At 35.8% G+C, this 72,089-nt stretch overlaps 4 protein-coding genes and 1 non-coding gene across 6 annotated transcripts; 3 read left to right on the plus strand and 2 right to left on the minus strand.

Moving 5' to 3' along the window:
• Positions 1–306: 306 nt before the first annotated feature.
• Positions 307–7,945, plus strand: LOC113355935 (adenylate kinase 5, chloroplastic-like). 2 transcript variants are annotated; one of them, XR_003362670.1, is made up of 21 exons: positions 307–595; positions 680–784; positions 871–999; positions 1,094–1,228; positions 1,415–1,561; positions 2,033–2,107; positions 2,211–2,304; positions 3,246–3,292; positions 3,440–3,568; positions 3,698–3,733; positions 3,811–3,891; positions 4,002–4,140; positions 5,645–5,724; positions 5,831–5,896; positions 6,090–6,119; positions 6,214–6,323; positions 6,590–6,727; positions 6,841–6,870; positions 6,960–7,027; positions 7,120–7,208; positions 7,285–7,945. XR_003362670.1 is itself a non-coding variant. In XM_026598922.1 (18 exons), exons 1-18 carry the CDS (start codon positions 395–397, stop codon positions 6,872–6,874), a joined length of 1,776 nt encoding a protein of 591 aa, XP_026454707.1. In that variant the 5' UTR covers positions 307–394. The 2 variants fall into 2 exon arrangements, 1 of the variants encoding a protein (XP_026454707.1); XM_026598922.1 differs by lacking the exons at positions 6,960–7,027; positions 7,120–7,208; positions 7,285–7,945 and having other exon boundaries at positions 6,841–6,874.
• A 3,032-nt stretch (positions 7,946–10,977) lies between these two features.
• On the plus strand, positions 10,978–13,582 carry LOC113355936 (sugar transport protein 7-like). The gene is made up of 4 exons (XM_026598923.1): positions 10,978–11,330; positions 11,481–11,800; positions 11,956–12,582; positions 12,844–13,582. Exons 1-4 carry the CDS (start codon positions 11,186–11,188, stop codon positions 13,288–13,290), a joined length of 1,539 nt encoding a protein of 512 aa, XP_026454708.1. The 5' UTR covers positions 10,978–11,185; the 3' UTR covers positions 13,291–13,582.
• Positions 13,583–13,628: 46 nt separating this feature from the next.
• TRNAS-GCU lies at positions 13,629–13,710 on the minus strand. Its single transcript has one exon. It is a non-coding gene; the product is annotated as a tRNA-Ser (tRNA).
• Positions 13,711–26,523: 12,813 nt separating this feature from the next.
• Positions 26,524–27,293, plus strand: LOC113359331 (F-box/kelch-repeat protein At3g23880-like). Its single transcript, XM_026602985.1, has 2 exons — positions 26,524–26,911; positions 27,112–27,293. Exons 1-2 carry the CDS (start codon positions 26,524–26,526, stop codon positions 27,291–27,293), a joined length of 570 nt encoding a protein of 189 aa, XP_026458770.1.
• Positions 27,294–28,746: 1,453 nt separating this feature from the next.
• Positions 28,747–31,936, minus strand: LOC113355937 (probable receptor-like protein kinase At1g80640). Its single transcript, XM_026598924.1, has 10 exons — positions 31,569–31,936; positions 31,321–31,497; positions 30,974–31,227; positions 30,751–30,883; positions 30,597–30,660; positions 30,341–30,437; positions 30,113–30,212; positions 29,598–29,716; positions 29,412–29,501; positions 28,747–29,314 (listed from the first exon to the last, which is right to left on the minus strand). The coding sequence occupies exons 1-10, from the start codon at positions 31,789–31,791 to the stop codon at positions 29,153–29,155; spliced, it is 1,419 nt and encodes a 472-aa protein (XP_026454709.1). The 5' UTR covers positions 31,792–31,936; the 3' UTR covers positions 28,747–29,152.
• Between the last annotated feature and the right edge of the window lie 40,153 nt (positions 31,937–72,089).

Here is a 72,089-nt window from a genome sequence, read left to right on the forward strand (position 1 = left end):
TTTCTTTGTACGATCCATTATATAGTTCAATTTAACCGGTGATCGAATTTTCATGAATCGATAATTAATTACAGTGATGAAAAAAATCTGAGAGAAAAGGAAGGAGGTTTAGCTAGAGGAAGAAGAAGAGATGTTTAGGATAATTTATTTTTTGATTTTAAGTTCAAGAGTATATAGATAATTGAACTACCCAATAGACACCCCTTATAAGATCACCTAGGATGGGAAAACTATTTTGTATGCCTTCAAAGTTTTTGGGACGCCTGATATTATGGTTCTTATTATCAGCCACACTCTCTCCTCTGCTACTGTTGTTCCATTTTCCCATTCTCTCTGGACCCCCTTTTAAAAAAATATATTATTACTCAGAGAAATCAGTATATGCCACCAAAAAATGGTGGCGCTAACCTCAGTGATATCAATTCACTGCCACAACAACAATAATGGCGCCTTTTCATTTCCTCCTGTTACTGCATGTCTACGTCTTTCTTCATTTTCTTCAATATCTTCTTCCACTCGTTCTTCTTCTATCTCTCAATCATCATCAAACATCTCCTCTCAATTTCGTTCAAAGATAATAAACCCTAAATCTAAGGTACTAAATTCCCCTTATCCTTTGAGATTTTATACCAATAAGTTGTTCGATTGTAGTACTCATTCACTTTTCTTCGTCTGGCAGGGATTTGGAGTGAGATGTTTGGCAAGTAACGAGCCGTTGAAGGTGATGATATCTGGAGCACCAGCATCAGGCAAAGGAACTCAGGGTGAATTGATCGTTCAGAAGGTGAATTTCGATTTGGATTTTTGTTTTCGAGATTAATTGGTAGTTACTTGTTTTGTTTACTGTTGTTTTTGATTGATTTTGTAAAGTATGGATTGGTGCACATATCAACTGGAGATTTACTAAGAGCTGAAGTATCATCCGGGACTGAAATTGGAAATAAAGCTAAAGAATACATGGACAATGGATGTCTGGTTCCTGATGAAATCGTCACAGCGGTATAATGTTTTGTTTTGAAGTTAATATGTGTATCGTTGTCTACTTCTAGAGAGTTAAGTTTGAATGAATATGCTATGTATTTTTTCTTTGTAGATGGTGACATCAAGATTATCCAGAGAAGATGCAAAGACGAATGGGTGGCTACTTGATGGATACCCACGAAGTGCTGAGCAGGCTCAAAGTCTTGAAAAGCTCTTGATTAGACCAGACATATACGTTTTCTTAGATGTAATGCACTTAACTCTCTCATATGTGGTTGTTGTTTAGTGTGTTTTGGTTTCGGAGGAATGTTTTCGCTAAGTGTTTGTAGTGGACCTGTAGCTTCTGATTGATATGGATGTCATAATATGAGTCAATTAGCTACAATACCTTGATATTAGGAAATTTACAGCAATTGTATCTGTTAATATTCAGGTTCCTGATGAAATTCTAATCGACAGATGCGTTGGGAGACGGTTGGATCCAGTGACTGGGAAAATTTACCACATTAAAAACTTCCCTCCGGAAACAGATGAAATTAAGGCCAGGATTATCACTCGTGCCGATGACACTCATGAAAAGGTCTGAGTTTCCCGAATTTCCAAGTCGTATCATTTATGTTCATTTAAATTGTTTACTCCAAAAATGCGCTTACAAGACATGTTCATGGCATTTAATTGATGGTGAATATGTTGGTACGCCGTAATTACAAGGGGATTAGCCCTTATGTTTGCACATGACATACGGTTAATTATTTCTTTCTTCTTCCTTGCTATATATAATTCTTTGCTAGAAGGAAAACAGTTAATGTTCTTAAATTCTTCAGTTTATGGCAGGTTACTGCTATTAGTTTTTTTTTTTGCAAATAGTCTAGGTCTAACATAATGTGAAATGGTTGCTGTCTATCCAAAATGTGGAACCACTGTGTTCCGTAATTCTAATGAAATAACTGGGTAAAGTCATATCTTATGGTACAGCTTGGCCAATTTGACTTTGTCATGATTTCTGGAGAGTACCACATGGTTTATGTATATTTATCCTTATGTCTTCTAGGCTAAAGCACGCGTAGAAACATACAAGCGAAATGCTGAATCTATCACTTCAACATACTCGGACATACTGAATAAGGTATAGCTGTATTTTTCTGTATCAGGTTGCTTTCCTCTTATACCTCTCTGAGTCAAGCTGTAAAATGATCCTAATTTACTATGATACCTTCATATAAGTACAGATTGATGGAAATCGTCAGAAAGTAGTAGTTTTTCAGGAAATAGACTCTGTGCTTTCACAAGTCAAGAAGGACAAGTTAAAGATGATAGCCGCAGGTAAGTTCTTAAACATATCTCCGGTATAAATGTGTGTCAAGGATAAAACCGAGTCCGCAACAATTAATGATATTGTGAAGCTGGAGTTGAGTTTGAAGTTTTCTTCCTTGTCATACTTTATTATATTATCATTCTCTTTATTATGATCTGGGAGAAGCTAAGAGCATAGTACGGACACGATAAAACCTAAAATCCTGAAATGAGTGCATGTTTATAGTTTATTCCCTTTCTGGACCTATTTGAAGCATAGAGGTGTTGCCCAAGTTGAAAATCTTGTTTTAATAGAAATATGAAGAGTGAAGATCTATAATGTGAATATATACCAGTATCAATAAATACCAACATTGATCAAAATCATCAACACATATTACTTCTACAAATTGTATATAAGGTTTTTCATCCAAGATCCAGTCATCGGGCCTGAGAGTGGTACTCGGAACCAAGTAATTGGAGCTACCAACCTAAAATATAGTCATAATCTCACTCTATCTGTATTTTAAACCGTGCTCTGAAGAGTATTAATAACCTAATAAATGCAATGCTACTGATTGCCAGATCGACCAGTGGTCGTCATTATTACCGGACATCTTTGTAACTAGTTCAGAATATATTTCTCATTTAAAACTTCTGGTAATCTTTGTTTGTGGTGTGTTCATTGTAATTGTATACTGCATGTTCACAATCTATGTTTACATTTGACATTTCTGTTATTCAGAATTTTAGATACTCCATTACAACGAACATATGGCATCCTTTGGGTGATACATTTACCATTTTCTTGATTATATTCTTACTTCTCCGGTTTAACCCTTTACTCCATAACAGTAACACCCCCTAACTCTTTATTTTTCATGTTGATTTGGATTTTGGACTACCAGTTGTTAATCGATTTCTAACCTGTGATTAATTAAACATTTCTCAACTTTCTTTCTCGTGACTAGGAAAAGCAGTAAGCGACGTTCAGATAAAGGCGTCGTCCACAAAACAGGTATGTTTACTGTTAACATGTTGTTGATTCCAATATTTTCCAAGTCTTTCCACTTACAGAGGACTAAGATCTGATAGATAAAGGAAACTGTAAGAATTAACGTATTATAGCGTCGTGAATTTCTTATCCTGGAAAAGATTTTGCCAGGATAACTGGAGAGGTATTCCTACCCGGTTAAATAACATCCCTCATTCTAGAGAAATAAGGGAATATTTCTACGATGATGTTCTGCAAGCTACTCAAAGGGCTATAGCTGATGGGAAAACTCGTTTGAAGGTCAAATAATCTGTCTACCTTTTCATTTTGTTCTTACTTATGTTCATTTTTCACGTAATCTTTTTGTCTAACGTATAAATGATTCTGCTATGGCCTCTCTTATTTGACGTGAAATTTTGAAATTGATAGGTGGCGATCACTATTCCAGAACTAAACCCCGAAATGGTAGAGGACTTCTTGGTTTGCTTTGTTCTATAGTTTGACTGATCTAAGACGACATTAACTATGATATCATCCTGTAGGATGTCTATCGAATTGGTACTTTAATGGAACTCGTTCGAGTTCTTGCTCTTTCATTTGCTGATGATGGGAAGCGTGTGAAGGTGTAATATCTTCCTTCCGAGTTATGAGCTGGAATTGGACCTCCTTTAGTTAAAAAAAAAAGCAAGTGGATGATTGTTAAGAGCATTATACGTTTCCATCTTCTTGTTAGGTCTGTGTTCAAGGATCTATGGGAGTAGGTGCGCTTGCTGGGATGCCACTGCAGCTAGCCGGAACACGTCAGATTTTGGAGTACATGGATTGGGGGGAGGATGGGGCCCTGGGAAATTTCATCACAATCGGTTCGATAGGTATGAGACTGTTTCAACTTGCAGTATGATATTATATTTTTCTTTTAACTTGAAAAAGTCAGTCCTTCAGATCAACTATTGGCATACAAATGTTTGCCTTTTCCTGTCCAGAAACATTGTTCCTTAGCGCATACATAGTGGTCTCTCTCCCTTAAACAATTTCAGAGTCTATAATTTTAAGTAAAGTGATAAAATGAGAAAGAATTGGTAATAGCATAAGCAAAACTATAATACGCATATCTTGAAAAAATCACAATTGCAGATTTGACTCGATGATAGTTGTGATGGCTTTGAACAAGAAAATTCAGGTTTGATGGTTCATGATAGATGGGAAAGTTTATAACATTATTTAGTGTACATCCATTTGAGGTTTTCTAACATGTATTGAGAAGGCAATGCTTGTGTTGATGTATCGGCTATGCGGGGTGCAGTTTCGAACTCCCACACTTGGTGCTTTGTGCCATTTTACATTCTTATACAAATCTATGGATCCCGATAGGTTAGGAAGTTCTAATTACAGATGTTTCAAGGGTCTTTTCTCTGTTGCTGGGAGGTTAGGTCTTTGGTCCTCTTGTTGCTTTCCTCTTAATTTTGTTAATTGCTCCCTTGGAGTTTGCTGTTTCGAAACTAAATTACTAAGCATGAGCTAACTGTTTGAGGCAATGACAAGATATTTCTCCAGTAAAACGTTCCCCATTTATTGAAGGGTAAGGTAGATAAAAGTATCCAAAGTTGACTTCTTCCTGTGAAGATGGCCATCTCAATTCCCATAAATTTGCATTTTCGTTGTTAGGTTTCACAAATTCAGCAAATGGTTGAATGTTGAAAGGTATATCTATGTCTCACGTCCCTAATGCAGCAAAAATGCTTAAAATTTGCAATTCAAGAGACCACCACGGATGCTGTCTGTGTCCCTTTAATTCATGTGTAGACTTGTAATCCTAGTGATGTTGACCGTTGTCTTTATTTGAATTTTCATTAAGTTACTCATAGGAAAAAAATTAGTATGCTCTTGTCCTAGTACGTACAATCAGTCAACTGCAAAGAACTATGTCAAACCAATGATTCTAAGACATTCCAATTGCACCTATTAATTATTAAATAGATAGGACTGTCTATCACGGTGTACCAGGATGATGTTAGTTATAAACCAGCAATCTATTTTTGGTCAAATTTATTAGTTAGCGGTCCGAACAATGACAAAGGTGATGATTTACGAATTGGAGACGCACAAAATGCAGGTTTAGATGGAGCAATACTTGTTCTATCCTATGTCACACTGTAAAAAAAAAATGCAAATGTCGATATTTTCAATGCACAATTACACTTTTGCATGAAGCCTTTAATCATCTGTATATTCATATACGGCAGACTTTCATAGGGTTGTGGTGATTGTTGTTACCCATACCATAAATGATTAAACTTAAAAGCTAAACTAATTATTAAATGTTAATGCCTTTATCAGCTATTTTACTGAGTTTTTGAGTTCTCCTTCCAATTGTAGGTGGCAAAGAGGTTACTGAGCAGGATGACATATTTATTCTTGTGGCTCCCCAAAATGCTGTCGGAAATTGTATAATTGATGTGAGAGTCTTTCAGTTTTCTACTGTTTACAGTATACCAGATATATTGTTGGTATGTTCTCAATATCAGGTTCCCTTTTAACTACTCATAAATATTTTATACACAGGATTTGAGGGCTATGACCGATGCTGCCGGGAGCCGTCCTGTCATTATTGTCAACCCTCGGCTCAAGGTTGTATCTCAGATGTCCTAATATGGTCCAATCAATTGCTTATTTGCGTGGAGTTTCTCACTCTTCTTTGCCATGAAATTTCCAATTATTATTATGCTCGCTATTCTTCTATCTTTTATATGGAGAAGGTTCGTATGATCTTCACAATGATAACGTGCTTTGCATTTATATTATCTATTTTCTTTAAATGCAGGATTTACCAGCTTCAAGTGGCATTATGCAAGTAAGTGCACTCTTCAATGTTTTCACCAACAACAAGTGGACATGCTATCAGGAGTCCAGTGCTTTTCCTAACTCTGTCATTGTTTTTATTGAAGACAATGGGAAGGGATAAAAGACTGGAGTATGCAGCATCTTTTGAAAATTGCTATGCCTTTCGGCTCCTTTTTTATGCCGGGACACAGTATCCAATCATGGGTGCTCTGAGGTGAGAATTGAAAATATACCCTGGATTTTGTTTACTGAAACCTTGTGAAGATTTATGTGTGCAAAACAATATGAAGGGAATTTGGATAAGTATTTGAGTTTACAGATTTGCGGGTTCCATCTTTATTGGTTTGATATACCTTAGTCATAGATAGATCAATTTTAATCTCTTCAAGAAATTATTATGTCAATGGGATCTTGAACACTGCTGTGGTAAAATGTATCATGGAATGGGGTCAATGACTATTGTGCACCTCGTGTTTCCAGGATGGCTTACCCATACCGCTACGAAGTCTACAAGAGGGTGGATGAATCCCCTGGTAAAGAGAAGTACTTTTTCCTGGCGACATTCTTGAATAAACCAGGGGTTGATGAAATTAATGATGCATTTGAAGGAAAGCCTAGGTAATCCATGACAATATACTTCGAGCTCGCTTCATCTTCAACTAATTTTCAACACTTTTTAACCTTGAATTAAGTTAATCCTGAAAAACTCTTTTCTTGTTCGACACATGCAGAAACCGAGAAAAGGAATCCTCAGGAATTTGGTAATTAATTCTTTCATATCCCTAAACAAAAGTAGAACATACCAAAATCTCTTCCTTAACACAAATAGTTGATGTTGTTTCTGTTATAGGGGTTTCTTGAGCAGTGTCCTTGGAGTGTAATCGAAACTGTACATACGATTCCAGGCCTAGCGTGGAGGTTGGCATGCTACAACTCACACTCATAGAACATTTCTGTGTTCGAAACACACTTTTCATGTTTTATTTCATTTCTTCTATTTCTTTCTTCAGGAGGCTTGATAAACCTGCATTCTTAACAAGTTGGAATGTGAAAGACGCATCCAGTGAAATTTTCCGTTTTTTTTTCTTCCATAAGAAAGGTATGTGAATGAACATCTTTATCCTTTATTGTGTGAAATGAAAGTTGAACTGAATGCTTATCTGGTTTAACTGCAGAAAATCTCAGCTCCCCTCTTAGGCGTTGCATCATAGATAATTATTCTGATACACACTCAATTCTAAGGGCTGTGGCACTCAGTGCAGAGCAGGATTGAGACATTTTGTTCAAGTTAACCTCACATTTTGTTTAAGCTATTTCCCCTCACCCTGTGGCACTAGTGGTGGAAATTCCCCACTGCTTCCTCTCCCATAGAAGTGTAGGCGGTGTCTCACCCAATTCATGTCCGTGGTCTAGTTGGATAATTTTTTTAGTCTAGTCAAATAAGTTACTATACATCAATCTACCAATTATTGGTTTGGTGTCCCTCTCAGAGATGGATTTTAGTCCTCGATAGAAACAATGCAAAACCAAATTCATAAGCATTTAAGTAAGGATTAGGTTCATTAACAATTAAAGTGTTGGGTTTTCTGAATTCGAGGAAAATAATTAAATTTAGCAATAAACGTATGGCCAATGCAAATATGCTCATGTTGTGTGCAAAATTGCGATATTGACTTTCAAGGCAAAGTGTTTGCAGTTTGCACTTTGCAAGGAAAGAGGGAATTGATTCTACAAGTTGAAGTCTTTTTCTTTCTTTCTTTTCCTACCTTGCATTTTATCACTTGGAGGAAAAGATAGTGCCGAAATTGTAAGATGATGTAATTCTAACGTTGTCAACAGATCGTATCCAACTAAATATCCTTGAAGAGGGTGCCCCAGTCGGAAACTGAATTAGCATACATGAGATGCAACTTTCGTCCTGCAGTAGAAAACTCATACAAAAATCAAATTCACTCTTGACATTGTAATAACTTCCATAAAAAAATCCTACTGTTGCATTCATTTCATAAAGCCCAAGCGACACTAACAGGCACCAAATTTTGGTTCCTGGTGCAAAAAATAAATAAATCAAAAGGATAATCTTAAATGAGAAAAATACCAGAAAAGAAGAAGCTTGACTTGATGTCACAGCTTATCCTTTGATTAAATGTTTTGCAGGCTCAAATGAACAATGTATCCTTGTATTTGCAGTTTGCACCGCTAAGCATTGCTAATATCTACGACCCAAATGACAATTTGATCTTAAAATATATCAGATGTGTAAACAATTAGCAAATTGCCGTGTTGCTGTTAATATTAGATAAATATACTTTGTCGTTAGCATGAAGGAGTTGACTTGGTTTACTATACTCCAGACAACAGCTCCATGCAATAAGGAGTATTACGAGTACCAGGTTGGATGATTTAATGTTCCAAAGTATGCACTGTGCACGTTGTTCACTACAGACAGAAACAACGATTAGATAATACTCCTACTAAGTTTCTTGCTTACCCCATTTTTATTAGTATTTGGGTTTTGTTTAGTTTCACTTTCACAATTGTTGTTTGACTTGGTTTTGGAGGGGTGAACGGTATTGATTTCCTACAATGGGAGTGCGTAATTGGACGTTGAAATACAAAAATGGATGCTGCACCGTTAAAATGGTCGTCCAATGAATTTTTACTAGGAAGTAACTTGTCATCCTTAGATGAAAAATAAGCTTACAGCTCTCCTTAATGTTGATATCGCACATATGTAGTAGGGTCTTAGTGTTATGGAACATATTTTTATTTTTATTTTTCCCTGATGTAATATGACTTATATCAACACAAAATTGGTTAAAAAAGACCAAAATCAATAATTCATGGGTGAAAAAGATATTTAGATTTTGATATTGTTTAAATGGACAGAAATTTAAAAATAGTCAGGATGTAAACAGTTTCATCGTACCCATTTTCAAATACTTTTTTTATTTTTAATTTACATCATGATGTATCCAGTTTCATCCTTGCTATTTTTTTGGTGTCCATTTCACCCATACTAATTTTTACTCGTCCACTTGAACCATGTTTTAAAAATATTTGGACAAATGACCCGTTTTCCGTTATATCAGCCAGTGCTCAACAAGTCAAGTACAAAATTATCCAACTCATATATCATCGAGTCAGATGTATGAGCTGAGCGGAGCCAGACTGTATCAGACATCTAAAAAATGTAAAAACAAATGATATGACAATTTACTTGAGAAATTTCAAGAACAAGCAATAAACTCCAACAATCGTGATGTTACAGAGTTGAGTCAGCGCTTCTCTACAATCAATCAGGAAGTTACTAGGTATGTTGTTTTACTTCGGCAAGAAGGTCGAAACATGAGGAGTGGCGAAAGCACGGTGTCGTGCGGAATATTATCGCATCTACGAAAAAGAGTTCGAATTTGGAAGTTGTTTCGAGATATTAAGATACTTGCCCAAATATTGTCCAATATTTATGTTTTAATTTCTTAATCGTCCACTTAGTCTAAGTCCAAGTTTTAATATTTGTTTAAATGTATCTCTAATTAAAATTTAAGATTGGATTAAGAATAGTATTAAGCTTAAATTTCAACAATACGCGTCAAATTTTTCGAATTCAAACTTCGAATTGATCATTAATAGTCATTTTACAAGACATAAAATTAGAGAATATAATTTGGAAAATAAAAATAATTAGACTTTAAAAATAAAAATTTGGAATAATGTTCTTCATCTTGTTTATCTTCTTCATTTCACAAAACTTCCAATCAATGCGCTCATGAACAAAGTCTCCTTTGTTTATCTTCTTCTTTCGCTTCAAATTTGTTTTGCCTTGATTTTCTTTGCCTTTTCTTAGCTGCCGTTTTGACTTGGTTAATATCCAAAACTTGAAGACTTCTTTGCTTCTTAGCTATATCTTTATAACTATCACATATCTTCTTTAACGGCACCTTCAAGCACTACTCCAGAAAAATCAAATTGCGTTGCGGAATCAAGTTGGGTTAATTGTGCCATTTGGAGAAAATAGAACAAATAAATTAGATCGAGAAATAGAGAATAGATTGACAAAAAGAGAATTTTTTGTGTAAAAAATTTGGGGTAAGTTTTGAGTTTGAAAATTACATATTTATAGCGATAGAGAACTAGCCGTTAGCGATAGAGTCGATAACGCTTGCGGTAAAGTCATTATTGCTGGCGTTTTTATGAATATCGCTCGCTAGAAAGTCTATCGTTCATTGGTTTTCCCATAGTGGCTAATTGATTTATCATGCCACCTGGTATGCCAAACCAATTTTTTTTGCATGTGTATAGGAATAGGCCTCGTAAAAGAATTGTTTTATTTATTTATTTTTTTTCTCTTTTTTTCTTTTTGCTTATGGGAGTCTATCACGAATTTTATTGCCAACCTAATTTCTAATTATTTTTGTTTCTGGAAGTTCAACACAACTTTTGAGAGTGCATCCAACCATCACTAAATTTACTGTAAATTTTAATACCTTCATTTTTTTTTACTTAAAATCGTCTTCGGAGTGACACCAGAGGAGAGTATGAATGGGAATTGGGAATGTGGATGGATAACTAACATACAACAGATCTGAACCCACCACTCCTGATTGACAACAATTGTAAATACTTGCATCTGTTTTACAGGTTCCCCCTTGTTATTGGGATAAACATAGAAAAGTAACAAACAACCCAAGTGGTAGTTAAAAAGATGGTAGGAGTTAAGTCATCATCACTCCCTTCTACATTTGCAAATGATTTGATTGCAAACTCAAAAGTTGGGTTGTCTTTATATTCATATTTAATGAAGAATCTCATCTCTTTCAAGACAGATATTTATTTCCTTTCAAAATTTTAGGATTTATCTGAGTTGTGTTTGGGTTTAGTCAATGATCACAATAAATAAAAACCCTTACTTTAAACTTCAGTACATAAGGGATTATTATGCAAGTATATCCCCATTCTCTTCTTCTTCTTCTTCTTCTTCTTCTTCTTCTTCTTCTTCTTCTTCTTCTTCTTCTTCTTCTTACTCTTAATTAAGTTTCTGAAATCTTAATTTGGAGACAAACAGAAGAAGAAGAGATGGCTGGTGGTGGGTTTGGTCCTGCAGGTGTTGCAAAGGAACGAGCACATGAATATCAAGGCAAAGTCACTTCTTTTGTGGTCATTGCTTGTATTGTTGCTGCAATTGGTGGTTCAATCTTCGGATATGACATTGGTATCTCAGGTACACTCTTCTCAAAATTCATCCATAACCCATTTTTCTTCAATTTCTTAGGTTTATGATTATGATCATGTCAGAATTATATCAAAAGGTAGAATGCTGAATTGTGAATTAAAGTTTTTCTTTACTGATTATGGTTCAAAAAATGAATAGGTGGGGTGACATCCATGGATCCCTTTCTGAAGGAATTCTTTCCGAAAGTGTTTGAGAAAAAGGGACATTTAAATGAGGATAATTACTGTAAGTATGACAATCAAGGTTTAGCAGCATTTACCTCTTCACTGTACCTTGCTGGTCTGGTTTCATCTCTGGTAGCTTCACCTATAACAAGGAATTATGGACGCCGAGCTAGTATAATCTGCGGTGGGATTAGTTTCCTCATCGGAGCTGCTCTCAATGCTGCTGCTTTGAACCTAATCATGTTGATAATAGGCCGTGTTATGCTCGGTGTTGGAATTGGATTTGGAAATCAGGTAAATTTTCCTTCAGCGCAGTTTTCTTGCACACTGGCACTTGGCTACAAGAACATTAGATTGCCTATGTTTGAGTTTCTATTTGGGGTGTACTCTTTGTTGCATAAAAGCTTGGAAACATCTGATATAGTTCCAAGTTTCGTGAATATGTTTAGGCAGTCCCACTGTACTTGTCAGAGATGGCACCAGCACATCTCCGAGGAGCTTTAAACATGATGTTTCAGCTAGCAACAACACTGGGGATATTCACGGCAAACATGGTCAATTACGGAACAGATAAACTTAAACCATGGGGATGGAGACTCTCGTTGGGTCTAGCGGCAGCACCTGCTTTGCTAATGACAGTTGGAGGCTACTTTCTTCCGGAAACACCCAACAGCTTGATTGAGCAAGGAAAGAAAGAAAGAGGAAGAGAGATTCTTGAAAAGATTAGAGGCACGAAAAATGTGAATGCTGAGTATCAGGATATAGTTGAAGCTAGTGAACTTGCCAACTCCATCAAACACCCATTTAGGAATATACTTGAGAAAAGGAACAGACCGCAATTAGTTATGGCAATCTTTATGCCTACTTTTCAGATCTTGACCGGCATAAATTCAATTCTTTTCTATGCTCCAGTGTTGTTTCAAACTATGGGTTTCAAAGGGTCTGCTTCTCTTTACTCTTCAGTCTTAACTGGAGCAGTTCTGTGTTTATCTACACTCATTTCGATTGCTCTAGTGGATAGACTGGGACGCAGAGTTCTCCTTATCTCGGGTGGAATACAGATGATTGTGTGCCAGGTAAAACTGCTAAAAATATTCTTTAATTTTGTTTTTAGTATTTATCACGGTTGATTCACTGATTCAGAAGCAAAATCCAAGATTTTGCACTCGGCCTTATGCTTATCCCAAAAGAAGCAAAATCCAAGGTTTTGCACTTGGCCTTATGCTCATCCCAGAGGGCCTATGTGCTAGCAGAGTAAAGAAACTATTACTAGATGAATGGTTTTTATGTAAATGTCACAAGTAACCTTGTTTCATTTTGGTGTGTGTTTCAAACAGGTAATTGTCGCCATAATCTTGGGACTGAAGTTTGGCGCTGACAAGGAACTCACTAAAGGCTACTCAGTTCTGGTGGTAGTGTTCATATGTCTCTTCGTTGCAGCTTTTGGTTGGTCATGGGGACCATTAGGATGGACAGTACCTAGTGAGATATTCCCGTTAGAAACACGATCCGCGGGGCAGAGTATAACAGTAGCTGTTAACTTATTTTTCACTTTTGTGATTGCTCAGTCTTTCTTGTCAATGTTGTGTGCCTTCAAGTATGGGATTTTCCTCTTCTTTGCTGGCTGGACTGTTATTATGACCATTTTTGTGTGGGTTTTCTTACCCGAAACCAAAGGAGTTCCCATTGAGGAAATGATTCTCTTATGGAGAAAACACTGGTTCTGGAAGAAAATAATGCCTGATATTCAAGTGCAAGAAGATGCTGACTCGGAAAAGGCATAGAAATCGAGGAATTCAGCGGACTCCTCTTTTCTTTGAGCCAGTGCAGCATATCAAGACTCGGGGCTTGTATGGGTACGGCAAAAGATTGCGCATTACCTTTTTATATGCACGTTTAATCCTAGCATACTGAGAAGCAAAATAGATTAGGGATGTTAATGTTGTAGTATGGTTTGACACACAGTATGTATTGATTGAAGAAAGTTGTATTGCATGATTTTTTCGTTTTTGTTCAGAAAATTTGTATGATTTTAATGATAAAGTGCTAAATGTTTGAAGTTTCCGATTCTGAAACAATGGGGGAATTACAAATGTCTGTCTGACAGAAAAAAAGAAAAAAACGACGCCTGAGAGATTCGAACTCTCGCGGGGAGACCCCATGTACTTAGCAGGCACACGCCTTAACCACTCGGCCAAAGCGTCATTTGGTGACCTCAAATGGATTCCCTTGCTGCTCAACTACTCCATAAGGCTAACCAAATTCGTTGTTCGTTCATAATTTCATACCTCCCACGTAACTATAATAACTCTGTAAGCCAAGTACAAAGGATTTCTCTGGTAAAGTTTTGAATGAATTGGTAGAGTCTCATGATAGTCGAAAACTCAAGTTTCTAATACCATGCTTAGAATTAGTTTTTAAAGTAATACATATAGAGACACTTTAATATCTACTATTACATCGGAAAAAGTCGTCAAAGCATCCGGTATGCCTACAACCGCTTACATATTTTGCTTAACAAGGTTGACTTGTTCTTGAAACCGGGAAAATCCATCAATTTTCTTTATGATATATCTTAGAACTTGTTGTTCAACAAGAAGTCAAAATTCGGGGGACAAAATGAGAAACTCTCAGTTCCAAAATTAAGCTTGCTAATTATTTGGAAGAAAAAGTTTCTCTACTATAGGAACTGAATTGTAACTCGCCAGATTTCTTGAACTCATTCATTAGGCTAACCTTATGGTCTTCCAATCTGGCTGCTAGATTGGACATCCACGTCATCTAGGGCAATCTCCTAATCCCTATGGTATGGAAAATCTAGCAGCGGAACGCTGAATAATTTAGCGTCGAACGCTGAAGAGTACAGCGCCCAGGTGAAAGCCGAACCATCCAGCGCTTGACTTGGTCAGCCATGTTGACAACGCTGGACCAAGCAGCGTCCAATGCTGAACAGAACAGCGTCCAAAAAAAAACCATTTTTCCATAGAAGCTCGACCTTCTTCCCCATTTTCACTCCTCACTCATTTTTCCCCAATCTCTCCCGAAAATGCATGTCCAACCACATGAGTTGTAAACATTTATTTGCAAATTCCCCCCGTGGGTTTGTTTTCCTTCAAATTTGTGATCTATTGAAGGTGGTTTGGTGCGATTCCATCCACAGAATCATTCAAGGTAAGAAATTTAAGTTTTAGGTTTAAAGTTTTATGATTTTTGATTTTTGTTGCGATTTCATTCAAATTGATGATTGATCTTTCATATTTAGATGATGTAGATGATATGTGTATGATTTAATTTGATTATTTGTGATGAAAATTTTTTTTGGGATTTAATTTGATTTTTTGTGATGAACAAAAAAATGAAATTTTGATAATGATAATTTAGTTTGTATGGATGAAAATGAATGACAAGGATAATTTAGTTTGTATGGATGAATTGATAATGATCATTTAGCTTGTATGGATGAAAATGAATGATAATGATAATGATAATGATAATGATATTTGTTTTAATATTTGTTATTGATTGTAGTGTGAGTATGGATGAATTGCTAGATCGGTTGGATATAGTTTCATCAAAGAATTGTGATAGACATGTATGTCAAGATGTTACGAAAAACCCTCGCAAAGTAAGCTTTAGAGGTAGTTTGAAGGAAATTGAAGTGTGTTATAATATTGTAGTAAAAGATAATCCGGTAGGAAAACGATATTGTGACAATTGTGGCTTTTCTTCTGTTTTTGAGTTTGATTTCGCCAATGGGGATAGAGCCTTAGTTGAAGCCATAGCTGAGAGATGGTCAAAAACGAAGAACTTTCATTTTCGGGAGTTTGAAATTGGCCTCCTTCCTTTAGATTGGTACGTGTTAACGGGAATTCCCACTGGTGACCCTAGTAAATGACCAGTAGTTATGCCGTCGTTGGGTAGTGATCTAACATATCCTGCTCTAGATGATTTATATTTTATGGATATCAAAAATTATGGTACATGGAACTCTAAGAAAAATTCATTTTCCTTAGCAGTCTTGAGAGAGTACATTGAAAGTAGAAAATGCCAGGATAATACTGGGTGTGGAGAGTCATTGACACGAGCATTCTTTATGTGGTGTTTTGGTCATTTTCTTCTAACGTATTCTACTGGAAAATAGATAAACGTTGGGTTATGTTGTTGGCTGATTTAAATAGAGTTGGGGAGTATGATTGGGGTCTAGCTTTGTTAGGTAATACCTATAAATATCTCGACGATTGGTCAACCAGGGGTATGAATATAGCTGACATGGCTATGGTACTTGAGTATTGGTACTATTACTACTTCCGCAACACGCAACTCTTGTTTTGTCAGACACCTGGAGGACATTTTGATGTTTTCCCAAAGATTTGGCTCTTCAAGAAGATTTGGATTGCATCAAGGAAGAGAGGACATCAAGAAGGCCAAAAGGATACTTTGAAACACTCAGTCAAAAGCGCAAGATACAGATTGATACTAGAACAAATGAATCATGTATTTGGCAACCATGGGCAGATAGTTTGTATTCTATGGGAGACCAATATGAGTACGCACTAAATGTATCCGAAAAGAAAATTATGTTTTTTTTACTTTGAAAAGCGCACAAGAGTTAGTTGTTACTTGGAAGAGAGATTCCAGAGGCAGATTAAAGGTGAGATTGTAGTCCCAACAAATCCTCCAAATTTGGAACAAATTGATGACAAAGATATTGTAGAGGGTACCGCCTATTTTGTAGTCACTGAGGATCAATATAACACTTGGTGGAAGAAGAAGAGTGTTGGAGCTTATGCCACTCGGTCATACCATGCACAAAACGTCGATGAGATAGCATTGGGTAGCTCAGTTGTTCCTCGCCGTTTGTTTCCTAGTCATCCGCCTCCTGACATGATGTCGCAAACATATACCTATGACACACAAAATGATCTTCCATCACAACTGCTAGAGATATATTGGAGTTTACCATTTTCCAACGAAGCCGGCGTAGCACGTCAATTACAAGTTCCAAGGGTTCCTTGTCCGTTTAACTTTCGCTTGGAATTCACTACACATATTTGGAACCGACACGGAGAAGGTTTGAGAGATGGTGATATTCCAAACATGGCTATGGATGATGCCTTTCCGGAAGTTCATGAGGATACAACCGATGTGTACACCGATGAAGACCAATATGACCCTCAAGGAGATGGTGCATTTTATGAGAATGAAGAGTAAATTTCATATTCACCAATCTATTTTAATCAAGCACGTTTTCATTAATAAGTAGACATTTTAATTAGTTCTTGTAAACTCCATAATACTCTTTTTTTCACTTAAATACGTTTACAATTACATTACATATTTAACTAGAACTTCATAAATACTTCTTAACTAGAACTTCATAATACTTCTTAAATACGTCTTCATATTTAACTAGAACTTCATAATATTACTTCATGTTGAAAATGCGAAGCAGAATATATTATTGCAGGTTCTTGTTGTACTCAACTTCTATGGATGAAACAAATGCTTGCTGATTATGGAATTGACAATGGTATAATGGAGATCTTTTGCAATAATTCAAGTATGATTCGCATCACTGAAAATCATGTTGAGAACTCAAGAATTAAGCACATCGACATAAGGTATCATTTTATTAGAGATCTCTATGAAAATGGTATCATTAACATGGAATTTGTGTCATCCAAACCACAATTGGCTGACATTCTCACCAAACCTCTAGATATTGCAATGTTTCAACACTTACGGCAGTCTATTGGCGTTGTTTTGGTTCATTAGATTTCTAGATTTCTATTTTCCCCTAGATTTATCTATATCTTTTGGGCAATAAAAGTTCGAAGTTCCAGTGTTGTGTTGTTTAAAATTACGCAGTTGTTTCTAGTAGTTATATTTTGTTTCAGTTAGGTATCATAATGTCCAAAGATATTCTTATTTTCTTATAAAAGTAAGGTCGCTCTTGTATTATTTCGGGAATGACATATTTTGGGGGAGAGTTCTTAATTGAACTTGTGCTTAATTGCCATATCTTTGTGGGGAGTGCGACTGTGAAATATTGTGGGAGTTATCTTGTATCTATATAAACTCCTTGATGAATACACTAAGACTCGATTATGTGAAATCATCGAAATAAAAGTTGATATGTTCTTTTTTAGTCATGAATTATCTCTTTGAGAATTTCATTATGATCTCGTAGTTTTCATACCTTTGCCAATTTATATTGACAAAAAGGGGGGAGAATTATTTGTTAGTTCACACTACATACATATGGTTTACAGAACATTATGTAAGGGTGAGTGGTTTTCAAACCCTAATATTAGGAAAGAATATTAAGAGAGAAAACATTCTCTGGGCAGAACTTATAATGATGGTATAACCATAAGGAATGGTTGCAGGTAAAAGCAAACCCTAATATGTATGCGTGTCAGTTAAAAAGTCGGTGGAATCAGACGTGGCGACGGTCACATGGGAGAGCAAGAGATGTGTCAACGGTTACGAGGTTATCAAAATTTTCTTCCCATCCTACTCTCGATCGGATGATAAGAGTATAGGAAAAATGTGGATACAGAAAAACGCTTCGCCACATGGTGACATATGAAAGTATAAATACCTCTGAAAAATGCTTGTGACGGGGATAATGGCATTCTTGGCGAAACTCTTATAAGACTCATCTATAATCTAAGATTCAAACACGTGTAAAGCATAAAGTTGGATCAACGGCTTAGTATAATTGGGATGTTGAACATTAAAGAGACGAGAAGAGCAGTCAGAAAAGTACTGATAGTGACAGATTCAACAACGGGCAATGGGAAAATGACGAGACGAGGGAATATCTGACGAAGATGGATTTAAATGCAAGGATGCTATAGTGGTGGCGAAGAGTGATCAAATCACATGAAAATCATGGATGACGAGCGAAAGACAATATGAGATGCCATCCACTATGCCTAAGAAGAGGGATTAAGTCGCAAGAAAAGTGTAAGTGATTGGCGAAGGGAAAAGTGAGCTGTCATCCATTAAGTAAATGCCTATAAAAGTGACAAGAGAGCGGTGAAGAAGGGGTTAAGTTTTTCAGAGTTCTTGAGATATTTGTGAGAGAAAGTTTATGGGAGAGTATTGTTTTGTTGAGATCATACCTCTATAATATTTTATTGATCTTAATAATATCATCATCATAATAGGGGTGAAGTTTTAGAGTTAATCCTTCAAATCATCCATGTGTTATCTTATAACATTTTTGTGTTCTCTCATATGAATTTCGAGGTTATAAATCCATTTTAAATTCATAGATTGATCTTTGGGTGTGTTGTAGGATTTCCTGCAGTACACATATCTCTTCCAAAGCCTTGGCAAGTTTCTTTACATGAGAAGAACCAAGAAGGAAAGAACTACTTAGATGAATGAAGAAATAAGGAAAACTGATAGAAAATGTATATAACTCAGATTCACATGATAACATTAATATGTATAAATATTTGAAACAAGAGTTGGCTAAACAGTGTGTTCTCTGACTTTACTGCAATGATTTGTTCATAAATAGACATTTCTAAATAAATCAACTTTTTTTAAGAAGCTCCACAAAGAGGGTCTAAACTGGTACCCTGTAAGGACGCCAAACAGGCCACTGAGATCCACCACCCACCCTCTTTGGTATGCCCATGGATGCTTGTTGTGCTGATCGTCGTGCCCTACAAACCCTCCAACAAACAAACAGGAATATAAAAAACAATATGACAAATACACCAATGATAAAGTACCCCACCATGGAAAACCATGAGTCTCTTCAGCATGATGTCTTCCGGATCTGAATGGGTCTACGGGAGCCAGCGCTGAAGCAGTGATCTGCAAAATAGATAATATAGTTATAAAACTAAATCTCACATTTAAAAAGAAAGAGTCTTCCAAGAGTTTACGGAAGGAATATGCTACCATTTAAAAAGAAAGTATCAAAACTGAAAACATTCAAATCAAATCTCACATCTCATACTCAGTGGTTCTACGATTCTATTTCGAACTCATAAAATGACGAGAAAGCCTTTATCCTAAATTATCCATCATAGTAGAATAACTAAAGTAAGAAAAAAGTTCAACTAAATGAAGAAGTGTTCAAGAAACTAAACAACAAACGATCTTCTACACAACTTCATTATTTCCATTATGTTTATAATAATAAAAACTAAATCGTGATAGGAAAAACATAATATTACTCAAATACAACTACAAGATATATGTACTGTTTTACATTTTGAAATGTAAAAAGTATCATAAATATTCTATATTTTTAAATATAATAAATTGTCACATTAATCACATATGATAAACAGTAATTTTCAATAGACTTATATTATGTAAAGTTTTTCTTAGGTTGCACATACAAGATGTTTATTGTTAGCGATACTAAAAACTTAAGACCAATACATATAGTAGTGCCAAAAACCTAAAAAAGTAAAAATATTAGAAGTAGTACATTCTCATATTAACAGTTCAATTGTTCACAATCATAGAAAGATGAATAAAAACAAAATTGTGTTTATGTGTGTATCTATTTGTATATATATATATGGTGAAGAGTTTTTCTTTGTGGTCCTTTTGATTTTTTAGGGAATATGGCGGTCGATCATCGTAACCCTACTTAAAACACGGCCATGCCATCAATAATCAGCACACAAAACATGTAATTCTTACAATATTGAATCAGAAGGAGAGAATGACCTGAATATCGCTAGAATTGAAACCCATTCTTTTTTTCTATTGTTTGAAGAATGTTCTTCTTTTGTGTTGTGTGTTGAAGAACGTCACTATCCTTGTTCTTGTTTGAATGCTTAAGATAGTTTTATAAATATTCCATCAGGTATATGAAACCATTAATATTAAATCTTCCATCGGTTGTTAAGGGCTTCTATCAACTATTGATTTATTTTTTCGAAAGAATACATGAACTAATTTCCTTTGCTAAAACTATAGTTCTACTAGGATGAGTGATAACATTTTTTTTGCTTGTTATATATATATATAGTTATTCCTCTCTTTAACTGATGGGATGGAATCCAAAATTTTAGGGGTATTTGTTAAAGTACTATTTCGTTTAGAGAACCCAGTGTAGTGGATTCCCTATAACTGAGGCTGCATTGGGGGCTTGCAGTTTTATACCTATCCAGGGTCAGTGTTTAAGGAGTTACTAAGTCTGCTGAAATATTTTATATTACCTTTCATGTAATCCTAATCCAAGCTCCCATTTCATCGTTTTCCAAAACTTAAAAAAAAAAAAATTGTTTCTCCTCCTAAACCTAGTCGATTTTTCCTTTATTCTTCGACATTTTTCGAACTCAAGTCTTTGTCGATAATTGTTGATTCTAAAAATTTATTCTCCGATTAACTTCTTCAAACATCATGAGTCGATTCAAATATTCTCAAAGTATAGTAGATAATCCTAAATTCGTTGACAAACTCAAAGGTAAAGCTCACGAGAGAAGGGAAAAAATCAAAGCCAAGTAAAATGGTTCCAATTAGAAATTAAGTATATTAAAAACCCATTCCTTTATTGTTGTTTTTTGTGTGTGTTTTGTTCGGAAGTTTAGGTTTGAAAGCTGCAAAATGATGGTTATAGAGTGAAAGTCGTCATGGTCCAGATGAAAAACCATGAAGAATTTTTATATGCATGTGACAAAGTATGAAAAGTAGTACTGGTTTCTCATTTATAGCGCGTATGGATACACATCCAGAAGAATTCTAGAAGTCAATAACTAAGAAGTCAGTTTGGGTGTAAAATTTTAGAACGAGTTCTAGAAGCAGAAAAGTCAACTTTTTGTGAAGCAAAATATCTGGACTTCCGACTTCTACTTTTGGAAGCAGAAGTCAGAAGCAGAATTGTATCCAAACGCGCTATTAGACCTTGATGAATTTCATTTTATTTCTCAGTTTTTACCAAATGTAGAAGTCGCCTAGGTAAAAAGGATATAAATCATGGTGGGTTATTTATTCACCATGGCGACTTTTTGTAAACCTGGATGACTCCTTTTTAAAAATAAACACCCATTCCATTTTTTACCACCATGGTTTAAAAGTTATACCATGAAGACTTCTTTCAATCTCAACAAGAGTTGTTATTTGTTGAAAATTAAAACCATGACTAATATATTTCTAAAACTCCAAAAATTCCTAGAAATACATATTTATTTTGTTATTTTTTGGTATTTTCAATCATTTAGGCTCAAAGAGATAAAGAAAAAAAAACAATACCTTCTTACTCCTCCTTCTAAGTTTCCCCTCGGCGAGAAATTCTTGGGGTTTGGTACATATCGTGGTGTTAGCATGAAAGAGGTACTGATTATTATCTTTGAATGTACACAACAACCAGAATCCCCTTCTTCTTTTTCTACTACTGATTTCTTTTTGAAGTTCGGATTGCGTCAGACAGTGAAGATGGGGATGCCAATGTTGGTTAAAACCTCTCGGAACAAGAAAATCCATAAGGTGGTGAACAAAGTGATGGATGATGAGAAAAAAATACGACAACAATGGTGATAATGGAGAAGATAACGGAGATGGTGATGATGGAAAAGGTGAAGAACCTAAAGAAAATAAGAATAAGAAAACAGAAGTTGCGCACGTTCTCCCAGACCGCTATATCTACATGTTAGAAGATCGTATAAATGACATACCTTATATGTGTCGTATAAATGAAGGAGAGGTTCTATTTGGATACCCTAACTCGTGGGCTTGTACAATATGCTCTGCCATTGTAATAATCTCAATCTTGCTTGTTACTGTTATGTTTCATTTGATTGATGATAATACTTTTGTGACATTACATTTGTTTTCAATTTTGTAGGATCACAAAAATGTAGTATATTTTTTTAGGCACCGGTCGTTTTTATGAGGAAACCGGTACCGTTCAATTCCCGATTGGCAAAATGGCATTGATTCCTGATAATGTTGGCTAGATTCTAGGGCCGTAGGTTTACGAAAATCCACCCAAGACAACTATATTAAAAACCTTCAATCCTTGAACGAAACTTCATAAATTGGCATTTGAGTTGCTTGGCTGGGATGTAGATCAGACTAATGCCATGTTCCTAAGAGGAAAGAGGTACAACAAGAGAGAGTATTATCTTACGGATTTTAGGGAGTCGTTTAGTGGGTCAATAGAGAAAGAACAACATAAAAACAATCTTTATTCGAGGATGAAGCACGCTACAACGGCTTATTAGGAGGAGCATTCCCTGCATAAGTACAGTAAAACTTCGTTAAATTGAAATGTGATAAATTAATAACTTTGTTAAAATAATATTTTTTTCCAGTCACAATTTGAGTGTGCTAAATTAGTAATCCCATTAAATTTTTAAGATATTAAAAATTTTAAGTTTCCAACAGGGCCCAACTAATATATTAATTAATAATCAGCGTAATACTATTATATTATGTTGCCTTATTAAATGGTGGGGAAATTGGGATACCCCATAAATTAGGGGATACTCTTTATTACAAATCCCTCTCGTATCAATATGATTATATGATATGGCTTTCTAACATATGAAAGTTTTAGCCTGTGTAATAATCTAAATATTGTTCTCAACATATATGTTTTTCTATTTTTTTATATAAATTATAAAAATAGTTTCAAATCACACTTCTTTACCAATTTATTTTACAGTTCAATAATATTATTCTTCTATAAGTAAATTACAGTCATCCACCAATTGCACGACTAGATCCAAAAAAATTATCGTGGCCAAAACTTCAAAATCCTTCTAGACTTGTTACAAGGACGACCTGTTTTTAGTCCTTATAGTTTTAGTTCTAGTTCGGGGATTTTACAGCTACCTCAAAAGTAGATAAGTACTAGGAAGGATACTTCAGATAGACACAAATATATAAGTCAGGATTTGCCTCAACTTAGAAGAAAAAAAAGACATGTTTTTTAAGATGTTAGATTTATGTTATTTTGTAAATTAGTTAAGTTAAATGTGAACTCAAACTGTTAAACACATTTTTTCGGTTACCACATAAATTAAATCACTTCTTTAAAGAGGAATTTCACCATTAATTGTAGAAAACTTATATTGTGCGCATTCTTAAAAACAACCTTAAAATGTTTGATTTTCTATTTTTTCCTTTTACTCATAGTAATAAAAAAATCAGAGGTATTTGAATCAGAAAAGATAATGAAATTCCGATAACTCCTAATTCTGTTTAAGGGAGTGGTTACCTTGACTTAAAATCCTGACTTAATTTTTCACTTAATCAGGTAACCACAACTGTCATATTACAAATGTCAGCAAAATTTATTTTTGATGGATATGAATTCTACCTCTTTAAATACTTCCATCAAATTATCTAATCGATTAAAAGGTTATGTTTGGTATACTTCTTAATGTAGCATTTGGATTTGTTGTTTAAATTTTGTTTGGTGATTCTCTCTGCAAAGCATGTCCAAACGTAAAGTTCCTTATTGCACTTGTACTCATATGCCCATTTAATTGCCTAAAATTTTCATGGAACATGATCGACAATACTATGTGGTTAAGTGAATCAACTTCACCCACAAGTACTCAGCTTTGCATAGTTGCATCAAAGTATGCATCTTCCTTCATCTTAAGGTTTTATGTAACGGAAGTCTTCATCTTCTTTCTCTCTAACTCTTCATGACCCCATAAGAATAAGAGGTTTTCCATGCATCAATTCCAATTGACAATCCCACACAAATCATCAACATAAGAACACAAAGATATACTGCAACAAACCAATTTTATTTCACTAAAGAAAGATTACAAAACTTGGCTATCACATGGACCAAAATAGGCCATCACCCTCTTGGTGATGCTTTATTCTCTCAAAACATGAGACTAACTCTACAAACTCTCTCCTACTGATTTTTAATGCCTCTTGCACTATTTATACAGTAGTTACATAGCCAAAAACCGTGCACAACACTTGCACACGCATGGAACAACCATGTGTCCCATAGGGTAGTTTTTTTAACCGACAATCTTCTTTCTAACTTCCACCTTTTGTGTTGTCAAGCCAAATGATGCCACATCTGTTCTTGGTGGTTAGAATATTCCAAACTTAGTTATAAAGCCTTTATAACTATCTCAACCAACTCTTTTGCTCTGGCATGTGTCTGGTGCACACATACTCGTAACTGACAGCTTGAACACAAATCCGACAATCATTGCGCTGCACTAAACTTGACCCGTGCCAATGTCGGTAATGGTTGCGCTTTACTCAATCTTGCACTTATGCCAAGTATCCGACAATGGTTGCACTTCATTGAACTTGCAGTTCTGCGAAGTATTCAAAAAATAGTTGTGCTTCATTCATCCCGGTCATGCACTTAGCTTATTTGGATGCCAACACCCAAATATGATGCCAATTGAGTCTTTACTTGCTTAGTTCAACTTCATACTTCATATGCATCACTTACGTTCTTTTTGCCGAGCAATAATCATCAATGGCGCATTTGGCAACGCCACTGTTGCATATGCATTGTCCAAGCCTTGGCTAATGCTTGGGCCAATGCCAAAGTCATCCCATGACTTTCATTGCATCCCTAATTCCTTCCTTGAGTTGGACCAACTCTGAATCAAGGATATGCAACACTATCGCATAGTATTGCATGTGCTAAGTAGGCTTTCTTGTCTCGGCCATGTTGGCCCTACATCGTCGGACTGTGCAGTTCCATCGGCCAGGACACAACTTCAGTATTGCACAACCTTTGCGCTTAACTGTTGGGATCGCTAACAATAGGCCTATAGCTAAATTATAGCCAAGAGATATCCAACCAAAAGACGTTTTAGTATGAGTCTCGTTTATTTCTTAGCTTATATACAAGAAAACTCAGTTTTCATCCATTAGATTTTTGGTTCCACAATAGAAACAATAATAGTTGTCGGCCTTAGCCATAATGTACCCCAAAGTTTACGTTACTCAGTTTCCATAAGGCTTTCTTAACTCGTGAAAGGAAGAGGTGTATTCCCTTTTAAATTAAAGGCAATTTGAAAATATATGCATTTTTTTTTGCGTTTTCGAATATATGCCTGTTTTTTTTGAACTTTTCGAATATATGCCTGTTTAGACTTGGTCCAACTGTTTTTTTGGAAAAAACGGATTCCATCCAGTTAAGTGCAAGGTGACAGTTATCTCACCTATTAAAAAGTCTTATTTACCCCCGAACCACATCTCGTTTTTGCAAGGTTGATTTCCCACCCGCTAAACCCTACAACTTGGGAACGTTGAACCCTAAAACTTGGGAACCCTCAACTTGGGAACCTTGAACCATGAAATTGAGAATGATGAACCCTGAATGAAAAAACTTGAATTCTGAACCCTAGACCCTGAACTTGTGAATGATGAACCCTTTTGGGGAATGATGTAACAAACCTGTAAATGGCGAGATGATTCCGAACCTAGATCAACGAACCTTAAAAGTGATGAAGAAGGTCAACATGACAATCAGTAAAGAAATAAGTAAAAATGCAATGGAACTTAACCAAGATGGATGTAAAAGTGGAGACATGCATATATTTGAAAGTTGAAAAAAACAAGCATATATTCGCAAACTGGTTTCGAATAGGCCTATATTTCTCAATTTCTTTTAAATTAATCTAAGAGATTTCGCCACATTATAGCTAAGGGGTGACCCATAGTGGTTGGCCTTCGCTATAATGTGACCCATGGTGGTTGGCCTTCGCTATAATGTGACTATTAGCCAAGCAGCCAAGCAAAATGAAGTACCATAATGCTCGGCCTTGGTATGCAAAAGCCTCCGAATAACCATGTGACTAATAGCCAAGCAGCCAAGCAAAATGAACTACCATAATGCTTGGCCTTGGTATGCAAAAGCCTCCGAATAACCGTATATTATGGGTGGATTTAGGGTTTGTTACAAAAAGACATATTCATGCGTATCCGATCAATTCATCTTCTCCTATCCTTTTCCTAAAACCCTCAAACCCTCGTATGCTTCTGTCTTACTCATCTGAAAATCGGGTGTCAATTGGGAAAGCGATACAGAAAGAACGATGTCAAGCGTTCCAGAAGATATTTACCTCCAAATCTTGTTAAGATTACCGGTGAAATCAACTTGTGTTTGTAAGTGTGTTTGCAAGACTTGGCTTTCACTAAATTCTGATCCTGTTTTTGTTGATTTTACTCCTCATAGAAACATCTCTAACAATCTCATGCTTGTGGGTTATGATAACCGCAGCAGACACTCTATCCATTCTATAAGTTGCGATTCGTTAGAACCATCTCGGTGGGAGAATAATGAATTCATATCTGAAATGTGTTACCCATATTTATCCTTAGGTAGGTCAGGTTATGCAGTTCAATTTGTAGGTTGTTGTAATGGCCTGGTTTGCCTTGTGTTCTTTGACATTCTTGACCGTGGAGATAACCAAGACTATGCTGGTGTTGGTCGCTAAGAATTTTTCTTCTGTCTTTGGAATCCAGCCACTCAGGAATATAAGAAGATATTGCAGCCAACAAAAAAAGTTGATTTCAAGGACACGATGATTACAAATTGGTGTTCTGAAGTGCAAATATATACATTAGGATGCAACTCCTGGAAAGGCGTTGTTTCTGTCCCTTATTCGTTTTTTTTCTTATAGGAAATCTGGTTTTGTATGACCCAAAATATGGAACTGCTATTGAACGAGAAATGGGCAGTGTTTTGCGTTTTAGTTCAGAAGAGAATTATTTTGAAAGCTTGGTTTCAGTTAACTCTGGTACTTATGCGAGGAAAGGAGAAACAGAGGAATCAACTGAAGCAAAAGAAGAAAAACATGAGTAAAACATAATTCACGCTTTTCATTTCTTGTGTTCTGTTCATCTTTTGCAACTGCACTATCTTCAGGTGCGAATTGGGCCAGAAAATTATGGATTTCTTTTGGTATAGTTTTCTTTTCCATTTTATCATTCAAATGAACTAGGTTTAGAATAACAGAAGTTATATAGGCTCATTATATCAACAAAGGTTTGGCAGTTTGTACCTGCAGCTGTGTAAGAAGAATTGGGCATGGATATGCCCATAGACTGTAATGGAGATTGCTAAATGTTTCTGGGTCTGGAAACACAGGTTGGCAGTTTGTACTTGCAGCTTCTGGGTAATATGTTTACAACTGCAACTAATCTGTATATTATCTCTCATAATCGAAAGCTGGACTAAAGTTACATGTCAACTTTGCAACAACTGTATTATTCTGGCAGTCAAGTTTTGTTGATTTAGTCTTCTCTGCAAATCCTTCGGAAAGATTAGTGAGCCTCCCCCAGGTAAGAACAACTGATCAAAGTAAATCCAAAACCGACAACATCAGTAAAGTCTGGAATATAGCTCAAAAGCAAAAAGTGGCACTATATGGTATGGAGGAGGGCAGTGCGATATATCATATCTTTGTCTATTATACTTGTATTTAAACCGAGAGGATCCACTGACTAGTAGCTGTCTAGCCTGGAGAAAGAGAGAAACAAAAACAAGGAAAAAAAACACAAAAAAGAAAACGACGCCTGAGAGATTCGAACTCTCTCGCGGGGAGACCCATGCACACGCCTTAACCACTCCAACAGTATAAGGCTACAAACTCATGGAATTTTGATACCAAGCTCTATCTTAAATTCATCCCAGCTGATTTTAGTTTTTGAAGCACTGCTGGCACCCTGTAGTAAACAGAAATTTATAACTATTTTCAAGTCACCTGCAAAGAAATTCTATCGGTCTGTGTCAATCTTAATCTCCATTCATCTGCATTGAATGTTGTCTTTCAATGTCTCTAGGATCATGAAAAAAAAGGTGGCTTATAATGCATAATATGGGGCCTTTTTCGCAAATAAATGTTAGTTCCAACCATACATTAACTTCGTTGTCTAGAAATTCCTTGTGTGCAAGCCCACGTCTCTTCACGTTTATGACTAGCTACATCATGGGTGTGTCCTTCAAATACTTATGGCCAGTCTCCCACCATAATACTATCATTTTCTTAGAAATTTTTGGCCAACATACTGCATCTCCGCAATACAACAGCCATGATGGTTGAGTGAAAGAAAAAGTTCCAATATCTTTTAATTTCTCGAAATTTAGCACCCATGATGGAAGTTTGTCGCCACAAAACATTTACATGCTGCGCCTAGTTTTTGCCAGCAAAATCTTCGGTTTATGGCAAATGCTTTGGCACATTTCAAATGCTGCAGTTCTCACACACAACAATGTGAAAAGAATGCCCTACCTCACAGTAAGTAAAACATCCATGTGGTCCACAATCACAATCTCCAGAATTCATTACAGAAACATCAAAAAATAACAAGACGCATCCGAAGAAAATGCAATTAAAACATACACGAATGAGCTCAAAAAAATATCTCAGTAACTCTGAAGGATCTGAACAAAAGTAATTTCATAGTCCAAAGAAGAAAGAGTATACATTCACATCTATTTTGCTTTTATTTACAACTGCGCGTCGAGGAACACAAGATTGTTACCGTGTAAGATGATTAATTTTCCTTCATTTGAAATATCGAGGAAAACTAATTAAAAACATGGATGAACTGCCGAGATTTTAACTACTGACCTGCATTGCTTAATGAAGATCCTTGTACATACATGTCATATTCAATGTAGGCGTGCAAAAAGTATGTCTGCCAGTATCGCAGGTCTCATCAAGCCGAAGACTTACTATTTCTTATAGAAGCTGGGTCTGTGACTCTTAGTGTTCCTCCAAGTTCTGCAGGTACAAGAGGGACTAGAGAGTGAAGAACATCTGTGATCAATGGTCGATAACTTGGTTCTGGCTGTACACATAGAACAGCTACTGCAGCTACCTACAGACGAATCATGTTCTAAACAAGTTAGGAAAAACAAACCACAAAAATTGCTTGAAAGAAGAACAAATTTGGATGATAGAGATCAATGACAGACTTGATATAAGTGTTTAAGATCCATTGTATCCCTGATCACGGGATCAACAATGTTGGGAAGCTTCGTTCTGTCAGTGAGTTGAGGCATGGCCTGCACATGAAATTGCCAGAGGTTACAAACTTTTAAAGTGAGGAAATTGTAGATACTAGAAATCCATTTGTGGTCGCTGGGATTTAGATCTTATACCCATGTAACAATAGATTGACATTGTGCTGGAGTCATTTTTTCCACCGGCCTTCTTCCCATCAGAAGCTCCAACAAAACAACCCCAAAGGCATAGACGTCACTTTTCTCTGTCAGCTTACCTGAAGAAAAAAAAGCAGATTATTGAAATCGCTAGCATAAATTTCTGTTACAATATATGATTCTGATAACAAAATTTGTTTCATATGTGAGAACGACCTATTGGTGGCTGGACACGATAGATGGGTTGTAACTTGTAAGATGCACCCAATATCCTTTTTGGCTCTTTTTAGATTACATATGTGGGGAGGTGAGTTACAGGTGAGGCTCAGTCCATAACATGTTGACATACTATTCTTTAACACAACTGGCAGTCCGAAGACCAAAGAAGGAAAAAACTTCTAATTTTTATGGTCAGTCAGTAAGAATCATGGTGTCGGCAAGTTCTGAACTCAATTTAGTATGAAACTCTGAGTAGAGAAAACGTATAAGATGTGTCAAGGAAATAGAAAATGTACCATCTAAAATGTACTCTGGAGCAACATAACCCAAAGTGCCTGAGAGCTTGATGTTGCTCTTTTGGAGTCCAGAAGCAACAGCCAGTCCAAAATCTGAAAGCTGTAATCATTTGGAAACAAAAACTTCAGCGAGCTTAACCGTGAATAGGTCAACAGACCTCTGGCCAATATACCCCCTTGACATTTGATACTGAAAAATAACAATTCTTTTTTTTTATCATGCATTACCTTGGCGTTAAAATTAGAATCTAAAAGAATATTGGATGACTTCAGATCCCTGTGGATCACAGGAGGGTTGCAGTTCTCATGAAGATATTCCAATCCCCTGACCAAATCAATAAAGGCAAAAAACATAAGCATGATTACCAAGTATATAATGTTCAAACCACTGATATCTGTGGTAAAGTTACGAGTTAAAGGTTCAACACTTCCGGGCAAACAAAGAACAGGAAAGGAAATGCAAATTGAGGCACGCTTGACTAACCTTGCAGTATCAAGCGCAATTTTCATTCGCAGGTGCCACGAGAGAGCCAATCCATGAGAAGGTCCTGTAATGTCAACCGAAATAGTGTCAAACATTAGTATCTACAAGGTCCTGTAATGTCCGACTTCAAACGTAGAAGAAGTAGTAGTCATACCGTGCAATTGAGTTTCTAGAGATCCATTATGCATCAATTCGTAAACAATGAACCTCGTCTCACCATAAATACAATAACCCAGAAGGGAAATTATATTTGAATGTCGAATCTTACTCAATAAATCCACTTCATTCTGCAATTCGAATTCAGTGGAACATCAGAATGACCAAAAAAGGAAAACAAAACCTTGTAATGATCTCTAAAAATGAAGATGAAATTATACCTCAAATTCAGTTTCTGCATCCTGTCTTTCGCAATTCAATCTCTTAACAGCAGCAATGAGATTGTCATCATCAAAATGAGCTCTATAAACACATCCAAATCCACCCTCACCCAAAACATTACTCTCATTAAACTTGTCAGTTGCTGCTTCTAATAACTGATACTCAATCATGGTAACAGATCCCTTTTTGTTACCCATCTTCATTGAACCAAACTTACCCAAAATTGGACCTAATGATAACCCTTTTACACCATCTTCACATCAAAATCAACAAAATGCAAAAATGTAATCAGAATCATTAGCAAAAATGTCTACTTTTCAAGGTCAGGATGGAAAAATGAGAATACCTGTAGACCCCCTTCTGGGTTTTTTAGGGTCAGAGCAATGAGATTTCTTCTGCCGGTAAATCCACAAACAGAATAAGAATGAGACAATTGCACAAAGTGCAGTGGACACAATAATCAGTGCTATTAGCATTTTCTTGTTCAATGGATGATCATGTACTGTTTTTATAACTCCACTCCCTGTAGAATTTGGGAAATCAGAAAAAATATTGAAAATGATAGAGCCAGTGAATAGGTCTGAGTGAGTTTACCTGGAGAGACTGCTGCTGCTGCCATTGTTGATGAAATAACAGGAGGAGATGTAACCGCTGGTTGATTTTGAGGGGGCAAAACAGGAGGAGAAACAACAACTGGGTGAATTTGAGGTGCCAAAACAGGTCTAGAAACAGGGGAAGATACAGGTCTGGCATCACAGAACAAAGAAAAAGAAAGCAACCCAATGGATAAGAGAGGAAGAACCATCAATTTCTTCATCTCACTGTACTTGAAAACAATCACAAGTGAGAAAAATCTATGGAGACATAATAAAAAGTTTGGATCTTTTAATTTGAAAACAGAGCAACTTCTCTCTGTTTTTAAAAATTTTCTGTTTATTTTAACTCTATGAAGTGAATGTGTCACAGAAGTGGACAAAAGAGTCTTTCAGGAGTAAGAAATGATGGCTTTTAATAATCATGGAAATGGGAATTCACAACAATCATGTGGTAGTCATCAAAAAGGGTTATAAAAAGTAGTATTCACTGTTGATCGAAAATAGAAGAAGAAGGGGACAATGTCAGACATAGGCATGGCATGGCATGGCATGGCATGGCCAAAGGGATATCCTTGTTGGGGATCTCAAAAGTGTCCTTATGATTTTATTCTTCTTTTTAAATTTGACAATGTGTAAATTTATTTTTATTTTTAACTGTTTTACTTGGGCACAAGGTAGTTAATTTCGGATTCCGGTTTATTTCGGTCCCGAGCGAGACACTGGTACAACGTTGTTTCGGGGAGATTCCGTTTTTAAATTCCGGTGTAATTTCGGTTCCAACTTTTATAATAAGAAGTGTTTGTTGCCAGGTTCAATTAATTCCAATCCTAGTTTGAGTCAGACTAGAAGATTGAGGGAGTATTGACCCACTTAAAAGAAACATAATATTAGTAAATCTGGTTGTTCACCTTCCTCATCATCAACACCAAATGATAATTTTAGGTCAAGAAATTCAAACACAACAACAAGCAGTAATACTAGTGAGTGAATTAATCTGTTTAATTTTTGTACTTGAGATTAATCCACTCAATTTAAAAAAAAAATTATATATATATATATATATTCCGGCCGAAATTCCGACCGAAAAACGCATTTCCGGCCGAAATTTTCGCAAAGATTTCGTCCGGCCGAAACTAACAAAATCTCGTCTTCTTGGACCGAAATCCGGAATTTCGCCGAAATCTCGGCCGAGATGGCTGAAATCGACTACATAGCTTGGGCATACATTATGTGCGCATGAATTTTGTAATATAATTAGGCAACAATTCTTTTTACATTAGGGTGGTTAAATTGGGGCTTATGCCATTTAATTGGAGCATATAACTACATGACAAAACTAGGTATCATCCCAGCCTACGGTCGGGGCTCAATTTTTTTGTGGAATTTTCTTAGCCGAAACATAGGACACTGCTCATTAATACATCTTAAACTAAAACCAATTTGCACATAGAAAATTATGGTATATGTTTTAGTTCGCGCTTAGGATTCATCTTCATTTTAACGTAGGAGGACTCCCCGGAAATTTCTTTGCAAATACGGGGCTAGATAATATGAAACCTTGGATGAATTATTGGGTCTTGCCTAATGCATATCGAGAGTCTTGAAAGCAGTGCCGTCTCTGAAGTTTCTATGACCCTGTGCGAAAAAAATCAGAACGCCATTTATCCAAAAAAAAAAATCCCACGCATAAATAAAATCTACTTTATAGCATTGAAACAAAATAATTTATGTCGCACAACTTAAGAAGAACGTATGGTAAAAGGTATTAGGAAGTTGGGAACCTTAAATCGGAAGTGAAAACAAAACTTGAGGACTAAACTACGTCGACTAACAGATTAAAACAGAAATAAAATGGGCTTGTATAGTTCAATTCCAACCAAAATATTATAAGTAGGGGTGGGACTTGGGTTGGGTCAATTCACCCAAACCATGCCCAACCCAAACATTGGGCGGACATGGACAACGTATTTCAAGACTTTGGACAAGTTTGGGCATAAAATTTATAAACCCGAGTTAAATTTGGGTAAGCATGGACACAAATATTTCTAACCTAAACAACCCGCCCAACCCGAAGAACTACGATATACCTATATAAAACTACTTTTATAATTGGTATAATCATCTACTTAGAGTAATTTTGTATAGCATCTTCAAATTTAATAATGATATAAATTATATTTATCTCATTAATCATTCAATATGATAAAAGTTTATATTATTGTAAATAATCTTCAGTTGTTTGGAAATTTGAGATAAATTAAGCAATTAAATCTTATTATTACTAAAATTTGTTATTATTATATTAAAAAACTCGTATGTCCAGCGAAGCTTGGGCCAACCCGAGAAACCCGAGGAACATAACTTGGACGGGCTTGGGCAGTACCTCCATGGGTTTCATGGGTTCGATGGGCAATCCGGGCAAAGGATTTTTAGTTCGGGTCTGCCTCGGCCAAGTCTTTTAACCCGCCCAACCAAGCCAAGTCCCACCCCTAATTATGAGGAATCAGTTGGCCCAATACTATATAAAAGTTCCAAACAAAACTCAACCAAATTGTACGCCTTAACGAATTGGTACACCTTGTGCGAGAGTACACCCTATCACCCTTCAGAACTGGCCCTGCTTGAAAGATTTCTGAACTTCACGATCCATAGTCCGTTGCATATTGATTCAGAAGGTTTCGACGGCACTATGCGCGTGCTTTTGCTTTTTTAGCAGTTGCACAATTAAATAGCCACGCTTCTTAAGAGCACCAAAAAGAAAAGAAAATGTTATTTGAACAAAAAAAACATGTTACTAATCAAATAAGTAAACAAAATACTAAATCAAAAGGGCAAGCCTTCCATATATCCTAGGACGAAAATAAAACTTCTTAGCAAGCGACATTTTTGGGGAGAAAACTCCAGTATATGCATAATGCCCTGTAAGTTTGCTTGGCAGTGGCACCACATATTTGAAGGGACAAGGAAACTGTATGAAACCCAATATAATCTCCAAAAAAATCTCTGGCACAATCGTGGTATCTCAGGGTGGTTTTTCGACGTATTTGAGTTGGAACATCGGCAACTTAATTTTCATCTCTAAATCAATTCCCTTTGCGTTTTAATAAGCAAAGAAAAAATCTTAAGTAAACAATCAATGATTTCTTAAAATCATACAACGCTTGCCTATATAACCATCGAAGATTGGAATATGGGCAAACTATATCTTTATGAAGGTGATTATATCTTTGTGAATGCCGAAATTTTCGTAATAGGTGACCGGTGGTTTCCCTGTTTAGTAGATTGACCAGACACGTTCACGGATTGTTGTCCTGTTTAGAAAACCAAAATATAATAAGTGAAGAATAAATTGTAACAATTATCTGGCGCCAATTTTCTTATGCTACATAAGCGCGCACCACTTAGAATAGCTGGACCTATTCCAATTCTTATGCCAAAATTTCGTTATGTTTCCTAAATAAGAACGCAGTTTCCAAATTTTATTACGCCCAAACCGTTTGTCTGTCTAATCCAAATTTTATTACGCCCAAAAAGATCATTGGATAATGTGTTTGAGAAGTTCTTATTGTTGGGAGTTGATAAGGGTTCTTGAATGATCATGATGGATTGGGTTGGATTTGTTTTCAGAAACAGCCTAGCTACCTTTTCAAAGGAAATGAATCGATACGCAAAATGTATTAGTTCCGCAGCTTCTCCTCCATAACTTGAGGTATCTATCAAAGAATAAATACCTCTGTAAGGAACGAATCAGGTCCTCCAATTTCGTAGAGCACACATATGACGGTGGTCTTGTTTTGTTATAGATTTCGATGAATCATATGTAGTTCTACAGCAAACACAACAAAGGATTAAGTCGTGGCTAATCATGTATGGATATATTAAGAAATAGGGATTAATAAAATTGATGGTCACCTCTTTCCATGACCGTGTGTTCGGAAGGTGAATGCCGATGGCATTGATCGAGCGCAATATAATTAAGAGAACTTCGGTGGTGGCCAACAATTCTAAGTACCCTTGACCCATAAACCGTTCGTAGGTTAGGTAGTTAGTTTAGGATCTGCTTTTTTCGGACCACACCTAATCTCTAACGTCGAAAATAATAAGATGCTAACAATCAATGGTCATCTTTGACTCAAAATCAAATCCCCAACAGTTAATCGAGACCGTAGGATGATCAAAATCAATGGCCTTAATTGACCCATAGACAGAAAGCCTTCTTCCTTATAATATAGATAGGGTCATTAAGAAGTAATTTGTAAAAGCCCCTTATCCAGTATTTATATTAATTCCTAAATGTCCTTATTAAATTAGTGATGATTAATTAAGTTAATATTTATTAAATTAATAAGTGTTTGAGTGGGATTATAATGTTTGGATTAGAGTAGAAATTCATTTTTCTTTTTAAAGGTTTGGAGGGAAATAAGTAAAGGCAAAAAAAGAAAAACTAGGGTTTGTGGTTTTTTAGCAAAAATGAAAGAATATACTGATGATGAAGACTCTAGTAGTGATGAAGAGGGGGGTGCATCAGATTATCATGATTTCGATCCTACCGAATTGGATAATTTGTTGAATGAAGAAGAGAAAGTGAACCAAAGAATGCTTGAGGATATTATTCAAGCACAAAAACAATTCCATTGGGAGGAAGAAGATGATAATGCTTCTAATCAACAGTTATGAGTTGTAACGATCTACAAACATGTATTTGCATGTCCCAATTTCCGAATAAGGAAAAAGAATTCAAAACTTTAACCCAGAATCGGTTTATTCGATAGCATGCTATAAACCGATTCTGGGTAAAATACCTAAGTTGGGTACAAGAATCGGTCTTTGTTCATCACCAAATAAACCAATTGTAATAAATTTTTGGCGCGATGGGTACGTGACGAGAATCGGTTTTTGTTGGTGATGTGCATAATCCGATTTCTTCCCTTGAATAATCTCGTAAAATCCATAAAGTTGATAATCGATCTATTTTCGTTCATATATAATCCGATTTTGGAGTTCCGGGAGAAATTTGAACCAAAATCGGATTATATGAAACCAAAGGTGAACCGATTGTAGACTCAGAAAATTTTCCGACAATTCTTTAATTGGTCTTTATGGTTGCACATATAAACCGATTACTTATAATCGGTTTAATCGACTGTAACTTATAAACTGATTTTGAATTCTCAACATTTTGATATTTGTTGTAGATTGTTGTGGCGTTTGAAGAGATCAACCCGAAGTCGTATCTCTGCTGGGTCCTGATACCTCTGCCCACTATTTCACCGATTTGGAATGAGAATATAAAGACGATGCAAAGCAATGGTTTATAAACAAGGGAATAGAGATTAAATGCGCGTTAGTTTTAGGCCGTCATTCAAGTAAATATCGTTTGGAATTTATTTGTGAGAGAGGTGGAAAGCAAGAAATCCACTGGGCAAAGGACAGACTGTACGTGAAGAAGACGATAAGGGATTACATTACTAAATCAAAGAAGTATGATTTCCCGTTTAAGATTATAGTTAATACATGCAAGAAACCCGATGATAGTAAGGTATACAAGCTCTCTAAAGTGTTGAATGGTTGTCATAATCATGATGATCCGGAATCTCTTGTTGGACATGCGGCCGTTTGTGGGTTGAAACCACATCAATGGGAAACGGTAATCTCGATGAAAGCGTGTAAACCAAGTGATATCCTTAGGAAGATTAAGGAGTAGGATAAGGATAACTTGTCCACTTTGAGGAAAATATACACGGCACGAGTAGCCTTTAGGAGGAGGTCATCGGATGGTAGAGCGGTTATGAAACAATCTCAATGGTTAGCCGATCAACACGGATACACAATGAGGAAGCAAGTATTGGAAGGCAAAGTGACTCGTATTTTCTTGGCGCATCCGGAGATGATCAAGTTAGCACAATGCTTCTATCAAGTTTTGTTAATAGATTGTACATACAAGACCAACAAGTACAATATGTCGTTGTTAAACATTGCTTGCTATACTTCCGACAAGAAAACTTTCACGGTAGCATGGGGGTTTATGGATCGGGATAATGATGTGAGTTTTACTTGGATGCTAGAGACCTTGAAGGAGATATACCGTGGCGATCAAACTCCAAGGATCATAGTAACGATAAGAACCAAGCACTAATGAATGCCATTGGAGTGGTTTATCCGGATGCTAAGCATTTTATTTGCACATGGCACATACAATGAAATATTAGAAGTAATTGTAGGGGTCATATCCAAAAGCCAAAGCCACAAAAAGGTACCGCTCGTGAAAAGGACGAAGATGAGCGTCTTCAAAAACTAACTCCGGAACAATGAGAGGAGGACAAGAAGAAAAGGAAATCGGAGTATGAAGCGAATGGGATATTATGGAAGGCTTTTCAACATCATTGGGATTTAATGGTACACTCAATGTCCGTGCCCGAGTTCGAATGCCACTTGGAGAGTTTTATTGGGCTATGGAAGAAAGATTACGAGAAATGTGTGGTTTATTGCTTAAAGGAATTGTTGGATCCGTACAAGGAAAATTTTGTGTTTTCTTATACGTACCAACACATGCATTACAATAATGAGGCGATAAGTATTGCGGAAGGATCTCGTGGACGTTTGAAAAGCTTGCTCCGAGGGAGCCAAAACACTGTGGTTACATTACAAGAAGCCATCCATAAATACACCAAGGCCGATATTATCAAGATAACCACTCAAATGGAAGAGAGTAGGATGAAAATCATCACAAGCTACAAGGAACACCATTGGTTGATTAGAAATTTAAATTATAGGGCGTCTCACTGGGCAATCATTTTCATGATGAAGGATTATAAATATTATGTGGAAAAGGATATGGGGAGAAGAAGAATTGAATGCAAATGTATGACGATGACGGCCTTCGGATTTCCGTGTCGTCACATGATATCCAAGTACCAACGAGGAATTCCTTTTGAAATCATTGATTCGTTTTGGAAGCAACTTACTTTCAAACCACCCCCAACCGAAGAACCACTTGAATCCTTTGTGGACACGGATATTGGAAGAGAAATCATCGAGAAATTCGCAAAAAAGGATGGATTGGGAAGAAAAGTTTTGTTGTACGACTTAAAACTAGCTGCGAACCCCCATATGGTACCGGTCGGAGAACCAACGGTGCTACCGCCGATGGGTAGATCACCTTCCAACATGGATAGGAAGCAAGAAAGGTACGAGTTTAAGGTTGCAATGAGTGTCGGAAAACACCCGTTGTTGAGTCATAAAAGAATCCTTTGTCGACATGAGAATGAAGAGGCTAAAATATGAAGATGCAAAGGTTCCAAAGAAAAGAGGTCGACCGAAGATGGGGGAAAGCGGGAAAAGTAGCGCACAAGCCAAGAAAAATGCTTCAAACCTTCCTTCACACGTTGAGAATGAAGAGGCACCGGATAAGAGGACAAGGGGTCGACCAAAGAAGGAAGGAAGCGGGGAAAGTATCGCACAAGAGAAGACAAATGTTTCAAACGTTCCTTCACACATTGAGAATGAATAGGCACCGGCTAAAAGGAAAAGGGGTCGACCAAAGAAGGGAGAAAGGGGACAAGCGCTCCTTCGCAACATGAGGATCCAATCGCTCCTTCGCAACATGAAGATCCAATCGCTCCTTCTCAAGAGAGTCAAGCGCCAATCAAAATAATCGTTCCTTCTCAAGAGAGTCAGTCGAGTACAACACAAGTATCAAGGTTACATGCATGGAAGGGAGAAGAAAGACAAAAGGGTTCTATGGTGACTCTAAGGGCCGCTCTTGGTGATGGAAGCACGCCTAGGGATGAACGAGGTAGACCTCATCGAACGTGTTACACCATATTCGACTAGTATTACTCTAAACTCACTGAAATCATTAATCCCTATGTGTTATCCACCGACGACGTGGATACGGATGGGAATTGTGGTTATCACATTGCGTCGGAACAAATAGGCCATATAAGTTTGGCGGACGATGAGAACCTAACCCAATGTCAATACTTTAGAAAAATTATGGCCTTGCGCCTAGAAGAAGACAAGGAATTTTACATATCGATGATGAAGGAAGGAAAAACAAGAGAAGACAAAGAAGTGATTTTTGAATAATGGTTGCTAGAGTACAAGGGCCAAAGGGGAATGGACCAATTACCCGAGAGCATTGGATGTGTATGCCTCTATGTGGTCATCTCTTGGCGGAAACGTGGAGTTGCGTTGTTCATCTATTTGGTAAGGTATCATGTTATACATACGCACCAAAATACACTATTTGGGATGAATCTCTTAAGGATCGGAGAATTTTTTTTATTCAACCATAACAACATACATTATATCGGTCTTAGAGTACGTGATGATTGTCCATTAACACCGATAGATAAGTTTAACAAGGTCACTGAGACCACCAAGGAGTGGTTAAAAAAATACGATGCCAACATGAGGCGATGGGAGGAATTGATCAAGCCGGATCAATTCGATGGTCTCCATTTGTTGGAATGAGTATTTTGCTTATGTTAAAAACTTGATCTATCGAATGCTTATATTTTGTCGCTTTCTTATATTCTATTTTGCAAACTTGAACTAAGATTAATGAATGAATGTGGTTTTCTTTTTTTGGGTAACTTGGACTCATGAAATTTGTAACAAAATCGTACTTCTAAAATGTTTATAAAGTCCGATTCTGGAGGTAGTTTGCTGCAGCTTTTTCAGATTCGGTTTATACTGACGATAATGTAGTCCGATTGTTGATATACAGAGATTTTCAACTACACAATCGGAGTACATATGGTCCAAAATGATCCGAACAAGAATCCAGAATCGGTTAATGTGTGTATTAATGTAACTCGATTGTAGTTGATGTTCATCACATCAACCCAGAATCGGGTTATTAAGGTTTACATTAAAAACCGATTAATGCCAGAATCGGATTACTATGGTGAACATATAAACCGATTCTGGGTGGGTTTTCAGAAAACTTGATGAGTGAATTTTAAAGATTTAGAGGTAAATCATTGTAAAGTATCTCTTAGATGGAATGGTTTAAAGAGATTTAACTCAATCACTTGAATTGTCTGTTTTTGGGTTTTCTTTTTATTTAACTCAATCACTTGAATTGTCCACATAAGATGATTAGGATTTAGTTTTAATTTTGATGGAAATTGATAAATAAAATGAGTTTTTATTGGTTAGGATTTGTTAATTAAGTTATGATTTAGTATTTGTATTTGTGTTATAATAATTAAGGTTTATTTAAGGGTTAATTTAGTAATTTTACAATCTTTTAGCCACCCCTTATCATTCTCTATTGGGTGGATGAAGAAATCCATAGGCCCCAATTAAGTGGCATAGGCCCCAATTTAGCCAGGTACATCAATAGCTCAGATTTATAACCAGGATCATTACAAGGCTTTTCTATTACAAAAACAACATAGATAAAGATAATTGCAACATTACTATAATTTTGCTATTCAAAGGCACTATCTAATTCTACGAAATCAACCATATTCACAGCAACTTTTAGGATAAGCCTAGAATAGAGTTGCAAAATAAGTTTAAATGGCCATGTTTGTTTTATTCTAAACAAAACCAAACAAAGTAGCAATATAACATAGAGCAGATGTGTTAGGATTATCAGGTGATCTAACCATTTATCAAGGTTTTGAAGGACAGTTAAAATATTTAAACTAAAGTAACTTCTTATCTAAAGAAAGTATGATTTCTGGAAAAGGTATGAGTCGGCAAGAATCGGTCGGAATTTTGAACGAAGTCTTTATATTGCGTGTTGTTGTTGTTGTAGTGCATGTTGTAGAATCTTTTGGAGTTGCAGTTACTGTTGAAGTAAGATACGTTATTGGATTTGTTGTTGTTGATGCGGAGGTACTTTTGGAGAAACCCAACTTCCACCTATTGATTATCATCTTAAAACAATCCAGAGAACTTGAGTAAAACCAAGAACAATGCCCAATCTTAAAAAGATAATGAATACCTAAAAAGCAGGGAAGAAAACGCTACAAAAAAGCAAGACCAAACATCTAAAAAATATTTAGGTAAGAGAAGTTAAAGTAGAGATCGATTAGTTGTTGGTCTTCTCACATTTGCTCCTAAGAGCCGATCTGGGAAGAAAAGATTTCGGGCGGCGTTAGGGTTTGTTATCGATGAAGGAGATGAAGAGAGGAATAAAGAGTTTTTCGGATTATTTAAATAAAAAAAATTCACTTTGAAGCTTTTTGTACACTACAGTCATTGAAGGACTGCCCTTGGATTCTCACAAGGGATTAATCCGGTAAAATCTGTTGTCTATGTAGAATTGTTGGTTATATATATAGCTAGTTAATGAAATAGCTTAAGGTAGTCAGTTCGAGAAGCCATCTAGATTGGTAAATAGGCTTTTCCATAGTAGAAACATACATTCAGTGGTAGAGAGTTAGCCGAACGACAGAAACTGTACTGAGCGGTAAAGAATCTATCGTCAACTTGATAAGGCCCAGAAAATTTTAAACCAAAGCTTATGTCAAGTAGTGTTATTCAGTCATGTGTCAGGAAAAGGTATTTGGATAAGTGAAAGACTCCTGCTATAGATAATGAAGAGATGAATGAAAGCCATAAATCCGTTAGTTCAAAGTCAAATTTTGAAAAGTAGTAACTTACAATAGTTAGGGGATCATGAAGGGTGGGAGTACTATGAAGTTAATGGCTTATCTGTTGCTTCGGAAAATGAATATATGACTTTGTTAGATTAAACTGCAAAGTCGATAATAACTATGGATCCACAACCATTTTCCGATTAATCAACCAACATTTGGTAGGATCAGTATTGCTCCAGGTTTTATTCCTACCCATCCTCGAAAATATCAAAGCTTCACTATTTACGTGCCCCATAGATGATGGTTATTCATCGTCATGTATCCCAAGTTGCAAAGTATAAATTCATAAGAAGATCATGCTTTAAATTCAATCGTTTCTCAGGGTCTCAATAAGACTAATCCATATCGGAATGTGCATGCTACTGAAAACCAATGGCATGCCTGTCGCAACGATCTAAAACAACGACTGCGGGTTATCCACATGGAAACCACAAATAAATTGAGGGATGATTCCATGTTGTTCCAAATGAGTCCAGCTATAGAATCTGCTAATGGAAGTTAATATCCATATACCCAAGAATTGTGCAAGTGAGTCAAACAACACAACCGTAAAAAAAATTCTCTCAAACACCATAATATAATCAATTTATCCCACAATACTTAAGTTTATCGTGTGCAACCACCACAACCTAGTACTTCTACTAAATCTAGTCATTTAATGAGTGGAGGTCTCTCAAACTTATTATGCAAATCCTGACTTGTAAGGATGAAAAACTAATGAAGAACGATGGAATAAATTTATTTTATTTTGAATTCGATGTAATTCTATTTCTCTAGTGAATCGTTTATTTCTCTTTCTAAGAAGTTCTCTAAACTGTCTTGTGATTTATTAAGATCTTCATCTGAAAAATCAGGATCAACAAGATTGTCCATAAAGTTGTCAACACTTTCACTTTTAAGAGTTTTAGTGTTTTTCAGTGCCTTGAATGCAACATCCTTTCCGGCTTTGGATTGTAGTTCATGATCAAAGATCTTTAACTTTCCAATTAACGTGTTTCTGGAAAGTATAGCAAGGTTATTTTCCTCCATGATGACATGTTTCTTAGACTCGTATCTTGCTGGTAAATATCAGAGAATTTTTATCACAATGTCCTTTTGGGGAATAGTATTCCCTAAAGTGTAAGATGCATTAACAATTCCAAACACCTTTTGGTTCAACTCATCAAACGAATATTCATCATCCATACAAAAAATTTCCCAGTCAAAAGTTAGGTTTTGTAGCCTAGCTTCTTTCTCTGAGGTATCTCCTTCGAATACGGTTTCTAAGATATCCAAGCATCTTTATACTTAGTGCATGAAGTCAAATGGTGCTAAAGATCTGGGCTTATGGCATGGATAATAGCGTTTAACCCGTCATAATTATGCTTTGCAAGACTTATCTCGGTTTCACTATATTTTCATAATGTCTTCGCAATAGTGGTTCCGTCTGCAACAACTGTCGGCGCATCGTACCCAATAACTACAAGTTTCTATGTCTCAAAGTCACGGGCTTGTAAAAAGGAATGCATAATGATTTTCCACCATAAGTAATTTGTGCCATTGAATGCTGGCGATACGTTTATCGGGATTGCAATCTTGTCCATACGGTCGGATTGCTTCAAACACAGACTTGTTAGGTCTTAAACGTCTTTTCCTTTTCTGATACCAATTGAAAATGTGGGGGGTACCAAAATACACCACCAACTTATTCTTAGGCAACTTGTATAGACAAACTTAAATACAATTTTGAGCGTTCAACTTAATGAATCTCAATCAAGGAATAATATTGAAAGTTATATCTCTATCTCTCACAATCAGAAAGTTTACAGATACAAGTATGTGAGCCTGATTTGCATGTGAGAGTAATTGGTGATTCCAAAGATCAATTTTCAAGTATCAATCGAGTCGTATCCAACAAACAAGGATGGGGTATCTACTTTGATTGATTAGCGCACAACTTGTGATATTTCAATCATAAAGATAAATAATATAATCCGTAAAAAAGAAATAACACATACACGAGAAATTTTGTTAATGAGGAAACCGCAAATGCAGAAAAACCCCGGGACCTAGTCCAAATTGAACTCCAGACAGTATTAAGCCGCTACAGATACTAGCCTACTACCAATTAACTTCTGACTGGAATGTAGTTGAGACCGAATTAAACCCTCACAGCAATTCAGTTACAGTCGCGCTCCTTATGCCTCTTGAATCCCAACCACGCAATTGATTCCCTTAGATGACGTCCTTTACATCCTAAGAGTTGCTTCAACTCAACTGAATACTTTAAACCAATCTGTCTCCTACAGATAAGCATATATTTGTGATTTCCTTTTTAATCGTAGAACAAGGTGAGACTGGAAATCGATAGCAATTGACAAAGTCTAGCTAACCTCAAAATTCGGACTTATGCTTCCCGAAGAGCATCCTAGATTATTATTCACCACACAAGTGTTAAACTTGTGGAATCAACAAAGTCTGAGACGAAGAGAACTTTGATTTTTTCTATTTATCTTGTTCAAATGAGCAGCTCAACAATCGAACAAGATCAGGATACTTGAGCTATCAGATAAACAATAGCTGGACCTGGCTTCACGAATCCCTATGAAGTTTTTGTAGTCGTTAAACCCTAAAAGGTTTTTAGGAAGAAGACGACTCTAGTTTAAAACTAAGACACACCAAGAAAAATAGTGTCGGATTCAAAGATCTCAGTTGTTTGAGGTTCTCCTTATATAGACATTCGAACAATAGGTTTCTTTAGGTTTAAGCTAAGATAGATTTGGAACCAAGCAAACAATATCCATTATTAGATGAATCTTTGAATTTGATTAACATAATCAACATATACACTCTGGTTAGGATGAACCATAATCGATCTGTGTATATAGACCACGCTCAAGACTTTAAATATAACCGAGTTCCGGAGTCCACATAACTTTTACGGTATGTGTACCAGTATGGATACCAAACAAGTCTCGTAACAAACCGTTCTTTTCTAGTACACGTAATGGTTTGCGTACCGATCCTGATTTACGAGTTCACAGACTTTTAAAGGTATGCATACTAATATGCGTACCAAAAATATGTTTGTCAACATATAACTACTTTGTTACGTGTATTGAGTACACGTATTACGACTTCAAACTTATAACAGTTTTCCCAGTTTGTAAGACTGGTATTTACACTATCTTGTATCCGAATTTATAGTAGTTTTATATTTCTCTTTAAACCGATTCGAAACATTCCCGAATAACATCAATGACACAAATCACTGTTCCAGGCTATTTTCGAATGATAATTCTTGAATCAAGATTTTGATTATGAAAAATAAATTGTCCTTAACCGAAATTTATCAAGTATGAACAAATGTTCATTAAGCTTAGTCATATTTCGAGGACTAATTACAAGATGAATCTTCACTCGAAATTCTTGATATTCTTAAGATACTCTAACTATTATGCGACATCGTCTCATAGATAAAAAGATGAATATAACCTGAGAAATAGGTGGTTCAGTCTTCATTTACCTTTTGTTGATGAAGTTATTCAAAAGCTTCAGTTGATCTTCGCCTTCAAATGGTAGAACACAATGATGACTATCGTGATGTTTGTTTCCCAACTACACTTTTATCCTAATCCGAAACTTAACTAATTGTAGACTTGAAACCAAGATATAATTTTTAAAACTAAATTTGATAACAAGCTTGAGATAACAACACTTGTGAGTTCGACCGAGAAATGATCTAACAGATAGTGAAGGTGAATTTGTTAACAATGAGTTAGGTGTTTTCCTTACTACTGCTGGTATTAGTTATGAGCTAAGTTGTCCCCATATTCCTGAACAAAACGGAGTTGCTGAATCTAAGCATAAACATTTACTAGATATTACTAGAGATTTTCTTCTTCAATCTAGTTTGTCTGATCATTATTGGGTTGATGCACTACAAACTACAAAGTATGTAGTCAATATATTACCTACAAAATCAATTCAATCTTCTTCTACTATCAAGTTTTATTTCAGAAGTCACCAGATTATCACTTCTTAAAATGTTTTGGTTGCTTATGTTTTCCTTGGTTAAAACCTTATGCTACAAATGAACTGCAACCTAGAAGCATATCTTGCATCTTTCTGGATTATAGTGTCAACCACAATGGTTATAGATGCTTAAATTACAATATTGGAAGAGTTTATGTATTTATACATGTGGTGTTCAATGAACAATGTTATCCTTTAGCAGAGAATTCACCATACAAGTCTTACTTGCCAGCTTTTCCAGATATTTTAGTTACTTCATCAGACAAGCCAACTACTTCTAATACTTCTACTGGTGCTTCAACATCATTAACTGTGAAGAACATCTCCACAGAAACTAGATGTGAAGAGAGTCTCCACATACCAAGTATGTGCAGAGAGTCTTCAAAGTCTATATTCAGTAAAGATTTTACAAGTGTATCTTCTACTGATAAGTGTATCGGTAATTCATCAATCATTTCATTTATACCTCCTTCATCTAATATTACTTCCTCAGATGCTCCTACAACATCTGCAAATACTTCTACTCACTCTATGACAACAAAAGGTAGAAATGGAATTTAAAGCCAAAGACTTCTTTTGCGACAAAACATGTCATTTTGTTAAGTATGTGGGAATCCAACTCAAAACCAATCGGCGATGAGTAGAACGGACCTTCAATATTATATTTAAGTTAATTAAGCAGGAACTAGCGATGTGGGACTATTATCCTTTCACCCGCCCCGTCACGTATAAGGCCAGTCAATCGGCCTAATATGTGGACCTACGTACGTGTGGGTCACGGGTGTGCAGGTGACTGGCCTTACACGTGGACCTACGTACATGTGGGTCACTGGTGTGCAGGTTACATTCGGTCACGGTATACCCCACGTACAGGTCATACGAGTGACCAGTCATTCGGTCACGACGTATAAGTGACATTCGGTCACGGTGGCCAAAATCGGGCCTACACCCTGCGTACAGACCTAGCTCTGATACCATGTTAAAGTCTGCGGGCATCCAACTCAAAACCAATTGGCGATGAGTGGAGCGACCCTTCCATATTATATTTAAGTTAATTATGCAGAAACTAGCGATGTGGGACTATTATCCATTCACACATTCCTACTGTTTTTCTTGCTGCAGTTTCACCATCAGTACCAAGTTGTTTCACTCAAGCTAATAAATATCCCAAATAGAAGCAGTTCATGGTTGTTGAACACAAGGAAGTACAAGATGCTAATACTTGGACAAAAGTAACTCCTCATCCATATCAGAATGTTGTTGGCTGCAAATGGATTCTCAGGCTAAAGTACAAACCAGATGGTGTTATTGACAAGTACACAACTAGACTTGTGGCTACAGGATTTCATCAAATCGAGGGATTGGATTATACTGAGACTTTTTGTCCAGTTGTCAAGCCTACAACTATTGGAATTGTGATCTCTTAGTAGTAAATCTCAATTGGGATATCAAACAAATTGATGTTGTATGCCTTTTTACATGGAGATTTACAAGAAGAAGTATATATGATGCAACCACTTGAGTTTTAAGACAAAGAACATCCTGACTATGTATGTAAATTACATAAGTATGTATATGGTCTTAAACAAGCACCTAGAGCCTAGTGTGAAAAGTTACTAGATGTTCTAGTTCAATTGGATTTCAATCCATCCTTAGATGATACATCTTTATTTGTTCAAAAACTGGGTTCAAAAATATGGTTGATGCTCAGCCTTGCGGCTCTCCATGTCCACATGGTTCTAAACTAAGTGCCAAAGATGGTGATTTACTGAAAAATTCAACAGAATATAGATCTCCAGTTGGAGCTCTACAATATTTAACATGGTCAAGACCTAAAATTACATATGCAATAAATCAGGTATGTTATTTTATGCATTCTCTTACAATAGAACATTTGTCTGCATCTAAAAGAATCCTTAGATATATCAAAGGTACTCTTGGTGATGGCATTTTATTCAAAAAGTACTTACAACTTTATCTGGATTCATTGATGCTGATTGTGGGGAGGGGGCAGGTGATCCCGATACTAGAAGGTTTACAAATGCTTTTGGTCTATACTTTAGAAGCAATCAACTATTTCAAGAAGTTCCACTGAGGATGAATACAAATGTTTAGCATTTACAGCTGCTGAAATTTTATGGATATGTCAACTGCTTAAGGATTTACAGGTTTTTCTTTCTAGATCTCCTCAGCTTTTGTGTGATAATAAAAGCTCAATATCTCTTGCTTTTAATCCAGTTCTACATAGTCATATGAAGCATTTAGCCATAGACTATCATTTCATTCGAGAATTAGTGCAGTCAAATTGTTTGAAGATTTCTTACATCTCAACAATTTAACAGTTGACCGATATCTTCACAAAGGACTTGTAAGTCCTAGGTTTGCATTTCTAAAAAAACAAACTGGAGGTGATTTCTCCCATTCAATTTGAGGGAAGTTAGTAAAGTATAGTGAAGATTCTCTTCATATAAAGTGTACGTGCGGACAACTCGTGAGAGTGTGGGTTGTCTGTTATAGACGTCATTTGTCAGTTGTTTTGCGGCCTGTCATGTGTTGTCTGTTCTTTCTTCTTTTCCTATGTCTGTTTATAAAGACGATATCTATAATCCTTTTGCTTAATGAAAATTTGTTTCTCTCTAATTTACTAACCAGTACAAGGTACCTGATATTTTTCTTTTTCTTTTTCGTTTTTGAGATGTCCGTCTCAAATACTGACTCGACTCAAACCTCTGATCCAGAATATTTAATTTATGTGCAATTTTCTATTTAATTCGCTGAGCATATATCTGTTAGAATTTTAAAATTTCATGCAATCCTCCTAGTAGAAATGTGTTGGAAATATATTTATTAAAACAAAATTTTATTTCCATTTATTATTTTCTATTAATGTTATTTTTCATGATCTTAATGATACTCATAAAAGAAATTTATTCTTGTCATAAATTCATTTACCATTTCATATTACAAGAGTAATGGTTTACATTAAACCATATTAATGTTTTCATTTAAAACATTATTAAGACCCCTTGACTGTAAAACAGATTTTTGGTTGGAAAACGAAAGAGAGTTTATCATTTTTAATGTTTTTGGAGTTCTAAAGAAAAAATAAGAAATTTTGAGAGAAAGAAAACTATTGTGTGTTCATCACATGTTTTCTAAAAGTTTGATTCTGAGCAAGAATAAAAGTGTACAAGTATCACATACTCTCAAAGTGTAAGAGTGATTGTGAAAGACATTCTACTCGGCTGTTTTATCCTGGGGACGACGCGACATGGAAGAACTGCTTGCACAATCTTGGGCAGAGCCGTGAAACGTCTTAAAGAGAGCTACCTGGTCGTGACTCAGCCATAACATTTTTTTTCTGTTTAGTTTATGATTGTTTTGCAGGCTATTTTCAGCAATTGTTCCAAAAATTTTAAGACGTTTTCTTCTACCAGGTAGATTAAATGAGAAACTATTGCTGAAACACGATAAGTATCATTGTTTGTTTTGTTTTATCAAATTATTAAGGTATAATTATTGATTAAAAAATTATCTTGATGCTTGGATTTTTAGTTTCTTCGTAACTAAAATTTAATTTTGATGTCTATTCTTAATGGACCATAGTTGTAACATGTTATAGAGTTTTCTGTGTATCTCTTAAATGATAACTAATTTGGACTTGAAATTTATACCATATATATTAGATATCATGAGGATCATCCCTGTAAAATTTCAGAATTTTTGGAGTCCTAAAAGTATTTTTAAGGTATTTTAACAAACCACATAACAATGCTGAAAATTTCTGACGAGTAGAAATTTAGTCCCGCATATTTTCGTTTTTCTGATCTTTGTGTTGTTATTTTTAATTCGGGTATAACATGAAAATTGTAGATAATGAACTTATCTTAAAAACCCATTTTTGAAATTTTCTATTTGGATTTTCGGTTTGAGAGATGTTGTGATTTTAAAATCGTTGTGTTTGTATGTCCAATATATGAGTCGTGATACTTGAGATACTTGAGCATAGAGATTAGATATGTAAGAAATTGCATTAAGAATCATGGTTTGATATTATTACTTCACTCTTGTTTTGGTAATGAAAAAAAATAAAAATAAGATCATTATTGAAATCAAACTAGTGCACGGTAAATGTTTGATAATATGCTTAGTAGAAAGTTATAATCTATGACGTTATAACTATAAAACTTCATTTTTGTTTGATACTTGGAGTACTAATTTTTATTTGATTAAGTAGCTTTACAAGTGCATGCCTTACTTATTTTGGGTTATAAATACTCACATTTAGATGATTGTGACATGTGATAATTTCACTTGCATGAGCAAGTTTTTGTTTCCCAATGAAAGCAAAAATTGCGAGCAAATACTGGAGATTAATCGATATATGGAGCAATGGTTTTGCTGATTTCTTTGTTGGTGTAGAAAGAGTGGACAATGGTTTATGACCAATTGAGCTTTCAAAGAAAATGAGGTATGTTTGATCAACTATTTGTAGTTATTATGGTGATCAAATACTTGCATTCTTGATTGAAATAAATTGATTTTTCAATCTTAGAATGAGTTGTATGGAAACTAGATATTGAGAATTATTGTTTATGACAATCTATGAGCCGACTCATACAAGTTTGGAACTTATGAGATAGAATTTGACACCAAACCAAAACCGAAAGAATAAGAAACCTAGTCAAAACAAATATGAATACCAACTCTCACCAAGAAATGAACATAATTTTAATTATGAAGTTATTTGATATGTTTGCATTCGGCATTGCAAGAATATCAAATATTGTTAACAATGCTTTTCAAACTAAGTTAATGTGAATTGTGGATACGGTGAGAGGTGATATATATTGGTGTTTTACACCATATTTGTTTTGATAGGTTATGGTTCAAAATTTGAACCGAGTTGTTTGAAAGAAAGTGGTGTTGAGTTATACTCACATCTCTAGGATTCTCGGTATTGGTATGGTCTCAAAAGTTTTCTTCGGGTATGACTATCTTTGTTAAAGATGTTCATACCACCAAAATGAGAAAGAATCTAGTTTCATGCGCCTATCTTGTTTTTAACAAGATTGAGATTAAAAAATTTGTTGAACTTGATCATTGCACTACTACAATGGAAATACTATCAATGGAGTGTTTAAATTAAATATTATATTATTCATATGATATGACTGAAACTTTGGAACGTTTGAAATATGAGAATTTATCTTGCTTTTATGAAATTTTTGAGTTAGTGATGAGTATGAGCATGTTGTGTTTTCCTCTAAAAATTTCGTAGGATTTTTTAAGTGACATGTATCAAATTTTACCTAACACACCGAAGCATGCAGACTCTCAATCTTGCTAGTTTTAAAAAGCATCGGATGAAATAAAATGTTTGAGGATTTTATAAGATATTTTTGGTATTTCACGTAGTCTAACTTGGTGACCAAAAATGATATTTTCAGTAATGAATTAGATGATGTTGTCTACACGAAAAATGTATGTTTGGTCGTCCTCTATATTGTGCCAAAAGGATTTTGAAATTGGATAATTACTTTATTAGTAATGAGAAAGAACACATAGTGCGTCAAATATGAATTTAGAGAAATTATGTGCGCTTAAAAATTATTTCTAATTTTTTGTATAAATGAGGAAACTTTGTAGTCTTTGAATTCGTATTAAACACCGAAATCCGACGTCTAACGAAGTCTATAGAAATTTTTGAATGAACGTGGAAGGAAATACAATTTGCATAAGTAACTTCTCGATTTTAGATATTTTGGTTTTGATTTGAAATTTCATTTTGAGTCGAAAAATAGTGGGGGTTCTTTACCCAATGTTTGTTTGAATACTAAACTTAGATTAAAGAGCTAGCTAGAAATGGAGATCACATGATCATTAAAAATGGATTTGTAAGTAGTAAGATTAAAACGAATTTTAGTCATATTTATTACCTTGTTTGAGATACTTATCTCCTCATGATTTTAATCTTTGGAAAAAGTTTTAAGAACCAAATGTTTTAGTTTGACAAACATAGAAAGGGTAATTTAATTGATAATTGCTTTCATGTTGCTGGATTTATATTCTTGATTGGTGATATTGTTTCTATGATGCATGATTTGTTGTGTATCATATATAGAAAAATATATTGAATAAGTTATATGTTGAATCCATGTAAACCAAGCATGAATAAATTTGTAGTTTCCATAAAAACGAAATGCATATAAGTTGATTAGTCAACATTTATTTTGAAACAAGCTCTTAAACAATGGAATGAGAAATTTGATTACTTAGCGAATTCAAATAGTTTCAAAAGTTGATTAGGGAGACAAACGCATAAGACTGTTTGTATATATGCATAAGTGATTTGTTGAATTTGTACTCTAACTCATATGATGTCAATAAAACTGAGAACATGGCTTAGTTTATTATTTGACATAAAAGACTTGGATGAAAATAGTGTAAAATTTTGAATTGAAACATTTATTTTGTATCGATTCCATTGCATTGAAAAAGATTTGTAAAGAAATAAAAAGATATAGTCTTTATAAACTAGTTTTCACTCATTTCATTCTAGTATTATAGTGATTATGATTGTGTGTGATTGAACTAGAAAAAGAAAATGAGTATGGTAGCATGGCATTGCTACGTGATGGACTGTATGTATATTACTTCTGTAGTGGGGGTTACATGTAAGAATATTTACTAATAATCCATGTATGGGTAATTAGTAAAACATTGAGAAGGTTATGAGGTATCTGAAAAGAACCTTAACCCTAGAAATACAATATCTATAAACGTTTACCGCAATCCTTTAAGGATATTATTGCGATGCTGATTGAGATATCCTATCAAATGAATCTTTCAAGGGATAGAGTGATTCATTCCTCTACTAGATAGAGGAAGAACAAACATATTAATCCAATGTGATAGTACCGCGGCTGTTGCAAGAGTTGAGAACCGTTAATTACAACGGTAGAGTCGACATAAAGGCATTTTTGATGCTATGAGAATGGGTTATATATGGTCTGAAAAAAAAGTTATCGTTAATCCTTTGACGAAAGGATTAATAAGAAGGTGTAAATACATCGTATGGGATGATGTTGATGCCCATTGAGAAATTGAGTCATTTGTGATGGATACCCACCTAGAAATAGGTTCAAAGGGAATAACAATTCACAAATGGTATGAACATAGTTGTTCGTGATGGATGCCCAACCTATAACTCAAGATTCCAAAAGTAGGTTCAAAAAGTACTCCCTACCTATGAATGGTGATCCCAAAATATAGGTTCAAATGAGACTAAGTTACAGATAATATGTAGACACGGAATCATGCTTTTGAGAATTCATCCCACGGCATGATATCCTGAAGCGAGTTGAGGTTGAGTTTTTGTTTCTAAAACTCTTAATGATGTCTATATCTCTATTTAGAGTGGGGTACTTAGCTACAGGAGTACTCTTGATAGATTCACCTGTATGGATGTGAAAGTGTGGCCGCTTTCTATGAGAATTTGGGCAGTTCTCTAGATCATTCATTAAACCGGGATTCAAGCACAGGGTCGTAATGTGCTGGCTTTAGACTTTACACTAGTATAGTTGTGTGTGTTAAACAATCTTTTAATCTCCTAGAGTTCAAAGACTTATATTCACTCTATGGTTAGATTTTGAGAGAGTCTAGCACTATGTAAAGGTTCAAAATCGAAAGATACCTTTACTTATGCACATCACTATATAGATCTTGCTCAATGTTTTAAAAATATAAGCGAGGGATTGTTGGAAATATATTTATTAAAACAAAATTTTATTTCCATTTATTATTTTCTATTAATGTTATTTTTCATGATCTTAATAATACTCATGAAAGAAATTTATTCTTGTCATAAATTCATTTACCATTTCATCTTACAAGAGTAATGGTTTACATTAAACCATATTAATGTTTTCATTTAAAACATTATTAAGACCTCATGATTGTAAAACAGATTTTTGGTTGGAAAACGAAAGAGAGTTTATCATTTTTAATGTTTTTGGAGTTCTAAAGAAAAAATAAGAAATTTTGAGAGAAAGAAAACTATTGTGTGTTCATCACATGTTTTCTAAAAGTTTGATTCTGGGCAAGAATAGAAGTGTACAAGTATCACATACTCTCAAAGTGTAAGAGTGATTGTGAAAGAGATTCTACTCGGCTGTTTTATTCTGGGGACGACGCGACATGGAAGAACTGCTTGCACAATCTTGGACAGAGCCGCGAAACGTCTTAAAAAGAGCGACCTGGTCGTGACTCAGCCATAACATTTTTTTTCTGTTTGGTTTATGATGGTTTTGCAGGCTATTTTCAGCAATTGTTCCAACAAAATGGAAGTACGGAACTTCCCCCTCTTATTCACGGGGAGAAAGATAAAGATATTGAAGTCCATTGTACTGGACAGTAAACTTATATCAGAGCGAGATCTGATTCAGATAGTCATGCAAAACAAAGTTGTCTGTTTGTTTAAATCACTTGAGTTAAAATTTTCAGAACACACGAAAACCGTGCACAGTGCTATGCATTTTCATCTTCTGAATTTACTTAGATAGGGAAAGAACCAATATCCTTTTTGTGGACTTAAAAGGCGTGATGAGCCACTTTGTAAGCTCATGCTCATGCTCATGCCCTGTGACTATTATGCTCTTTCCTTGAAAAACAGATAACCTTTATATTCTGTAAGCTGTAACGCGACAAAACCTTGGTTCAACTAATATTCATTTGACAAAAAAAAATAATAAAAAGTTGATTATAGAAAGGAGAAAGGGTTCTTAAATAATAACAAAGCTAAAAACAAAAGGGGGCATAGCATAGAGGGTCACATGATTAAACATCTTTTCTTTTACTTTAAAGAAGAAGATGAACCACAAATCTCAGTACTAGAGAGCCTTAAATTGGAGCTCATCTCTCTGCTTTTCCAATGTACAATATGATATGGCTGTACATGTGATTTCATTAATTGAATTGAATATGCATGTTGGAACATAGATCCATCCACCTCTCCCTATTAGGATTTGTGTTTGACAAACAAAATATTTTTATAATCAATAAATTGACTGATAACTTCTATATTGTCTATGTACTGCGATGCTATGGTCGGGCATTTGCCTCCACTATACCGAAATTCACCCAATAGTTAAAATATCATAAGCAAAGCCAACTAAAAACCTATCTTAGAAAAGATGGAGAAACATTAGTCAAGTAAAACAATTGTTTCACGTGGTAGGTAAATGATTAGTTTGAAACCTTTTCATAATTGACATAGAGTTATTGGGACGAAGATGCAGCGGTGGTCCACGACTCCAGGTTCATCATCTCGCCCGCCAATTATCGTTTTGTCAACGACCTGATCATCATCGTCCCCGAGTCGACATTCTATAGAGTGCTTCTTCACCAGCCATGTGTACATCGTCATGTTTGATTCGTGCCTCTGGGAGATTTTGATGGGTGCATAGAATTTGAGACGAACAAAACTACTTATTAGGCCCTGCTGCAAAAACTAGTCGTGTATGGACGGGTTTTCACCTCATCCGTATCCAATCCAATCCATCGCGGATTTCAAATTTGGCGTCTGCATTCAATCCAATATCCAACGGATTTGCATCCAATAGATGCACGGATTAGTTGTGGATAATCAGATGGAATTTGTTTTATAATTAGAGTTTATAATAGAGAAATAAAGGCAATAAGTTCATGGGTGATTTTAAAAATAAGACTACATTATTTAAGAGTTTAAAACTAGATTTTAGTGTAATGCTTTCAAGTTATTCAAAACTTGAAGAGAATTGAAAAACCCAACCCATGTGCATATATTGGTATCTTTAAGCTCACCAGAAGATAACATGAAAGGAATACCTAATTTGGCAAAAAACAAATGTATTTTCATACTTGTACCGAAGAATTTTAATAAAGAAATGTACTAACGAGTGCGGATGTCCAACAGATTCTCAAGGTTACATCCGGGTCCAATTCGCTGGATTTCAAAAATTCCATCCGCATCCAACTCGTCCACAAAAATACCGATGGTCCCGGCTAAATCTGCGGATTCCGGGCCAACTGCTTACCCCTACATGTAACTTTATAATGATATTTTGGGACATGGTTTTTCCTAGGAGGCCATTAAGTTATTAGGCCAGCCACTGTCTAGGGATAACCAGATAAGGGATGTCCTAGTAAGCGTAAATGACTAAACTGTTCCTTATTTAATTAATTTTTATTTTTATTTTTATTCTTAGTTTTTATTTATATTTTTAAAATTTTAATTATATTAAAATAAAAATATCGAAAAAGAAATTAAGAATAGAATAAAAAATTAATATAAAGGTATTTTTGCCATTAACTTAAATATGTGGATAAGGGGCATTGAACTCAACTTCATAACGACCTACCAAAAATGAGCAGATCTGCAATTAATGGGAGACTTCCACTTTCTCTCTCTTCTCTGCAACTTCAACTAAAAACAATTTCCACTAAAATTTCCCTTTCAATTTGTTTTTTAATTCGTCAATTTCTTTATTAAATTCCCTGATTGCGACAAGAATCTAAATCTTCAGATAATTCAATATCTGAGTTGTTAAAACATCTTAGGATTTCTTCGTTGTCTTAACGAAGATCTCAAATTGGTTTTCCTTTCAATTCGAATCTAACATTTCAAAGCTTTTGGCACTTATCTCACTATCTTTATTTCTTTAAGAAATGGATCAACCATCTCAATCCAATAATCCGAACATGGATATGTTCATCAATTTGTGAATCTTCTTTCACAAGATAATCCCACAAAATGAATTCAAATTACAACACCCATGCCAAACCTTTCAAGAGATTATAAAAATTGTCTTGTTCTTAAAATAGTCTCTCCTAGGACATTTCAAATAAACAATGTCCGAGAACTTCTTCACAAATCCTAGAGATCCTTCAGTTACAAATTTTATGTCTCAGAATTCACATCGGAAACTTTTCTCATCAAGTTTGAGTCACATTCTGAATCTGAGTTTATTATGGAATTATCCCCTTGGGTTATTAGGGATGTTTTGTTAGCATTAGAAAGATGTGTACTTGAAAAACTACCACATGAATATATATTCGATGCAGTGGAATTCTGGGCTCAACTTCATGGACTTCCGGTAAACTACTTGGATAGGAAGTTTATTCAACAATTGGTTTCATTTGCAGAAAGTAAAAGGATTATTTCTCTCAAAGATTCCCGAAACTGGGGGAAATTTGCTAGAGTTAAATTATCGGTGGATATTAGTCAACCTCTGAGAGATTCCATCACATTTCCACTGAAAAATCAGCAAGAAATTTCAGTAGAAATAATATTCGAAAGATTATCAAGATTCTGCTACTTTTGTGGTCTCTTAGGTCATTTGATGAAAATGTGTCCAAAAGTCCAACAATACAAAGACAAAATCCATTTAGAACTTGCACCAGAAATGCATCATAAAGATTTTGATCTTATTGTTGCTAAATATGATCACTCTATCAATGCTTCTATCAAGTCTTATGAAATTTATATGGACCTATTCAAGGAATCAGACTATCAGGAAGATAAAAATCTAGAATCTTTGGAAACTAGAAGATCAAATTCCATGGAAATTGCAGGGTTAACGAGTCAGCAACTCAAATCGTCTTCAACCAGAACTTTTGGTTACACGTCAGCAGATGACTTTCTTAACCGTCAAGAAACTACCAATAATTTCCATATACAATCGTTGTCATGATTCAGGGAGATTTAATTCTTCATTTCAAAGTTTTAACTGCTCAGCGGTTATTAAAGGACAAATTTTCTCGGGATATTCTTATCCAATCTCCGATTTGAGTACGTAACTGCATCAACTAAATAATTCTCTGTAAAAAGGTAAATCTATAGTTGTCAATCAAGAGATCTCCGCAACTAATTTTGAGTTTAACAACATCAACTCTAAACAAGTTTCTGAGTCTTTTGAACTGGTTACAAAAAAATTGAAGTCCTTTGTAACTCAAGTTTCTAACAACTCTATCAATGAGAACCTTCATCAACTTCTATCCAGGGAAAACACCAAATCACAGGATCATGAAATTCGACGGATTTTATGGAATTCCAGACAACCAGGTAAGAATACCAAACGGCATGAATAAAAATCAATGGCTAGGGTTCCTGGCAATGCCACTATTCCAGAATCAATTGCCAACTGCGATTTTAGAGGAGCTAAACGAATGCAGGATGAAACATGCATACATTCTAGAAGATCACAATTATAGGCGGATTCAATAATCACTAATTATTCGAGTGACAAATGGGAGATGACGACTAGCACTGATAGGCCGCACGGTCTATGTTAGTCTTTGCCTGGAATTGTTGGGGGTAAGGGAATGACCCAACAATTCAAACTCTGAAATATTTCCTAAGAAGTTCGAAACCCAACATCGTCTTTCTTTCATAGACGAAATTATCAGAATCTTCTTCTTTTTCAATCTTGCGCAAATTTGGTTACTCTAAACATTGTATTATCCCAGTTGTTGGTCTAAGTGGTAGTTCGTAGTTGCTTTGGCAGGATGATATTGATGCTAAAATTATCTCTTTTTCTAAGAATATAATCCATCTGCAAATAAAGCAATCAGGTCCTTACCCAATGTGGAATTTGTTCCGTGTTTATGGTCCACCAAACAGAACAAATAGAGCTAACTTCTTGCATAGTTTATCCACTTACTCTCAACATGTATCGGGTCCAAAGTATTTTATTGGTGATTTCAACGCTCTTTCTTTTGTAAGAGAAAATTTTGGGGGTGATCAGTATCTCAATAGTACAATTGATCACTTTAATAATTTTATTCGTGAAAATCACTTATTAGATTTGGGTTTTTCTGGTCCTGCCTATACTTAGAGTAATGGAAGACAATTTCACAGTCTAATTCGTCAAAGATTGGACAGGGTTATTGCTTCACCTGATTGTTGTCTTATTTTTGAAAAATCGGGTGTTTTACACTTGCCGAGACTCTCGAGTGATCATTCCCCTATTCTTATTAATACCTGCATAAATACTCCAAGGAATCCACCGTCTTACAGATTTGAAGCTTTCTGGTGCTCTAATCCGGATTTTCTCAAAGTAGTATTAGAAAGTTGGAACAAAAATATTTCGAATGATTTGATTGACAAGCTTATTTCCTGGGGAAGTTTTCTGAAAAGTTGGAGCAAAAATAAAAATGGATGTATCACGAATGAAATTGCAAAACTGAAAAAAAAAAGATTACCTCATCTTCAAAGCTTGCGTCTTATAGCAAACATCATTCAACGGGAGAAAACAATAGCAGCTCAGTTGAATGAATATATAATTATGGAAGAAACTTACTGGGAACAGAGAGTGATGCAAATTTGGCTAAAGACAGGAGATCAAAACACAAAACAGTTTCATCTATCTGTACAACAAAGATTAAGGAAAAATCAAATTTCGTGTTTACAGAATAGCAGTCAATAATGGCTTACCAACCCTGGTGCTATTGCGGGAGAACTAATATTTTTATCCGAGAATTTGTTTCAATAAGATTTCAATATCCAGCCTCCAACAAATCTAGAAGATTCTTCTTATTTCATGGAGTCAGTAGCTAATATTTCTTTATCCTCCATACCATATGGTGAAGATATTTGGAAGGTGGTAAAACAAATGAACCAGTTTGGTTCACCGGGGCCTGACGGATATCCGGTTGCTTTTTAAAATAAATGTTGGTCCACAATGAAAACACTACAACTTTCATCCAGCATATTTTCAATAAGGGAGAAATACTGAGTAAGTTAAACCATACATTCATTAGTTTGATTCCCAAAGTGAAAAACCCGGTCTCGACTATAGAATTCATACCTATTGCCTTGTGAAATGTTATGTACAAGTTTGTGTCTAAAATAATAGCAATGAGACTTAGTCCTTTTCTGAACATGTTCATCTCCTGGTCTCAGAATGCCTTTGTGAAAAACAGGCAAATCACAAATAATGTTGTAATTTCAAAAGAATTTTTCCATCCAATGAAAAAGTCTAAGTCTAAACAAGGATATTTTGCTCTAAAATTGGATACGTCGAAGGCTTACGATCGTGTTTCTTGGTATTTCTTAAGTTTCATGCTTCATCAAATAGGTATTCATGATCATTCTCATAAGCTAATCATGAGTTTTGTTTCTTCTTCGACATTTTCTATTATTAAATGGTGCTCCTTATGGAAATTTTGCAATTGGTAGAGGTTTACGTCAAGGATGTCCCTTATCAACCCTATTATTTATTATCTTCTCACAAGGATTATCTCTTCTCATGGATGAATTTGAGAGAACAAGTCTTTACAGTGGATATAAAATCAATATTAATTCTCCTTCTATAAGCCATTTGATGTTCGTTGATGATCTATTCTTCTTTGGTAAAAACTCAGAAGAAAATGTATAGCAACTGAAGTGTATTCTAGACACATATTCATCCTTCTCGGGTCAGATTATAAATTACAGCAAGTCGTATATTCAGTTCAACAAGGGTTGTTCAACGGATGGATGTTTATTCAAAAATTGAGTGTAAGAGAAATGGCATTAGATGAGAAATATCTGGGCACTTATCCTCTCAAATCTGATTGCAGTATTGATACTTTTGAACCTCTAACTTCAATATTCAACTCAAAACTGTCAGGATATAGGTCATTTTATGTGAATTCAGCCGGAAGGACTGTATTGTCAAAGAATGTTCTGTCCATAATCCCAAACTACACTTTGGGCACATGTATTCTTGCTAAGGGTGTAACTAATCATATCTCTCATATCCAGGGAGCGTTTTGGTGGGTACATGATATCAATACAAGAAAGTCCCATTTTATTAACTGAGAGAAATTCTCTAAAGCTAAAGAAGATGGGGGGATTGGGCATTAGAAATATGGAACTGGAAAAACCGCCAGTGTTCTTCATCTTGCCGCATTGCATCAATATGGATCAAACAATCCTTTAGGTGTACATGCTGGAATGGATAAGATTGCCTTCTATCCTTATTTCTATGTTAAGGAGCGGAACTACAAGAAACCTTTTTATGGATAACCAATCCATTTTCCAATATAGTTGCTTGTGAACTGATCAAGATCTCCATGTGAACTTGCTTTTTGGTCGGCGGAGAACTTTGTTTCCCTTTTTTGGCCCTGTTCGATGGGAAAAGCAATTCTTTCTCACAATAACAGACAAATAAGCATACTCGGCAAGTGATGAACTTGTTAAGATACCATGAAATATAGCACTTTATGATCCAGTAAGATCCAACTTTGTTTTAGTATAACTTGGAGATGACTAACGGGTAGACCTGACTAAGCGGATTCTGCCCACTTTACCCTATGTTTACCAGTCTTTGCTAACTCCCCCTTCTTCACTCTATTCTTCTTCGTTCTGGAAACACGTCTTCTGATTCTCTCTTTTCTGGAATCCTCTTTAACTGAAGAAATGGAAGGTCGAGAATGCATGCATAAATATAAGCTCTAGAAGCTTCACCTAGTTCACTCTCTGAGCGTATGCGAAAGGCTCTTAAGAGACTCGACTGAAAGGAGAGGAACTGACTAGTGACTCGACCGAACAAGAACTTTCTATGTCAATTCGAAAAATTGTCTATCTATATCATTTCAAGATTTGAGTTTTGGTTCTAGAGACTCGGATACCCAGGGATATTTCAGCAGCGAATTCCCCATACAGATAGAGGCCCCTATCAAAAAGATACTCCGAAGGCTTCGAGATCCAGGTCTCATTAGTCGACGAAGACCCTAGACAATCCACGTGGACTGCTTGACAAACGTCAGCGATGGAGACGTAGTCATCTCCTGTCCTGCCTATTACCATGAGTTGGGTTTCGTAGAGTGAAAGGTTAGGCGTAAATAACGCCTCTAGACCAAGTATAACAACGGGCTTTTACCTTTTAAATGAAAGTCTTACCGTTGGGAAATCCTTCAGATGATGGGTTCGCTTCTTTGTGGGCAAGAGCTTTTGAAAGAGAAAATTGGCTTAAATCAAGTGAATCAGTTAGTGAGGAAAGTGTTGTTTCAGTTGGGCTAGTTTCTGTTTGTGCGTCTGAACTGGTTTGGCGTTTCTTAACTAATAAGGATGCAGCATGGGTTCAGATATATACTTCTAAATACTTGCAGCATTATTCTTTTTGGGATTGTCGACCAAAACCAGGTGACTCAAATACTTGGAAATATATGCTCAGCGTCAGAGATATTTTTGTTAACAACTGTTGTTGGTTCATTGGCTCAGGTGATTCTATTCATATCTGGAATGATCCGTAGATTCCTAATATTCCGGGATTCAGACATTTGAAATTACAGGACTCAAATATTCAAGTCTCTAAAGTCTCGGATCTTTTCACTCGGGGTGAAAGAACTTGGAACGTGGAGTTACTTCACCAAATATTTCCAATGATCAGGTGGAAGTGATAAGCAATATGTATATCCCACAAAATAATGAAATTGAAGATAAATTGGTTTGGCTGAAGACACCTTCAGGTAACTTTACCACAAAATCTAGCTATAAACTTTTAGCGGATAATGTGGCTATAAACTTCTCAATTTCAGAATTTCCTTGGAAACGTTTTTGGAAAATGTTGTCGATTTAACCCAGAATCCAGATTTTTCTTTTGAAAGTTCTTCACAATGGATTGGCAGTTTATAAAAACTTGTGCAGATTCAATAATAATGTTCAGAACATATGTCCTTTCTGAAACTCGAAAGTGGAGTCTGTCTTTCATCTCCTGTTCAAATGTCAGTTTTTAGTAGTTGTATTCCAGGAAAGTCCGATCTTTATCAATATTTTAAATGGTTTAACTCCCATGGATGTTGTGCATACCTGGTTACCATTACCTGACCAAAGAATAATGATTAATCTTGGATCATGCATATTGTGGAATATTTGGAAGTCAAGGAATGATTTAATCTTCAACAACATCGAACCTTCCATCCAACAGTGCATCTACAAAGCTCTTCAGGATTTCAAAATGTTTGATCTCCACCATGCCTTGAATTGTTGTTCTAATGTTCACATTAATCAAATCATTAGAGCAACATGGGAACTTCCTCCTTCATTATTCATCAAGATTAATGTTGATGCTGCCTTTAATAATGAAAAACCGGTTGTTGCAGCTGTGGCAAGAGATTCTACTGGTAATCATTTGCGAAGTGATTCATTATGTTTTGATACTTTCTCTTCCTCTGTAAGCTAAGGCTTATATCTTTGGAATCCAACTAGCTAACAGACTGAGGGTATCCAAAATTATTGTGGAAGGAAATGCAATGGGCATTCCCAAAGCCATTAAAGGGAATGTGAATGAAATCCCTTGGAGTATTCGTTCAACTGTCCTATCAATTCAAGATCGTGTCAAGGAATTTAGTGAAGTTAAATATACAGCAGTTCCTAGAGACGCCAACTCTATTGCACATGACTTGACTCAAAGTGCAATCTCTAATGTGACAAACAGATGGTGGGTTCATGATAAACCACCTAATTATATTATGAAACACCTCGTAATTAGTGAGGATTAATATCAATAAAAAATTTATTTCCTTCAAAAAAAATGACCTACCAAAAATAAAATAGTGGCCCCCTTCAAAATTTCCATGGTCCCCAAAAAGTCCTTCCAATTTTATTCCTTACTTAGTGAGACTTAGATCCTATAATCACTGGCATACTACACCGTGGGGGAAGGAGTCAATACCAACAAACCGTCTTGGCTGATGATGTCGAACCAGGCCTTCTGAATTTCCAAAGATCTTAAAACGCAAGCCTTTATTTCAATAATCCCCTTTCTTACTTCCTTCAACTCATCAAGAACATCGGAAAACTTCTGAGAGTTAGAAGGGACAGCCCTTGGCTTTCTTGTATTCCTCCTTTTTCTTTTCAAGGAAGGAGTTACTGGAGACTTATCTTTTTCCTTGATTGATGGCTTAACAATTATATTGACATCTTTTCCATCCAAAGACATGATGCTTAGAGAACAGTTATAAACAACTGGTTTTTGTGAGTGGAATTCACAATCTCATCAAGCAGTCTTAAGATATAAAGTATATCAGAGAGGAAAAAGGAATGTAGGGTTCGCAACCTTTAAACAAGTTTGTGGACGCCCAATTCTAAACCCTATAAAGAGTAGATTTGTCGATAATAACCCTTTACTTTATTTGATAGACAGGAAAAACAAACCTAAGAAAAAAAACTTTTCCTAAAGCCTGAGTACACAATTTTATCTCTTTTGATCAGGCACATGAGACAATATTTACCAAACAACACAATTAATTTTTGCTGTGGTGAACAACAATTTTTCCACCATTTTCCTCTTGAGGGGAATCCTATGACTTCTATCTATCAAAGCAATTGACCATACCTTCTTCTCTAATGGTCTTATGTTGTCTTTGGAAACCAACTTCTTAGACGAAGATAAAATCCTACATACCTCGGCAGTCTTCTGAGAAAGTTTAAGCTTCCTTGCCAATCGACTTGATCTTCGTTGAAGTTTGTTGGCATGCCTCACTTGATGTTTGTACTTGTAACATATTGATAGTTCATGACCCTTCTAAGAACAAAACGAGCACGTCAAACTTGGACAGTATTCAGGAATCTGTGGTATGAAAGCATCCAGACACATAGTAGATCCTGAAACATTACAACCAAAGGATGGGTCAATTGATTCTTCCAGCTTGATTGGATTCTCTTCTTTACCGAAACCATCAAGGTTGATATATGTATTGCTACAATTATAAAAATCATTGTTTTCACATAGAAGACCAACACTTGATTTTCTATCTTCATCAGAATCATAGATCTCAGACATCTCATCAAGTGTTACAGCAAGACCTTTGTTCCCAGTGTATTTTCTACGATTTGGGCACTCATTTGCAAAATGACCAAAACCTTTACACTTAAAGCATTGTGGAATATCCTTGTCATTATCCTCATCAGCATCCCTGTTTTTAGGAGGGACACGATTGTGAGGTTTATCTCTTGAAAACCGTTTACCTCTCTTCAATAGAAGATCCATAAACTTTCTTGTGATCAAGGAGACTGATTTGTCAAGATCTTCATCCGAAAAATCACCCTCAGACTGATCATCCTCAGAGACATATACACTTTTACTTTTATCAAGTAACTTAGTGTTCTTCTGTGCTTTAAAGGCAACATCCTTTCTGATTTTGGATGTATTCTCATGATCAAAGATCTTTAGATTTCCAACCAATGTATTTCTGGAAAGATTATCAAGATTATTTCCCTCAACGATGGCATGCTTCTTAAACTCGTATCTAGATGGCAGCGATCTGAGAATTTTCATCACAATGTCCTTGTCAGGAATAGTCTTACCCAATGCAAAAGATGCATTAACAATTTCAGACGCTCTGTGATTAAACTCATCAAATGTATCTTCATCAGCCATACGAAGATTCACCCAATCAGAATTAAGGTTTTGAAGCCTAGCTTCCTTTTCACTGGAGTTACCTTCAAATACGGTTTCTAAGATATCCCAAGCATCTTTAGACCTAGTGCAATTTGACACATGGTTCTGAAGATTTAGGGTAATGACATGTATGATGGCATTCAAACCGTCGGAATTTTGCTTTGCAGCAAGTATCTCGGCAGGATTATATTCACCAATATTCTTGGGAACGTTTACATCTCCAACTGCCACAACGGGAGCATCGTAGCTATTAACAACATATACCCATGATTAAAAATCACGCGCTTGAAGAAAATCTCGCATAGCAATTTTCCACCATAAGTAATTAGAGTCATCGAAGACTAGTGGTACGTTAATAGAGATAGCACCTCTGTCCGTAGAGTCAGATTGCTACAAACACATACTTGTAAGGTCTTGAACGTGTTTGCCTTCTCTGATACCAATTGAAAAAGCGGGGGTCTAACGACACCACCCAATATTTCGCGTAGCAATCTGTATGGACTAACTCCGAAAAACTTTCTAGAGAACCAACTAGAAAGTCAGACTTAGATAAAAGTATCTCAAGGAGTTAATATCTCTCTCTTGTTTTAATTTACTCGAGCTAATAAAAATCAGCGAGTCTTTAATCAAACACAAGGAATAACTTGGATGGTACCAAAGACCAATATCCAAGGATCAATCAATGACAATCAACAACCAGAGGTTGGATTACTCTAATCGATGATCTAACGCACAACCTGTATTATTTCAATTGTAAAGATAAAACAATATAATGCGGAAATTGAAATAACACAGTCACTAGAAATTTTGTTAACGAGGAAACCGCAAATGCAGAAAAACCCCGGGATCTAGTCCAGATTGAACACACACTGTATTAAGCCGCTACAGACACTAGCCTACTCCAAGATAACTTCGGACTGGACTGTAGTTGAACCCCAATCAGTCTCCCACTGATCCAAGGTACAATTTTACTCCCTACGCCTCTGAGTCCAGCAGGATACTGCGCACTTGATTCCCTTAGATGATCTCACCCACAACTAAGAGTTGCTACGACCAAAAATCGTAGGCTTTGGCAATAAAAAAATCTGTCTCACACATACAAGTTTATCAAAGGATCAATCTGTCTCCCACAGATAAACCCTAAAGGTTTTGTTCCGTCTTTTGATAATAATCAAGGTAAACAGGAACCAATTGATAATCCGGTCTTATATTCCCGAAGAACAGCCTAGAGTTATCAATTACCTCACAACAATTTTAATCGTATGGTAGCGAAACTAGATGTTGCAGAATCACAAAAAATGAGACGAAGATGTTTGTGATTACTTTTTATATCTTGCCTATCGGATATATCAATCTCAAGCCAATCAATCTGATTGTACTCGTACGATAGAAGATGCAAGATCAGATCACACAACTACGATAAAAGTAGTATCGGTCTGGCTTCACAATCCCAATGAAGTCTTTAAGTCGTTAAACTGGTTTTAGAAGAAGAAAATCAAAGGTTAAAGGAGAAAAGACTCTAGCACGCAAACTAGTATCACACGTAAGGTGTGGGGATTAGTTTTGTACAATACTAGATGTCTCATTTATATAGTCTTTCAAATCAGGGTTTACAATCAATGTTAGCTTAGTAACAAAGCATTCAATATTCACCGTTAGATGAAAACCTGATTTAGATTCAAGCTAATATTTCTCAACCGTTAGATCGAAAACTTAGCTTGTTACACACACTTGACAATGCACGCTTCTAGGTTTGTTAACCGTACCCAAACGTATGCACTTGTTGGTTCAACAATAGTTAACCAAATGGTTATCCATATGAGCATTTCATATCAACCATTTTCTTCTTCACCATAACTAGTTCAAATGACTTCAAATGAACTAGTTAGAGAGTTGTTCAATTGCAAGGAAATCTTATGTACTACACAAGACACAATTGAAGCAAAGATGATTTGATTCACTTGAGTCGGTTCATGAAGTTTTATAGCCACGGTTTTCAAACTGCATTCCTTAGTCTTTTTAAGTTTAAGTTCAGAAATCATCTTCATATATATAGCCTTCTCAAGTTCGCAGACTATGTTCGTGGACTTAAGTTACCGGGCAGAGTTTACAAACTCCAGCAGAAATTCTCGGGTATGAGACCTTCGCCGGTTCGCGGACTTAGCTTCACGCAAGTAGTTTGTCAACTCCAGCAGAAATTCTCGGGTTTGATAACTTCAGCAGTTTGCGGACTTGTCTCACGCCTTTCTTCCGGTTCTCTTGATCAACAAAGTTCACAAACTTTGGTTCAAGGAATAAGACTTATACATAAATGTGTTTCCACAACAATGCTTATGTCCACCATTGGTTATATAATCTAAACTCTCATTTCAATCATTGAAACATTCTTAGAGGACTTTATATAGTTGTTACACCATTTCTCGTCAAAGAAATTTTCAAGATGATTGAAACATATCATGACTTTCGTCATATGGTAAAAATAAACTTGATCGAAGCGAAAATCTTACCAACACATATTTCGAGATATAGATAGGCGAGGTATACTCGGATCGAAATACCAAATGTGTATAATCCAAGTCTATATATATAACATACGATTTCTTGTCTCAAAGAGTAAGAGATAGAGTAGATAGACTTTTGAGTGATAGATAAGTTCAAGTCTTCACATACCTTTTTGTCGAGAAGTTCCACCGGTTCCTTGAGTAGTTCTTATACTTGTATGATGAATCTCCATGAAGTCCTTGTGCTCAACTACACTTTCTATCCTAGTTCGAGACTTAGCTATGATAGACTAGAAATCAAGATTTATAGTTTTGATCACTAACATTGACAAACATGCTTGATATAGCAACGCATGCGAGTTCGACCGAGCAATGCTCTAACAGAGAATACATGTTGAACAGATACAAAGGAGATATCAACTTAAGGAAGAAGCAGTTAATTATTTTGAGATAACAACTTGGAGCACTACAACTCCACACAAAACTATCTAGGTTTAAATGTAGCAAACTTAATTTCTAGTTGTAATATTAATGGACAATGGGGGAATCAGAGATTCAAAACTTACTACAACAAATTACAAGGTATGTTGAAGTAAGGGAATGAGAATTAACCACTAGGACGGAAGGTCCTCAATATAACATGTATGAGAACCAAAGTCACACAATGTTACAGTAGAATTTCTGACTAGCTTCCGTTTTTCTTATAAAAAAAAAACCCGGAGTATGAAAACTCTTTACGAAACTCTTTTTAAAAAACATGAATGCATATTGGATGTTATACGGGGGTACGTTACACGCATACAGTTGTTTAAAAATAATAAAGGATAATGTGTTCTCAAATCATTTTTGTGTAAGAATTATGGTTGCCGCTATCATACCATGATTTGTTAATATGTCTCTGATATGATTAGATTTCCTATAAATATGGTCGATCATATATCTTGGAACGATTTACATTAAAGTGGCAATTTTGTTAATCATAGCTGTCAAAAATTCAAGAAGTTGCGCTCCTGTTGATGGTGGAGTGTACTAGATCGGTTGAATCAATCTCAAAGTAAATATTTTTCTGATGTAGTGTTTTACTGTTCGGACTCCGTTCGTATTTCCTAAGTTTCCTTCATCATCGCAGACGCAATTCCTAGAGGTTGAACAACAACTTTAGTTGTTGAATCCTGATAGAGTCATATGAAACATGCAATCCCAGGGTTCAAAACAAATAGAGTTATATGAAGCATGCAATCCCAGGGTGATCCTTAGCCATCCAATTCATGTTAGTCTTAATACCCTTATCATTAGGAGGGCACCGATCCTATCGTAATTTTTCTCTGGTCAAGAGTGTTACTCGGTAAAGGAAAAAATTTCGTTAATGATAGTAAGCTTGTATAAGTCCATTTGTCGACCATGATTTTGTGTAATCTTCGCCTAAGTTAGTGATTTTTGTAATCTTTCCTTATCTTAAACTTGTCTATATGTTTCTAGTTGATTCCTAAGTGCTCCCCAATTTAGTGAAGCAGAAGCATGGCATTCAACCATATTTGTAGTATGTTCTACAATTGAAGGAAAAGAGAAAATCAAGTTAAGTCTTTTGTTGCATAGCTCATTGGAGCGTTTCTGGTTGCGTTGGTGCAAACTTATAAGGCTGAAGTAATTGCGGGTGAAGCTTGAATTCGTTGAACCAGATTATTGTTGGGTCATACTCGTGCAAAAAATTGCAAGGTGCATTTGTGGGTGTCACAATTCGGGTATCAGATCCCAGATTTCTCTGTTTTGGCTCTATTTTTGGAAGACTTTTTCTGTTTTGCTCGAGTTTTAATCGCTAAACTAACAATGGCTGGTAAGAAAAATCAGTTGGATATGATAGTCGATCGATTAACATACTTGGATGATAGGATTGGCGAAGAGGTACGTCATCCCAATGATGCTAATTTTGATGCTACCATGACGGCTCTCATTCAAACATTAGATGGATATATTGCTTACATGCACCAATCTGTACAAGCTGCGACTAAGAAACATGTTGATTTGGAAGCCAAATCAGTGTTGTTATGACCATTTTCACAGACTCAATGAAGGAACTAACTGAGGATTTAGGTGTCCTAAAGATAATGGTGGGCACAATGGGTACGAATCAAACTACTACTGGTGGTAATGGTAGTGGGGATTTTATATAGATAAAAGTCCCAGAACCTAACGGATTTTATGGCACAAGAGATGCGAAGGCATTGGAGAATTTTATGAGGTTCATGGGTCAGTATTTCAAGACCACCAGAACCCTAGAAAAGCAAAAAGCCACTCTTGTTAGCATGTACCTAGAGGGTGATGCAAAGTTGTGGTGGAGGACTAAAGTTGATGATGATGAATTTACTGTTGATCGTCTAGGAATCATGACATTACCAAGCAATGTGGCTTGGTTAGCCAGAGAGATTTGCGTAAGCTGTTGCATAATGGTACACCACTGGAATACGTGAAAGAGTTTTCGTCTTTGACGCTAGATATTCGTAACATGTTTGAGGAGGACAAGTTGTTTAACTTTACGTCTGGTTTGCAAGCGTGGGCATATGCCGAATGAAGAAGTCAGGGTACCAAAGATCTACTTTCGAATATTGCAATAGTGGATAGCCTTACTGATTTTAGATCATTTGATACCTCAATTGATGCTAATAAGAGGGGCAAGGACAAAAAAAACAGAAGTACAAGGATAATGGGAGTAGGAAAGGTTCTGAAGCTAAGGGGAAGAACTATTCACGGGATGATAGTTTGGCCTCGAAGAACAAAATCAATGGGTATTTCCTATATAAGGGTCCTCACCTTTCACGTGATTATCTTATGAGAGAAAAATTATTCGCAATAGTCACTGAGGGTAGTGGCGAGAAATATGAAGGTGATGAGGTAGAGCATGTCAATCCGATTCAATTGTGCAACATATAACATAAGGGAAGGCGGCAGCATACAAAGGTTGAATGACGCTGGCCTGGTTTATGTGAAAGTTGGCATTCACAACCATCGTCTTTGGGGCATGGACGAACTGGCGCATCTCATACTGTGATGAACTTGTCCAATGTCCATGGCAAAGTATTTGGGTTTAAAAGTATATCAAACCGATTATTGCATGAAGACATTGAATAACATATCTAAACAAATTAAAGAGTTGGATGTGGCAAATATTGAAGTTGGAGAGTGGCGTGGTTGTATCAGTATAATGGTAATGCATCTCAATGACTTTGATATGATACTTGGTAACTTTTTCCAGATAGCAGAAGCAACAGTGATGTCTCACCTAGGCGGGATATTCATACAATATCTAAGAGCACCATATTTTTGTAAAGGGTGCGAGGAACATCAGTCCGTACAACAGAATGCGCGAAAAAGGAAAGGCAAGTGAGTTTTCCCGTATCCGCTCGTTGAAGAAAGTTTGTCTGAGATTCATCGGGATTTTGGAGCCTTATGGATCTTAGTATCCTTTATTCGATGTGATTGACTCAAGTATGGAGTAGGGGTATTGTATGAATGAATTGCAAGTGCCTGAACCTGCAAGGTTGCTGAAGTATGTAGGCTTCAATATATCTCTTTTTGAAGTTCTAGTTGGGTGTAGATGATCTTTATGGTCTTTAAGAGATAACTCAATGTTTGTTTGTGTATTTGCTTTGTTTGTTTGTTTAGTTTTAGAAAGGTAGTGTGCTGGCCTATGGTGTAAATTGGAAAGAGTCCCCTAACTCTCTTATATAAGGCTAGTGTAATGAATGATTGTGTCGTTTAAGAAAAAAATTTGTCTCCTTTTCTTAATGTAAAGCTAGTTCATTGAGGAAGCACTACAAGTATGTCGAGCCAAAGTGTACAATAACAGGCGCTTGAAGTGAAATAAAAACAAACAAGTTGGTGGCATAGGCGAGTTTGCTGTTGGGAGTTATATAGAAGTACAATGTGAAAAAACGGGGGGTATAAAAACCACACCCAATAT

The sequence above is a fragment of the Papaver somniferum genome, chromosome 3 (assembly GCF_003573695.1).
Source record: "Papaver somniferum cultivar HN1 chromosome 3, ASM357369v1, whole genome shotgun sequence".
NCBI lineage: Eukaryota > Viridiplantae > Streptophyta > Magnoliopsida > Ranunculales > Papaveraceae > Papaver > Papaver somniferum.

What these genes read in the sequence shown, in the direction of transcription:
- LOC113355935 (XM_026598922.1), top strand. Translation starts at nt 395, where the DNA reads ATGGTGGCGCTAACCTCAGTGATATCAATTCACTGCCACAACAACAAT. An exon ending in CTGATGAAATCGTCACAGCG is followed by an intron (nt 1,000 to 1,093) that starts GTATAATGTTTT and finishes TTTTCTTTGTAG; the next exon opens with ATGGTGACATCAAGATTATC. An exon ending in ACTCGGACATACTGAATAAG is followed by an intron (nt 2,108 to 2,210) that starts GTATAGCTGTAT and finishes ATATAAGTACAG; the next exon opens with ATTGATGGAAATCGTCAGAA.
- LOC113355936 (XM_026598923.1), top strand. Translation starts at nt 11,186, where the DNA reads ATGGCTGGTGGTGGGTTTGGTCCTGCAGGTGTTGCAAAGGAACGAGCA. An exon ending in ATATGACATTGGTATCTCAG is followed by an intron (nt 11,331 to 11,480) that starts GTACACTCTTCT and finishes AAAAATGAATAG; the next exon opens with GTGGGGTGACATCCATGGAT. An exon ending in GAATTGGATTTGGAAATCAG is followed by an intron (nt 11,801 to 11,955) that starts GTAAATTTTCCT and finishes GAATATGTTTAG; the next exon opens with GCAGTCCCACTGTACTTGTC.
- LOC113359331 (XM_026602985.1), top strand. Translation starts at nt 26,524, where the DNA reads ATGTCAAGCGTTCCAGAAGATATTTACCTCCAAATCTTGTTAAGATTA. An exon ending in AGATAACCAAGACTATGCTG is followed by an intron (nt 26,912 to 27,111) that starts GTGTTGGTCGCT and finishes TTTTTCTTATAG; the next exon opens with GAAATCTGGTTTTGTATGAC.
- LOC113355937 (XM_026598924.1), bottom strand. Translation starts at nt 31,791, where the DNA reads ATGAAGAAATTGATGGTTCTTCCTCTCTTATCCATTGGGTTGCTTTCT. An exon ending in ACCCAGAAGGGGGTCTACAG is followed by an intron (nt 31,228 to 31,320) that starts GTATTCTCATTT and finishes TTTGATGTGAAG; the next exon opens with ATGGTGTAAAAGGGTTATCA. An exon ending in TCCAGAGTACATTTTAGATG is followed by an intron (nt 29,717 to 30,112) that starts GTACATTTTCTA and finishes TTTTTTCTTCAG; the next exon opens with GTAAGCTGACAGAGAAAAGT.